The following is a 72,089-nucleotide window of genomic DNA, read 5'->3' on the forward strand; positions in this document are numbered from 1 at the left end:
GGCTGGAAAATGATTGGAAATCGGATTTTAAAATCGATCCTGAAATCTCAAGATCAGCTCAACCCAAATCGTGGGCATTAATGCTCTTGATGCTTCGGTCAAAGCTGACTGACATTTTGAAGGAGACCCAATGACACTTACATTTTGGCATGGATCATCGGTCCATGAATGAGATTCAGTGGCCACAATTTATCATGACAGCCAAAAGCCACTCAGGCTTGTTTTCTATAACATTCTATTACAGGCTGTGCTATGATTGGGATTTTATTATTGGGATTACATCATGGAAGATAGACTTGCACATTCTCAGTGAGCGCCCTCTATTGGTGTGCATACTTGAGGCACTGGCTTCCTTATTACATCATGGAAGTCAGATTTGCATATTCTTCCCATGTTCCTTTGCAGTGGAGCGCTCATGGCTTAATAAGACTCCACACACCTAAATGGTGGTCTCTCCCTATGGAGTGACGATATCCCCTCACCCCTGGGATTTTACAATGCATTTTATTAGGGTTTAAGAAGACCCATAGGGTGTCTAAAATTAAAAGTGAATAAATTAATATATCGTACAAGTTTAAAATCAACCCCCTTTCCCTAGATCATATATAAAAATGAATTAACAGGTCACATCTTTATTCGGTATTCCACTTGGGGACCCAACGAATGGAATACCAAACGCATTAAAAAGCGGAGAGCAATGAAATCACATGGACCCTATAGACTATTATGGGGTCCGTGTGTTTTCCGCGCGGTGTCCTCATGAATCACGCAGAGAGGAAAGTGGTGCTTGAAGTATTTTTCTCTCTGTATGACTTGTGTGGACACTATGCAGAAAACACACAGACCCATTTATAGTCTATAGGGTCCATGTGGTTTCATTGCTCACCACTTTTTAATGCATTCGGTATTCTGGTCAAGCGGATTTTCTGAACGGAATACCGAACACAGATGTGAACTGGGCATTATATCAAGTTAAGTAATAGAGATGAGCAAACACTGAAATGTCCGAGGTTCGAAATATGATTCGAACAGCCGCTCACTGTTCGAACAGATTTCGAACCCCATTATAGTCTATGGGGGGAAATGCTCGTTTCAGGGGTAGGCAAAATTCGATACAATTATACTTACCAAGTCTACGAGTGACGGTCGGACTGCATTCCCCTTGAAGTCTTCTCCCGGTGCAGCGCCCCCTGCGGCGTCTTCTGGCTGGAATTCACTCTGCCTAGGCATCGGGGCCTAGGCAGAGCCGACTGCGCATGCGCGGTCGGCTCTGTCCGGCCCGACGCCTGAGCAGAGCCGACTGCGCATGCGTGGGCATGCCCGCGCATGCGCAGTTGACTCTGCCTAGGCCGGATGCCTAGGCAGAGTGAATTCCACCCGGAAGAAAACGCGGGGACGCAGCGCAGAGAAGACTTCTAAAGGTAAGAGAAGAACCAGCGTTGATTGGCAATGTATAGCATTCTGACAATCAACGCTGGTTCTGCATCAAACCTTAAACTTTGAACAGCTAGTAGTGTTCGATCGAGTACGAGTATTTCGAATACCGTAGTATTCGATCGAACACCTACTCGATCGAACACTACTCGCTCATCTCTATTAAGTAACATGTTTTGGTCTACAATGCCGGGGGGAGGGAGTTGTTCGATCCTGAGGCTACATCATGGACGAGTTAAATACTCAGTATTGTACAGTAGGCTTAGACACATACTGTAAGAAATCAATCAGAATCAATTAGTATTGTTTGGTCAAACACCATCGTAGCCCAATGGCCTTTCTGGCCCCATACCTGAACCTAAAGCCATTGACAAGCCCTTCTTGTATAGAGCTGTAATGTAAAGTGCCAAGAAGCGGCGATTCCAAGCGTTAACATTCCCTCTCCCGCTTTCTATTCCAGAATCTCCTCCCTATTGCTTTATAATTGGATTAGAAAATATAAGTAGAATGGTCGTCTCTCTGGGACAGGGATTACGTTTGCTACTTTTATGTCTGGCTTTCTGTCTTATCAGTCTATAGTGAAGATTTTTTTCTTTGATTAAAATGTCCCTGAAGTGTTTTGTTCCATTGACGGTGCTCGTCCAGTGCGGATTTCTGTGTACGTGGCTAGGCTATTTAACACATTAATGGAGCCTTACTTACCTTCAATGTCCCTGTAACAATAGAGCCCGACGTGCGCTACTATATCGCCGCAGCATCCTGATCAGTTTTCTCCCTACCATCTAAACTGGCCGCAGGGACGGTGACGGAGGAAAAATAACCCCATTATTTCCAGCCGTATCAGCGGCTTCTCAAAGTCAGACAGTCTGTTACAGGATGAATTCAGCACAGCGGCCGTAGTGACACAGGGGTTATTAGCCCGCGGCTGCTGTCTGCTATGTCTGTCTTTTAATAACTCCCCCTCCCAGGGAGCTTGAGCTGAGGATTATTTCAGGAGAAGGTTTATTAATAGATAACTCTAACTTAAGAAGTGAAAGAAGAAAAACCTCCGCAGTCACGGATTATCTGATGGTAACCTGATTAGCCGCCGCCTTTATTATAATAACTCGCTTTCATATTCCGTATAATCACATGCAATTAATTTCTAGCCCAAGAAGCTTACGATCAAGAACGGAAATCTGATAACGACTAATTAACCTACTTAGTCCGGGCCTCATTAATACCACTGTCAATTGTGTGTCTTTAATGCCCAGACCGTTTGGCCGAACTAGGTGTCGGCCAGTGGCGTAACTAGGAATGGCGGGGCCCCATGGCGAACTTTTGACATGGGGCCCCCGCCCGACCAACACCGAAGACCTCGACCGACCCCCTCCTACGCATTCCTGCACACAGTATTATCCCCCATAGTGGGCCTTGCACACAGTATTATCCCCCATATTGGCCCCTGCACACAGTATTATCCTCAATAGTGGCCCCTGCACACAGTATCGTCCCCCATAGTGACCCCTGCACACAGTGTTATGTCCCCCATAGTGGCCCCTGCACACAGTATTATGTCCCATAGCGGCCCCTGCACACAGTATTATCCCCCATAGTGGCCCCTGCACACAGTATTATCCCCCATAGTGGCTCCTGCACACAGTATTATGTCCCATAGCGGCCCCTGCACACAGTATTATCCCCCATAGTGGCCCCTGCACACAGTATTATCCCCCATAGTGGCTCCTGCACACACTATTATCCCCATAGTGGCCCCTGCACACAGTATTATTCCCCATAGTGGCCCCTGCACACAGTATTATGTCCCACTGTGGACACCCATAAACAATTATTATACTCTGGGGTCTGATAAGACCCCAGAGTATAATAATCAGAGACCGGAGACCGGGGGGAATAAACATAAAAAACTATTGTTTCTTACCTGTCCCCCGGCTCCTACACTGTCGGCCTCCGCTGCTGTCCTTCTGTAACGACGGCGGACGTCACATGACCCGTCAGAGACGTCAAACAACAAGGTAGGAGGCCTGGCAAGATCGTGGAGAGGAAAGTAACAGTGTTTTTTATGTTTCTTACCTTTCCCGGTCCGCCAATCATTATACTCGAGGGTCCGAAAAGACCCCCGAGTATAATGATAGCAGCGGTAGCGGCTGTCACCGGGCCCCTAATGTCCCGGACCCTGTGGCAGCTGCCTCTGCTGCTATGGCGGTAGCTACGCCACTGGTGTCGGCCGAACAGTCCGGGCGTTAGACACACAATTCACAATGGTATTAATGAGGCCTACACCTAGGCCGAACAGTCTTACGTGCAAAGCTTTCTATTATTCCATAACTTTTTATAAAAGACGTCTTGGCTGCTCGCTACCTGGAGCTCCGGGTCACAAGGCTTGTGATTCGCCTTAGGTCTTCCCAACTTGACAGTGACTTTCATGATAACCATAATCACCATAGACAGTAATGTGTTTACATGTTCGGGCCATCGCACCTCAGTGTCAGGTTGTGGTCTGTAAGATAAGCGCTGAGCTCTAAACCATGTAGTAATGAAATAAAAATAACATTTTATTTCATGCACTGTGTGAGACAGAGCTAGGGGCTACTTATTCACAGATGGAGGATTGTACAGCCACTGAGCTAAGTAAAGGCTCTGCCAGTCTCCAGGGAATAAAGAGACTTTGCAAATTACAGTAAATCTCTCTGGAAGGAAAAGGGCTGTGTAATGAGAGCGCGGCCTAAAACGGAACTTGTCTGCTGCCGTGAAATAAGGAAAGGCACTATTTCTCCGTTTTGGAAAATTTACAGTCGGTAGCGTATACTATCAAGGTAAATACATAGGTGTAGCCATTTTACTGCCCATGTATATTATCCATCTGCAGTAGTTGTCTGTCGCTGTATGTAGGTTAAGGCGGGTTCACATCTGCACCCGGTCTCCGGTTTAGCCAATCTGGCCAATTTTAGTCTTCTGCCCCGTGAAACTGGACAGGAGACGGAAACCCAGTGGTCAGCTTTCAAAACCAGTCACTTGAATGGGTTTGCAAAGTAACCGCCCGTGTACGTCTTCATGCCTTCTGCCCTGCATGTCCGACTTTGTGTCCGGCTAAAAATGTCCATTTTTGACTACCATTTTGAATCCATTCTGTTCTGCTTTTGATGGCTGAGGCCTCGTTCACATCTGCGTCGGTAATCCATTCTGGGGAGTCCGCATGGGGACTACCGAATGCATTGGCAAGCGGTGTGCAGTGAAAACACACAGACCCCATAGACTATAATGGAGTCCGTGTGCATTCCGAGCGGTGTGTGCACGAGTCATGCGGAGAGGAAAGTAGATTGTGAACTACTTTTCTGTCTGCATGTTCCATGTGGAGACTGTGCAGAGAGCACACGGACCCCATCATAGTCTATGGGGTCCGTGTGTTTTCACTGCACATTGCTTGCCAGTGCATTCGGTAGTCTGTTCAGGAGGGTCCCCATGCGGACTCCCCCAAACACATTACCGACGCAGATATGAACTAGGCCTGAGTGCCGTTTTACATCAGTTTTTAACTTTCAGTGAAAAATTGGCCAAATTTTATTGGGCTTTCTTTTTTGATCTGTTTTTAACGCTCCTAACATAGATGCCCATTTTACATATTTTAAAAACGGATCCATTGATTTCTATTGGGTCTGTTTATTTGTGGAAATAAACAAAAATCGAACATATCAGTTTTTTTAATGCTGTGAAAAATGGTCAATCATAAAACGGACGTGTGAATAGACGTACTGAAGCCAATGTGTTCTCAAGTAGACTGTGTGATAGATGTTGCAAAAACGGCCCTTACCCCAGATTCACTGGCCACGGTTGAAACTTGGTCATGTAAATCGAGCCTAATCGTGTGAATAAGACCTAGTAATAAACTTAGTCGGTTGGAAATGTGTAAGGATATTTTTGCTTTTGAACGGACATCCTGTATTTTTTGAGCAAACTCTTAGTTGTAAGCTATAATGCAGAAGCAAAAACGTCTTTTCTCCCAGCTGGTTATCTGGTTTGGTGTTATGTCTCCTCGTATCTGGATCTCCGGTGACTGACACCTGCACGCGAGGAGGGCACGGAGCAGATGCTATTTTCATTTTTCATTTTTTGTCATACCACAATAATAGAAGTGCCAATACAGTCATCACTTCTATATGTATACATGTGGACAAGCAGGGGATGGAGATATTGACTCAGCAGCCATGTACTGCAACAAGTATTAACCTGCAGCATACTTGTATCTTACACTTATTGTAAAGGAAGAATTCACATGTTGTTACAAAGTGTCAGAATTCCGGACTTATTTCTGAGGACCTGACCAACTTCTTTTGACATTGTATTCAGATCATTCACTGGCATAGCAGCTATGAAGGCTCAGGCCAGTATCAACCCAATTCACTGTATCGATTATGGTTTGGTTCTTTCAACCAGGGACATAACTACCACGGTAGCAGGGCCTGGTACATTAGGGGGCCTGGTGGGCCCCTGATGTGCTTTTGTTTTTTTTTCAAAATGGCCATTACCTGATGGAGTATTCCTAGCAGGTAATGATCCCTATTTACTTACCGATCCTGGCTCCTGCTCATTGTTTCTCTTTCTGCAGATGCGGCTGTGAACAGGAGCGGGGATTGGTAAGGGAGGTTGTGGGCCCATGAGCCCCATAAATACTGTTATCGTTATACTTTGGGGTCTTTTCAGACCCCGGAGTATAATGATCATTGGGAGAGGAAAGACAACATAAAAAACACTGTTAGTTAACTCTACTGCATTAAGGCAGGCTTTGAACCTGTTTGGTGGCGTCACAGACATCACATAGGCTGGCCAGAATCCTTAGGGGGAGTTCACACGGAGTAATGTGCCGCGTGATGTGGCACATATACGCCGTGTGAGATTTTGCGGGCCGTATACGCTCCCATTGATTTCAATGGGAGCGTGGATCGTAAACACCGCGTTATTTTGCGGCCGTGACACGGAAGACAGAACAGTAGACTGCGGCCACAGTGGAGCTCTGAGCACGGCCCTCCGCTGTGGCCCTGGTCTGCCGTACTGTCAATGGATGTCAGTGTTGTGGACCCACCATTTGTCCGAGATACTATACTATACTGGACAAATCCCGGGTCTTGGCTCAACCCTGGGCACCCGCTGGCTCCACAGCAGCTGCTGACTCCTCGCCACTGGTACGCAGACCGGTGGTTGGGGACCCCTGCTCTATGCCATGTATTATATGATCCAGACCTGTTATATACAGTCAAAGGTTTAGGAGTCACATGCTGTGGTTGCCTAGTTGTTGGCAAAAACACATAGGACAAGCATTTGGTACTTTAAAACTGCAATTTACATAGCACAATGCCACTGGCCATAGCATTGTTAACTATAACCGATGTCGATATTGCGGCCACAATTTAGCATCGGCATTGCAATTACAAAAACAAATGATACCTTATCCATTGGACAGGGAATAACTACATTTCCTCCATTTGTCCTCCAACAGTTAATATAATTCTCCCCAATACTGTATAATTGGACATCACATCCAACGACTAGGACTAAGCATATGGTAACTTCAAATGGCTCTTAGAATTTTTGCATCGATTCGATACCCAAAGCATCAATAAAATATTTTATAACTTTGTTAATAGCATCAATGCACAAACATGTATTTATAGTATATATGGCATTTTCTATGGAAAAACTTACACATGTGGAATACTGTACATCTGGCAAACAACTTTCACAAAAGTCAAGAGTAGGCAATACATATAGAGCGAGGCTTAATAGGAATCGGGCTTATCCAACATTAATAGAAATGAAAATAACATTTTCAAAGAATTGTTATTTGTAATTGGATTTCCCGGTTAAATCATCCATTTCTGATCTTACTGAATTCCAGATCCGAGAACAATTGTGGAAAAGAAAATTATTGCTACAATACTTTATTAGACTGTCAGCTGCCACATTAAAGGAAGATTAGAGCAATGTCTTTAATGTGTATTCCAGTGATGTGCACTAGATCGGGGATCGCTCTTTGGACAATACCATCAGTGAATCACTTCCTCGCATGCCTAGCTGCTGGAGGCTTCACTTACAATATCATCCGCCAATAGTACAACAATTGTGCAGCATGGTGGTCCAGGTTGGATAGCTCTGAGATTTTGGGCTCAAAGCCAACTAATAGTCTCGTTTGGACCAAGTGTTTATGTTCCCCCTATGTCAATGTGGTTTCCTTCCACCCTCCCAAAACATAATAACTAGTTTAGTGTCTTCCTATGAAACTAACCCTAGTAAAGGAGGATGTCTAAGGATGTCGAAATGTCCGCATTTTGGCTGCTCTAACAGACAGTTGACACTTAGTTTGCTCAATCCCCCTTAGCGCTGCTTGAGGAGAAGTCTGTTGACTTCTGGCTACCTTCGTGATTTTAGAATTTTGTGACAAATTAGATTTTCTTTTTCTCAGCATGTTTAAAATTGGAAAACTGCGAATTGGGATTTAAGGGGCTGCCTGGAGCAGATCAGATAATATGCAAATACTTGTTCAGAATGGACTCAGTGTTATCTGTGAGATAACAGCCCTGGCTTTATCAGCAAAGTGATAGTCCTGGCAGCAGTTTAATATAGTATATGAACATAAATTCATAACAGTTGTGAAGCCATGTCATTTACAGAGATAAAAAGTAGCCTGTGTGTTAATCGAGGTTACAAACTATCTATGTGCCAAATTTCATTCAAATCGGTTCAGCCATTTTTGCGTGACTGAGTAACAGACACAGAAACATCCATTTATAATATTAGTAGGATATATCTCTCTGCCCCATATAGACACAGTCATCCTAATTACCACAATTTAGGAATCAGTGGTATCACCTATTAAATTACAGTATCTACAATGTATCGTTTGCATTAACTGAAACTTGGTTTGTTTATGTTTGTTCATTAAAAATAATAACTTCATGTTTATAAAAAATGTATAAGCAATAAGGAGCTCGGATGCTGGCGGGGGAACGTCTCACTGTTAAATCCTATCTTCCCGCTTGTCTCTTGGCTGGACTGTTTGAGTCCCGAATCACTTCACAGCACCGTGCATTCATCTGTCGTGGTTTCAGAAAGCTTTACTATGACACTTAATCCTGCTGATGTTTTCCGTTGCTGACTGCACAATTCTGGAAAATGATTTTGAGCATAAAAACAGTCTGGAGTGTGTGTGTGTGTGTGGGGGGGGGGAGGCAGAAGTTGGGTTAAAGACGGATTAAAATGCCTATTTTGCAAAGTTACAAATAATATTTATATATCTCTGTTATTGTTGCATGAAGATGCAACAAATGTATCAAATGATGACTTTAGATTAAAATGTATACAACATGTACACTCACCGGCCACTTTATTAGGTACACCTGTCCAACTGCTCGTTAACACTTAATTTCTAATCAGCCAAGCACATGGCGGCAACTCAGTGCATTTAGGCATGTGGACATGGTCAAGACAATCTCCTGCAGTTCAAACCGAGCATCAGTATGGGGAAGAAAGGTGATTTGAGTGCCTTTGAACGTGGCATGGTTGTTGGTGCCAGAAGGGCTGGTCTGAGTATTTCAGAAACTGCTGATCTACTGGGACTTTCACGCACAACCATCTCTAGGGTTTACAGAGAATGGTCCGAAAAAGAAAAAACATCCAGTGAGCGGCAGTTCTGTGGGCGGAAATGCGTTGTTGATGCCAGAGGTCAGAGGAGAATGGCCAGACTGGTTCGAGCTGATAGAAAGGCAACAGTGACTCAAATAGCCACCCGTTACAACCAAGGTAGCCAGAAGAGCATCTCTGAACGCACAGTACGTCGAACTTTGAGGCAGATGGGCTACAGCAGCAGAAGACCACACCGGGTGCCACTCCTTTCAGCTAAAAACAGGAAACTGAGGCTACAATTTGCACAAGCTCATCGAAATTGGACAATTGAAGATTGGAAAAACGTTGCCTGGTCTGATGAGTCTCGATTTCTGCTGCGACATTCGGATGGTAGGGTCAGAATTTGGCGTCAACAACATGAAAGCATGGATCCATCCTGCCTTGTATCGGTAACGGTTCAGGCTGGTGGTGGTGGTGTCATGGTGTGGGGAATATTTTCTTGGCACTCTTTGGGCCCCTTGGTACCAATTGAGCATCGTTGCAACGCCAAAGCCTACCTGAGTATTGTTGCTGACCATGTCCATCCCTTTATGACCACAATGTACCCAACATCTGATGGCTACTTTCAGCAGGATAATGCAATGCCATGTCATAAAGCTGGAATCATCTCAGACTGGTTTCTTGAACATGACAATGAGTTCACTGTACTCCAATGGCCTCCACAGTCACCAGATCTCAATCCAATAGAGCATCTTTGGGATGTGGTGGAACGGGAGATTCGCATCATGGATGTGCAGCCGACAAATCTGCGGCAACTGTGTGATGCCATCATGTCAATATGGACCAAAATCTCTGAGGAATGCTTCCAGCACCTTGTTGTATCTATGCCACGAAGAATTGAGGCAGTTCTGAAGGCAAAAGGGGGTCCAACCCGTTACTAGCATGGTGTACCTAATAAAGTGGCCGGTGAGTGTATACTCCCCGGGTGGCGCTACTGGGTCTGCCCAGGGTTTGGCAATGGTGGGTAGGGAAACACATAAGCTTTCGAGACCTATCTTTGAGAAATTGTGGTTTATTTCTTATTGAAAATAATAAATGTATAATATATTATATTTATATAGTTCCGCATCATAATTCATGTGGCATGACATGACCAGCTTTAAAATAAATAAATACACTATTTTCTGATATTGTGTCATGTGATGTCAATCCGATCCTATACTATGTAGCTACTCGGTTATTATATTGTAAAATGAGAAATTTTATTAATGATCTAAATATGGTGCAGGTAGAAAAATTTGGATACGGAATGTGGAAGCTATAGAGTTAAATTCAGAAATTCCAGCCTTTACAATTCTCTGCAACTCCTACATTCCTTATTGCCATTTATTCCCCACCGAATCCACTTGCATGTTGCATAATTACCTTAGAAATGGCTTTCGCTTTAAAACAGTAAAGTAGGTTTTATTTTTTTTTTTTTATAGAGATTGCTGTTCTGCTTACCGTGCAATTTTTTCAATCCGGCACACCATGTGGCGAAGTAGTACAGATGCTACCTCCACGGCGCTCCTTAATATACCTCGGTGCAGTCTTCGTTTGGCAGCTGCTGCAAACCGTTATTGGCCGCGATTCCTCTAATCAGGTGATGTCAGAATCCAGCATTTGTTGTGTAATTCAGTCGAGAAATATCACCAGGCAGCACCTAAGGCCTTATTCACATGGGCATCTTCGTGATACTGTAGCGGCCAATTAATCTGCAAAACTCATGGCTCAGCTAAATTGTAAAAACGCTCTGTGGAGGTGTAGTCGCTATTTTTCCATAATTTTCTAGGACAGGGACATTTTCAAAGATGTGTCTGAGACCGTGTTCTTTATTTTGCACACAACTATAGACTGTTCCCTTCTATTATAGGCATAGATTATTAGAGGGTTAATGTTCTGCATATATAGGGTGCAATATATGCTATTAGAGATTAGCGAACATTTTAGTCCAAGGTTCGAAATCCGATTCGAACAGCCTGGACAGGCTGGTCAGGCTGGATTCTCCTTGAAGTCTACTCCCGGCGCAGTGCCCCCGCGGCGTCTTCCGGCTGGAATTCACTCTGCCTAGCCCAGCCCGACGCCTGAGCAGAGCCAACTGCGCATGCGAGGGCATGCCCGCGCATGCGCAGTCGGCTCTGCCTAGGCCGGATGCCTAGGCAGAGTGAATTCCAGCCGGAAGATGTCACGGGGACGCTGCATGGAGAAGACTTCTAAAGGTAAGAGAAGAACTAGCGTTGATTGGCAATGTATAGCATTCTGCCAATCAATGCTGGTTCTGCATCGAACCTTAAACTTCGAACAGCTAGTAGTGTTCGATCGAGTACGAGTATTTCAAATACCGTAGTATTCGATCGAACACTTACTCAATCGAACACTACTCGCTCATCTCTAATCGGGTGCAATACATGCTATATCACCCATATTATAACTTGATATTTTCTATGAAATATAAAAAAAATAAAAATAAAAACTTTAGAAAAAAAATCTAAAATAAAAAAATTCCACAAAAAAACAAGCCTTTTATATCGCAGAAAAAGTTGTAAAGTTATTTCAATTATCTAAATGAAAAAAAATTGTTGCCATCAAATCTGCATGAACTGCACATACTAAAAACCTGGAACTGTGATCAATGAAACAAGGAAAACAGAAGCATTGTTGTGAAAGTAAAAAATATTTAATACTACAATGTACAATGTTCTAATAAATGTTGACAGTCCAGCAAAATATTCTAAATTCAGATTAAATAAAACTTACCTAATAGCTTTCTTCCATAACTAAGACTATTAATAAGCGTTTGCAAATTGACAGAGGACATGTCCAGTTTTTTGCTTGTCCTTTCTGTATGGGTTATATATCCAACTTTACATGTTGGGACTCTCTTGGAGAGATACCACATATCCTTCTCACTAGTAAACTTTGCAGAAAACATATTATTTATAACATATAGAGCCAAAAATGTGACAGCCGTTACCTTTCCTGGACATGGGTAGATATACTGTATTTGTGATCATCAGCTTTTCAAAACAATAAGATTATGTGATACTCTTTCACAAGATGCCTACTCTATATAGGTTTGTGTGCATTGGTTTGTGGCAACTCAGTGGTCAAGTTGGGAATTACAGCCTAAGGTTTGGTTCACATCTGCGCCCAGTCTTCATACGGCATCCTGTATTTTTTGTGTTTTTCGGGTGGAAACCATGTGGACCCCATTATAGTCTATGGGGTCTGTGGGTTTCCTAAGGTAACCACTTTTTTATGCGGATTTGGTTTCCGTTCGGGGGTCCCCAAGTGAACCCCTTGAATCGAAACCCATGTGGAGATGTGAACAAAGCCTACAAAGGGTTTTGCTAGTATGTTACAATATCATATTGAACAGATTTCATGAGAGATTGAAGTCACATCTGTATATAATAAGTATATATCAGTTTATGTACAAAATACACTAATTTTCTTAGCATCACAATGTAAGCCTCAATATGCATCACAATGTAAGGAACAATGTAGTTCCTTAAAGGGGTTGTCCCATCACAAGGATCCTATCTATACTGCTTGTTAATGTAGTTGTAAGACTTTTCCTAAATACACTGCTTCAGCAAAACTGCTTTGTTTGTCCACTATCTTACTTTATTCAATTCATTGTAGACACAGCCCTGACTTATCTGCTCAAAAGTCAAGTGATGTATCTGCTGCTCTCAGGGGGGAGGGAGGAGGGGCTAAGTGCACGGGAGCCAGCCTGTGTATCTAGCTATTCCTGTGTCTACACCATGTGACCTAGCTTTCTGGTCTCAGATAGGGGAGAGGAGCTGCTTTCATTTCTGAACTCATCTTCTGTTCTCCCAGTTATCAGGCTAGCTAATTCAATTGTGTTCATTATGGCAGAGACAGGCAGTCTCTGTATGTAACACAGAATGGAGTTGCTCCTGCCTGTACGTCATAGTCCAATATTGTGCATATAGTGTTATTTGAGGACCTTTGATGACATCACAGGCCCTTCAGCCACCCCATAGGACCACGCTATGCGGCGGGCGGAGCTACACGCTAATTTGGGGGCGGAGCTAAATGGCAGGTTGCATGTGAAACCCCGCCCACCAAATGACGCAAGAAACCAGGAAGAAAGAAGATTTTACAGCAGTGAAGACTGGTGAGTATGCGACGTGGGAATACCCCTTTAAATCTTCAAACTGGGTTATTTTCTCATTTGATGGCATTTCACGAGCTGAGTAAATCTTGACAAGAAAAACTTCTCTATTCATAATATCATATACTCTCTAGGAAATAATTTGGCCATTTCCCTGATACTTCAAGTGACAAACGTATGAAGCTGACAGATCGCTATTCATTCTTACGATACAATGCTTGTAGTAAGATGGCGACCACACTGGAGGCAAATTTTTCTAAAGTAAAAAGGACATCTTACCCTTGGTCCTACCACAAGTCAGCTCCAAGCCTTATTGAGTCGTCTCATTCTCAGCTTCACTCATTCGACGTTACACATATTGAGATGAATTCTACCGGGAGCAAAAAACAATCAAAACATAATATTCCGTCCATAATTCCAAGCCATAGGATGTTGTATCAAGAAGATTAAGAAGCTGAAGCCTCTTTAACAGACTTATATTGGATTTTATTATATAAACTAAAGAAGGACTTGTCAGGGCTCCCTGTATACTAGTATGGGATTATTCTAGTGTTATATAGGGTTATACTTCTTATATAAGAATACTAAACATCATGTAATGTTACTGTGTCCCTTTACGAGTTGGGGCAATAAAAGATCTGCAGGGCTTCAGAGAATTTATATACCTTGCCTCTGCCCCGCGCCGGTTGTAAGCTCAATGTAAACCCAGCTGTGCATCACCATGGTCTGTGTCAGCAATGACGGAATACAAACTGCCATAAATAATGCCGCGTTCTGCCAACAGCACCAGCAGGGCGCGAGCAGAGAGTCTAAATTTTTAATAGCCCTACATGGTTATTATTGCATTGCCCCTGCTAGTAAAGTGATCGATTCTGATAATTACTTTATGGCATAGTATAATGGCAGCAATCATTCCAAGTGATGAAAAAAAAAAAAAAAAAAAAAAAAAGAGTTCACATACTGTGGGGAAGTTAGCTCGGTAGAAGTAGTGGTGCGGACCCAAACAGTCAAGACAGGGACAGCAAATTGGTTTATTCAGATATGAAACAGGAACATAAACCGGAACTTCAGACACAAAATGAGCAAAACAAAATACAGCCTTAACTTCAGGCAAAAACAAAATAAAAATAAAAAAACCCTGCTCGTCTGAGCAACTAACTAAATAGAACTGATTACCTAACTATACTTGTGGCTTACTAACAGTCACACAAACAAACCAGAAGCATTATAGTCTCACTGGACTCAAGGTTACAGGACAGACCCAGACACCTCCTTTCACTCCATGGAATTGCCCTGGAATGTAGGATCTGCAGTAATGAGCCCAGGATCTACACCTGGGCTGAGACCTACTCCAGATCCACCCTGGACCACACATATGTCAGAAACCTGGGGCTGATATATCTGGACTCCAGCACTCTGCCTGTCACCTCTCACAATACTCAGATACTCATTTTTCCAATATTTTGCCTCCTTTGGCACTTTCCTCCCTTTGCAAGAGATCTATTGAACGTTCATGTAGTAAAAAATCTCTTTGCACATCATATTCCATTTTATAATTGATATTTATGGGCACTCAATGATGGCAATGATGATAATGAATGGAAACCAGTACAGTAAACAGGTGGGACACACCTTAAGTCCATTTTGGGGGTATTTTTATGGGGACCTTGAGGATTATGGGCATCTTGCTTCGTCTGCTGGTTCTTCTCTATTCTTTCTAGATTTTTGTTTGCAGCAGCCACATAGACTGCAGAAAACTAGTGCTAGAAATGACTAATACCAATTGACTGGTACAAATGATCCTTGAAATCTACATTAGCTACAAGATGCCGTAAATTTCAGTGCCGCCACACATCCTAGTGGAGGATGTGCCAGGTTTATGAAAATGCATTAAAGACTGCCATTAAACATACCAGTCTTCATAAATCTTCCCTATTGACTTATCGGACAGTGCCCTGAGCATACTCCTTGATCCATGCAGAGAGGATCGGGGAGCTGAACGGTGTCCCTATTGTTAGTGGTGGATCCTGTGTTACCTGCCTTCGGGAACCTGGTGTATTTTTCTAATCCACCACTAGCTATTTCTCTCACTCTCAACTATTTTGGATAAAAAATATGCAAATCTATTCTCCAGGATGTAATTAGGAGAACAGTGCACTCTGTACGCCGCCCTCTAGAGGGCAGCATCCTTAACATCATGCATGTCTCAGTTAATAAGCCTACTATCATGATGCAGATTTAATTGCCAAATTAGTATTTCTATTCCAAAAGGAACAGATTCCCAGCTAAGGACAGTGCTGTTTTGGCGTAATGGGCCTCCTCAGCATAGCGCAGAGATACTGATTTGGCAGAGTGAGAGACTATAGACCAGGGTCAGGGGATAATCATACACATTAGGGAGAGTGTGTGCCTACATATGTGTAAGGAGACTTACAAGTCATTCCTGCTCTGTTGCGCTATGCTGAAGAGGCCCAATAGGTATATGTATCCAAAAAAAAGAACAATACATGACCTGCACGTCCCAATCTTATACATTGATCTAGTGCAAACTCTACAATACTGAACATGAGGTTCTTAGTATACATATTGATCAAGGTGTATAAGCCCACTAGCCACTTCACGGCGACCTCTTTATAGTGGGTCCCTACTCTACTGGGTACAGCAACCTCAACCCGGCGCCCACAGGGGGAGCGACCCAGTTGTGGCGCACCAAGTAATGTAGCTATCTACAGAATACATCTGAAGGTCAATCAAACAATAGATTAATACGGCCATACTGTCATTGGATTCCAATGTAAAATATACCACGTCTATGACTATACAGACTTGTTGGCCACGTATCAACATCAAGTCCAGTAAATACATATATATTATTTCACTCGACAAAAATGACCAAAACAGTTTCCAATGATAACACTTAGAAAAGGTGTGCTTTATATATGATGGAAGTGGGCAGCGAAATGTGACAAGCTTCTAAAAGCAATAAATTGAACAGAAAGTAGGTCCCAAGTGAAGCCAATAAGACTGTCCTATCCAGGTGTTTGTATCTGAGATGAGCCTGTGGCGGTGACTTGCAATTCTTTCCTATCCAGCTCACATCTGTTTATTTTCATTAGTGAAGTCTACTGACAAGTGAATGGTGTCTCAATAGGATTGCTGGTGTCTCTGACTTGTGAGAAGATTCTCTTTTCCTCATAGAGTCCGAGGAAATAAATCAGTACAGATGTGTTAACTCCTTCACTGTCTTAACAAAATGCTGACGACTCCATAGAGAGCAGAAAACAACATATGAAGCATGTTACAGAAATGGTTACTGGGAGATTGAGGGACATTGTATTACGCAGAGGTGTCATATATATATATATATATATATATATATATATATATATATATATATATATATATACACACAGTATAGAGAGAGAGATACTGTAGAGTGCTAAATAAATTTAGAATTTTTATATAATTGGTAATTGTAAACAAAATTTCATGCATCATAGTTACTTTGCACATGAAAAGGCAGCAATACAGCCATGTGTGATGAGGTCGGACTTGACTATTTTTGTGAAAGATGGTCACAAAACGGCATTGCTAATGTGGAGGAATCACAGAAATCCAATAATTGATGGGGCAACGTGGTGGTTCAATGGTTAGCACTGTAGCCTTGCAGCGCTGGAGTCCTGGGTTTGACCCCTACCAGGAACAACAACATCTATGAGGAGTTTGTATGTTCTCTCCGTGATTGCATGGATTTCCTCCCATTCTACAAATGCGTGGGGGATACGAACCAGAGGCATCTGGCCCGACATGTCCTGCACATTTGCACTTGAGAAAGGGCCAGTGGTGGACTGAAACGCGTTGTGATGTTTTATCTTCTTGAATAAATATATTCCACATTGGATATTCCAGTTCCTGCATCATTCTCTAACCAGTGAGCTCAGATCTTCATTCTGTCACGAGCCTCTGGTTCGTATATATACCCACGCATTTCTCCTCCGGTCCTCTGGTGTATTGCTAGATCTGCTGAACTCTCACCTGGACTCTCCAATCCAAAAGCCATCAAAAGAGTTGTGACTGCTCACAACTCTTTCAGGTGAGAGGCCAACTGGTCACTTTACAAACTCATTACTAGTTTTCTCACCATCCGTGACTTACATACTGCACTCGGAGCGCTCGGTGTCCTCTCTCTGTTTTTTCACTATTCCCATTCTACAAAGACATACTGTGTTGCTGGGTACTTAGCTTGACTAAGTGCAACAATCTGAGTGTCCCTGCAACCTTCCCTTGCCAACTTTAACCTAAAAAAATTGGAAACACGTACAAGAAGCACCAAAAAAAAAAAAAAAAACTCTAGGGGCTTCTTGGACGGGTTTCCATTTTTTTTTTACAATATGGATTAAGGGTTAATTTATTTTTACCCCTGGCCCTTGGATTCATTATTTCAAGTCGTTGATAGTACAAGCCCTGGGTACGCTGGGTGAAATGGACGGACCTACACAGATCTTAGGATATGCGAGTTGTGTTTTTTCTTTATCAATGATATTCCCCATGTATGTATAAGTTATTCATTTTATTGCAAAATTTATTGAAAAATTCTGGACAATCCCTTTAAATGTTGAGCACAACCTGCGCATATTCTCAAACAAGCAAATAGGGAAAGCCCTTGGGGATTTTTTTCCCACCATATGGGTAATATATTTTCTAACACCCTGACATTAATGTTTAGAAAAGATATTGGCATATTGTCTGCAACCTTGAAAATGCCCTCATTAGTTTATAAGGAAACATCGTACTGTAGATTGAGAAGGATGAGGGGTGGGAATGCTCACTTAAATGGGCCTCATACCTTGCATTTATCGTGCGGAGAGCTTCCCCGTGACATTTTCTGCCTAGGTAAATGATCAGATCACACATAAGGATGTAGTATTTCATGCTAGATAGGCCACAAAGAGCACAGTTATTATACTGTCTGCAATAAGATGGTGCTCTCTAGTTGCTCAATTAGCATAACAACATAGTGACCCTGGTATGGTACGATATGCAGAAGTCTCAAGAGTAGCTCAAGGAATTCCATGAATCATAGGAATATAGTAGTCATACAAAATACATTGAGGCTCTTGGTTAAATACAGGGGAAAAAGTAAGCAGGTTAGGACATGATACATTATTAATTGGCCTGAATAGAGTGACAGGAGCTCCCATTGGACAGGCTGACGAATTACCTGCACCACCAAGGTCCCCATCAGCCCTGCTGTGACTGACAGGAAGGCAATACTGGAGAGCTAAGGGGCAAGTATGTGACATTTACAAGTTTATGTCCTTGCATTTCACATGTTTATGTACAAATGACTTCTCAGCCTTCTGTTTGTTAAATACATTAAGTGTATATACACACTACTGTGCTTGTAGTCCGTTCATCTGATCTGTCGTAGGATCAGAACGGTCTCAGCCTCAGGTTCCAGACCAAAAAACCTAGTATGAACTTACCCTTAGGGTGCATAGTGCACTTGTACTATGGTAAGTTCACTAAAATACAGGTCATAGATGGAATTATATTTTATAGTTGACCCAGAACAAAATCATAGACAAGGCATAACATTTAGGTATTTTACACCAAAGTCTGTAGATTTGTTTCCTAAATTGTTTAGTTCTATACAATTAGATATTAGGATAAATTAAAAAAAAAAAAAACAAAACAAAAAAAAAAACACACGTTAGTCTAAGCCTTTTTATAGCGGTCACACCTCCAGGGCATCCTTTCTATAAACTAATATATAGAACTAAACTGCAGATTTCACGGCAGACTTGTGAAGTGGAAATATTACATTCTCGTCCTGTGAGCTTATAATTTTTTTAAATACGCAACAATATCATAGTTGCCTTAGGCTAGGTTCACATCTGCTCCGGTGTCTGTCGTTCAGGTCAGCCAGGGGACTCGAGTAACGGACAGATGGACCGCTGTTTTAGTGATTATGCACAGATGCTGGCAGAGCCCTTGACTGTAAAGAGGTCCACCCGATGTCTCTTGGGTGTCCACTGTTTCAAAGTTGAACTTGGCAGAAAAGTCGTCCATGTTGAATGATGCTATAAGTCCCGGCTAGGGTTGAGCCGATCTTGAGATTTCAGGATCGTTTTTAAAATCCGATTTTCGATCATTTTCCAGCCGATCCCGATCGCCATCGTGAAATTTGCTCGATCGCCAATCGGGATCCGATCTTTGCTGATCCTGATCACTCAACCCTAACGTTAGCTTTACCCACAATAACTGGCCAGTAGCCAAGCATTGTGTGAAATAACCTCCGACCTCAATCCCGCTGAAAAAGATTGGAATCGGAATTCTGATCACGATCGTGAAATTTACTCAATCGCCGATCGGAATCGGATCTTTTCCGATCCCGATCGCTCAACCCTAGTCCTGGCCTTCCTGAATCACCATTGTCCACTGCTGAAAATGTGATTCTAGTACAGGACAGTAGTCCCGTGGTGAGGCAGGGACTTCTAGCACCATAGATGACAACGATGAAGGCTATGAAGGCTAATACACAGTATTTGGGCTCGGAGACACCACCAACATCCTATCAATGAGTCATAGTCACCTAAGTCATAGACATAAGTCAGTGTCATAGTCACCTAAAACTGGTCTTTGTTACAGATCTAGACTTTTAGGTTTTATTGACTTCTATGAAGTGAATACTAATCTATTACTTCTTCCTTGATCTATATCTTCTTCCTGATAGTGGTCAGCAAATAATTCTAAGTCATTGAACTTGAGTCAATCCCCCAACCAGATGACATTTTTAACTCATCTCTACCTTTGAATTTGCACTATATTATTTCAGTCGACACAACTGTATTATTATATGATACCAAGGCACTAGAGATGAGCGAGTAGTGTTCGATCGAGTAGGTGTTCGATCGAATACTACGGTATTCGAAATACTCATACTCGATCGAACACTACTATCTGTTCGAAGTTTAATGTTCGATGCAGAACCAGCGTTGATTGGCAGAATGCTATACATTGCCAATAAACGCTGGTTCTTCTCTTACCTTCAGAAGTCTTCTCCGCGCTGTGTCCCCGAGTCTTCTTCCGAGTGGAATTCACTCTGCCTAGGCATCCGGCGTAGGCAGAGCCGACTGCGCATGCGCAGGCATGCACGCGCATGCGCAGTCGGCTCTGCTCAGGCGTTGGGCCTGGGCAGAGCCGCACGTGCATGCACAGTCGGCTCTGCCTAGGCCGGATGCCTAGGCAGAGTGAATTCCACCCAGAAGAGGACGCAGGGACCCTGCGCCGGGAGAAGACTTCAAGCAGAATCCAGCCCGACCGTCACTCGTGGACTTGGTAAGTATGATTTTATCGAATGTTGCCTACCCCTGAAACGAGCATTTCCCCCCATAGACTATAATGGGGTTCGAAATCCGTTCGAACAGTCGAACAGTGTGCGGCTTTCGAACCTCGGACACTTTAGTGTTCGCTCCTCTCTACAAGGCACCCTTAGAAGATCCCTGGCAAGTAAATTGGGAGAATAAGTAACTAAACAATTCAGCATTTGAGTGAAGCAAGAAATGGAGCCCGATCCAAGTAGGCAAAGACCTAATAGCACATTTGGTTTTGCAGGTCTGATAGTGATTGACACATCAGTCTCGCTGACAACAGTTTCTCACAGCCCCTGTTTATCTCCTGAATATGTCATTTGCAGAGAGGCTGTCATGTGCTGGTGTAATAAGATAGCCAATATAACATTAGGACACAAGATGGTGACGCTACCCTAAAATAATTTCCTTCCCAGCTCCTGGGCAGTTTATAAACTATATCCGCTAATGATGAACTCAGAGATAAATCCTATCTGTCTGACAAAAATCACATTAAACATCAAGTCAGATTCAATTTGCTGTGATGATTATAAATGAATGTCCTGGCACATTGTGCAATCATATTTCTGTTTTATTATTTTGTTTGTTTTTTTTCTTACCAACTCAATTTAACCCAATACCAGGATGAGATATTTTGTAACTAAGAAGATAAATATATATATATATATATATATATATATATATATATATATATATATACACACACATGTTTGTTTTGATTGGATGTTTGTTTGATTGGATGTTTGTTCCTCAATCACGCAAAAGACGGCTGAATGGATTTGAATGAAATTTGGCACATAGATAGTTTGTAACCTTGATTAAAACATAGGCTACTTTTTATCTCTGTAAATGACATGGCTTCACGACTTGTATGAATTTCTGTTCATATACTATATTAAACTGTTGCCAAGACTATCACTTTGCTGATAAAGCCAGGGCTACTTTGTATCCCAGTAAATGACATGGCTTCACGACTGTTATGAATTTATGCTCACATACTATAACACACTGTTTTTGCAGCAGCTTATCTCAGGTTCTGATAAAGCCAGGTCTGTTATCTCTCTGAGTAAACACTCAGCTAACCCTATGGTCCATTGTGTACCTGCATTTGCATATTATCTGATCTGCTCCAGGCAAAATGCTGACACACTAGGTGGGAACACATCTTTAATCCAAATTGGCAGTTCGCTACTTTTAAACATGCCGGGAAAAAGAAAATCTAATTTGTTGCAAAATTCTAAAATAATGAGAGCTATGAAAGAAGCCTGAAGTCACAGAGTTCTCCTCAAGCGGAGCTGATCATCGGTGCCAACAACACGCTCATTATATAGTGTCCCAGCGAGCTGCTGCGATGTGGGAACAATCACAGGCACAGCGCAAGGAAAGAGTTCAGCGGCAGGCCAGCTTAACAGCAGCCAAAATGCTGGAGCAGGCGGATCATCAACGCCAACAACACGCTCATTATATGGCGTCCCAGCAAGCTGCTGGAACAATCATGGGCACAGTGCAAGAAACGAGTTTAGCGGCAGGCCAGCTTGACAGCTGCCAAAACACTGGAGCAGGCAAACCATTGACAGCAGCAATTTGCTGAATATAGGCAGATCTTTGACGCCAACAACACGCAGATGAAGTCACGGGCAGAGGCTAGTTATATATATATATATATATATATATATATATATATATATATATATATATATATATATTATGAAAATGTTTTATTTTCATTAAGGTTTTTGACTGGCTCTACATTCACTTCTATACAGCTGCAAGCACCACTGAAGATAACAGCAGCCCCATAAAAGTGAATGGAGCATGCAATCTTACTGGTGCTCCATTTGCAAGCAGACATTAGGGGTATTTTTGGTCCCCCATCTTCCTGATCACTGGGGGAACCAGCAATAAGACACTTATCCCCTGTCCATAAGTTTTCATAATAGGACAACCTTTTTAAGTTCGCAGATGCCTTACATACACACACTGACAACATGAAACAACAGGTATGAAGAATTTGTGTGGCATACAAAGTGTAGATTAAGACACTGTGTGAAGAGCTTTGCAGCCTGGTCCATAAGCCAAGAATGTATTAGACGAACCATATCACTTTTTATCATTGATATTAGTATAGTAGGAACAATTTAGAAAGAAAAGATTTTTTAAAAATCTGTCGATTCACAACTTGCAATGTTTTTCCATATACAGTGCCAAAGTCAAAACTGTGCCCATTAGAGACAGACAAACCTCATGGGATTAATTTCAACAATTATTTGTGGGTCCATCCATCTGAATTGTTTCTGGCCAAATCAGAAGTTCTATTATTATACCCTGGGGTCTATTCTGAGGGCCTTTGGAGTCCAGGGGCCACTTCTTAGGACCTTTTTCAACTCTGTGGTAGCATCAGCCATCTTTTTCGGAGTGGTCTGCTGGGGGGAGTAGCATACCAGCCAGGGATAGGAATAGGACAGGGTGATTAGAAGGGCCAGCTCTGTCCTGGGGAGTCCCCTGGACCCAGTACAGGTGGTGGGTGATAGTAGGATACTGTCCATGGTGACCTCCATGCTGGAGAACAACTCCCACCCCATGTATGAGACCGTAATAGCTCCAGGCAGTACTGTCAGTGACCGACTGCTTCACCCCAAGTGTGAGAAGGAGCTATCAGAGATCCTTCCTCCCAACCGTGGTCAGGCTGTATAATCTACATCAGGCTAAGCGGAGATCACTCCGCACAGAGAACTAAATGATCCTGAAGTCTTCTTTTCTTTTTAATTGCTATGACTCCTAGTATCTTTTCTATCTGCTATGAGCTTGTATGTGTTCTTTCTTCTAATATATTACTGTATTATCCATGCTGTTGTATCACACTGAATTTCCCCATGGTGGGACTATTAAAGGATTATTTTATCTTGATCTTCAACCCCCAGAGTATAATAAGTAGAAGACTGGGGAGGTGAGGGGGAAGGGGGGTATTTTGTTCTGAAGACATCCCAGAGTATAATAGTAGTAGTGATTTGTAGTTGACAAACTCAAATAGTTTTGGGTTGAACCAAAATTTATGTGAATGAGACTTGATCCAAACTGGTTCGCTTATCTATAGTGTCCGCAGAACTGTCCCCATTAGGCATTGCCCCGAGAAATCTTGCCCTCTTGTTAAATACATTAGCTATATATTGAACTTCGGCTATATACCACATACTGCCCCAGGTAAAGCTGTGCCTACATATGTGATGCCCCAGTCAAACTTGTGCTTCCATATTTTTACTCCAACAAGGACGGTATCGAAAAGCATAGATCGTATATATAAAACTATATATAGTAGATGAAAGCCTGGTGCAAGAGCCGGAACTGTATGGACTGTGTTCACGGTAAGGCATATCCTTACTTTAGGCAAGACCTTGCTATAGTAAGAACATTTTAGGAGGAAATATTTATTGAAGTTGAACATATCTGTGTGTCGCTAATAACTTCACATTTAGGGATTTAGACTGTACTATTTGTGATCAGCGTAAAGTTCGAACAGTGAAAAACTAAGGAAAGATTTATCCATTCAAGTCAAGAAAAAAAAAAAAAAAAAAAACCCTAAAATAATTTCCCCCAAATGTTCCCACAAACACCTGTAAGAAATCTGTTATTTTACTATAGCATAATAAATGACTTGTATCCCTTTATCCAAGTTTATGGCGTTACACTGTGTGCGGTCTTCTGGTATTCCTCTTCTCTAGATGTACGCAGTGAAGCAGACCCAACACCTCACTGTTCCTTATTGAGAGACTACAGGATTATCGGATTTACTTTGGCCGGCACTTTCTATTGGAATACTAATTTTCTTTATCCTTTACGGAAGGTTGGAGTAGAGAGACGACAAATGCCTTCCTGAACTCACCTGTTCTGATGCATGAGGATCTTTATTTTATGACAAAACAAGCAATTCATCCTCAGGCCAAGGTAAGAAATCTATTTTATTATCCTTAGGATTTGATGTATTTGCAATGCAGGCAAGGCAAGCTTGTGGTCAAATGGAGACAAACCATAATGGAACCTCAACTCATCCCATCAGCATTCAAAAGGGTCCTTTGGGGGTCAGTGGTATCTATTGAATTAAGGATCTGGCATGGTGTTGTGGCTTCCATTATACTTATATGAACAAAGTCTTACTTATGGTCTCATCTGGTCCCATACTATACATTGTGTTAAAGCCCAAAGATTTCCCCTTACCTAAGGCTTCTGGCAGATGACAATGGCAGAGACCAGTGTGAAAAACATGGATAGCACACTGACCCATTCCTTTCTATGGGCCCATACACATGACCGTGAATTACACAGTCACGTGTGCGGTCCGACAGTCTGGTCTGCAAAATATAGAACAGGTCCTATTCCTGTTCTATTTTGTTGCCCTGCTTCCGTGGGTCCTATGCACTTCACGAAAGCCAGTGCACGGGCGGCAGCCACGTGTTCCCCATGCGCCATCCGTGGCTTAAAATGCAGGGCCGGCCAGAAGCATCGGGTCATGTGCAACTGATCTAAGGCAAAGTTCTGTATTTAAGCACTCTGGCAGAACAAGTAAGTTTTTGTCAGCCACTGACCACCCAGTAACATGCCACGACAGATTCACCTAGCTATTCTATGAGTTGCAGCCAATCCGTGTATATCACAGTTAGCCATAATATTACAACAGGAGAAATGAATAACATTACCTGAATAACCTGGCAGGATAGTGATGGGATATGTTATACAGTCAGTTCTCGAAGTAGATGAGTTGGAATCAGAAAGAATGCATAAGGGTAGGACTAGAGTTGAGTGACTATGACAATGGCCAAACTGGCTAGACAACTGGGCAATGGTATCTAAAAACCGTGACAGCATTGAAAGAAAATGAATGTATAGATCGGCACTGCTCCCAGGATAAGATAAGATAAGATAATCCTTTAATAGTCCCACAGTGGGGAAAGATAAAGATTTCTTATAAAGTAAATGTTAAAAACATAGAAGAATAGACAAGCAGAATAAAAAAGCCAACCAATGCAATCCCACAGAAAAGCCACTAACGCAAATCCCTGAAAAATGAATGCCAACCAAGAGATAGATGTCAGAAGATATAGTACATAGCAGCTTGCTGAGCAGGAGGTTGTGGTAGCCACATAGTAGTCAGTCATTATGCTACTCCCTGTCCACCATGATCATATAGCAGAATGGAAGAGGATGACATGTCTGATAAATCCCATTTATATTTCTTTTATTTCTCATGTGGATGGCTAAATGCATGTACATTACTTACCAGGATGCAATCTGAAAAAAATGCAAACCCGTGTAGGTAGTGTGAGGGCTTAAACATTGTTCTGCTGGGAAAACAAGTGATTAGGGTTGAGTCGATCTTGAGATCTCAGGATTGATTTTAAAATCCAATTTCCAGCCGATCTCGTGAAATTTGCTCAATCGCCGATCGAAATCCGATCTTTTCCGATCCCTAGTCAATGCTTCTCTAGGGGAAAAGTCAGTTTTAGGGTTAAGCCAATCTTATTTCAAAATCCAATTTCCGATCATTTTGCAGCCAATCCCGATTCTGAAATTTGCTCGATCGCCGATCGGAATACAATCTTTTCCGATCCCGATCACTCAACCCTACAAGTGATCCATGCAGTTCCTACCTTGCAAAATGTCTTCACCTTCAGAGGACCCATGGGGTTATTACCCCAACAGATCAGAGCTGGTTTGAAGGTACACAGCAGGATACCCCAAAGCTTGAATAAGGTCCTAAGTAGGGTTGAGCGATCGGGATCGGAAAAGATCGGATTCTGATCGGCGATCGAGTAATTTTCACGATCGCGATCGGAATTCCAACCCGATCTTTTCCAGCGGGATCGAGATCGGAGGTTATCTCAAGATCGGCTCAACCCCAAAAGTGACTTTTCCCATAGAAAAGCATTGACTAGGGTTGAGGATCGGGATCGGAAAAGATCGGATTCTGATCGTCGATCGAGCAAATTTCACGATCGAGATCGGGATCGAGATCAGCTGGAAAATGATCGGAAATCGGATTTTAAAATCGATCTTGAAATCTGAGTGCTGACCTGATATTATTGTACTGAGGTAATGTTCTAAGAATGAAAGCTACTCATTATAGGAGTGTATGCTCTACAGAAGAAGCTGGAGGACACATCCTCACGGTTGCTGTCAGAATTCTAGACCTCCTCGTTAACATTCCATGTGAAATCCTGACAATGATTTATGATCACCTCCCTAACTCGCAGCATTATGTACTGGATTAATCATGCATTACAGTGGCAGTAATTCGTGAAGGTATTGGTTATGTCATCGAGCTCAGAGGCAGCATCTTACTCTAACTTCATTATCTATCTCACTTAGGAAAACATCTCCATGTGAGACCAGACTGGAGCCGAGCGTGTCAGCCCGGTAGGGAGCGAGATCCTGTGTAACATCTCTATGATCCGCGCTCCAACTAAACCTCATCTGCTCTAGCTGTAACAAGCCGCAGTGTCATATTGATATATGTCATGTAAACATGTTCTCTCACCTTCTTTTTATTAAGGATCCCCGCAGGATATGGATGCAATTACCAAAAAAGTCCACAAAAATCCAATTGCGTGATGGAGCGTAATAAATCAATAATTCCCTTTCTCTGGCTTAGGATCACAATTCCCAGCTACTCCAACATGATTAGAGAATATCCTTACTATAAGATACTAAATCTATTAGTCATCTTGGTAGTCCAAGGCAATGGAGAGAGGAAGGGACAGTATGGATGAGCCCATAAGCTCTTTCTGACCTCCTGTCACCAGCCTCGGCAGGAGTCATTCACTCAATGACTTGTAGGACATAAACTCCAACTGCGTTCTAATCTCAGGCCTGAGGGAAGTGTGAAATTACTGCTTTGGTAAGAATAATCTTTTTACAAGGATACATTTCCATGAGACAGATACAAATGATCCCTTGGCCCACAGCCTTTCATGTCAGCCAGCTTTATGCCTTAGTGAGTAATGATCTTGGAATCTGTTTCTGGAGGCATTGCCATTCACCCCATCAATCTGGAAGGGTGCGGACACACAGCAGCAAAGTCAGAGCACCTTGACCTGATCCTAATCCCAACTCCAAAACTCCGCCCTGCTGACCTACAGGAGTACAAAGACGCGTGGCTTGAGTGGCACCAAAACACTTCACTGTCACAGCTCCATTGGGATGTCTAATCTAGAACAATGGTCGGGATGAACCTGAAGAGCTACAAGGGAGGACCTTTCTGCTTGATGTGCTCTACGGGAGGACAGCAGAATATTTCATAAACAGAACATTTGCTAAAAGCTTTATTCTTTCCATTGCCAGAGGGCCCCACAATGCATTGCTGGCAATTTGCAGATACATTTCTTTGGAAGTGAAATGTATCCTTTTCTGCTTAGTATTTCAGCCCTTCGGCAATCGGTGACTTTGAGTCATGCACTTTCCCAGAAATATTTTAAAATCACCTTTTCCGCTAGAATTGTGTACTGTGGCACTTACCAATTTATCAGACTAGTTCCATATACTAGAGTATTCATCTATTTTTCATCAGGGTTCTTCTAAATCAAATCAAATCAAACAAGCTTTATTGGCACGTCCAAATACATATTTGGCATTGCCAAAGCTAGTAAAGTGGGGGAGGGGGGAGTTGGATTTGGGTGGGTGAGTGGTGGGTATGGGGGGTGGTTTGGGGTATAACAGACTGTGGAGTCTCGTCTTCCTCTTAGTTAGTGACCGCTATATGGGGAGGTGGTATATACAGTCACAAGTCATGGAGCCAGGATCCTTAGAGGAACACCATTTCACTAAGTTACTATTTAAAGGGACTTATCTCTGACCAACCTTAAAATCGTATCGATTCAAATTTACAGGAGAATAGGCAAGACAATTCTAAACTTTATTATCCCATAGACAAAGTTAGTTTTATGGCTGCACACCTGTCAAGGATTTACGTCTGCGTTGGAGGCTTTGTACAAAATCGCAGACGAAAATGTTCTGCTACCATGACCTTTTCTTCCAACAGTGTGACCACAAAGACGAAAGATACCCAAAGGATCCCACTATAGATAGTGGGATCCATTGGTATCAGTTTTGGGATCCATTGGTTCCATTGGGATCCAGTTTTCGGGATCCATTGGGATCAATTTTATTGTTTAGTCCATTTTCTTGTCCCTACAATGTAACAGAAAAATAGATTAAAGCAACCGAAATGTAAAAATACCCTCAATGTCATGGTATAGTATATGTTGGAGGGTGCTTTCCTGGAGAGATCCCCTTTAAGGTTACACTTACATGTATCCTTTAATATGCTACTATATCTCCTTTGTGATATACTTGCAATGGTGAAGCAACTATTAAAGAAAAGTTAACTCCTGATGCATTTCCAGCTCTTCACTCCTCTTACACAAGACCACCACATAATGGCCGATCAAACAGTCGACTGCGCATGTGGTCCACCACAAAACGGCGGATGGAACATGCACAGTCAACTCTGTCCAGCCCAAAGTTGATGAGACATGTCAGGAACAGAAGATGGAGGCGGCCCTGGAATTGATGACAATGCTAGCATAATGAAGAAAAGAAGAAAAATTCAAAAACGGCGGCGCAGATCCGCAACATAAATGATAGAATGAATAACCTTTTTGTAATGATGGAATCCCTTTAACCCCATCATATCACATCAATAAGCTAGTTTGAGGTGGGACAAATTCGGACATGCAGGACTTTGTGTCCGGTTTAAAAAAAAAGACGGTTTTGCCGTGGAAAGACACAAGACGATCACTGGCAGATAATTTGAAAACCCATTCAAGTGAATGGGCTTGAAAACTGACTGCCGAGTTTCTGTTCCCTGTCCAGTTTCTTGGGCAGAAGACAGAAACCTGCAAAGCGGAGACTGGGTGCACATGTGAACCCGCCGTACGAGGAGTCGAAGATTTTTCTTTAATAATAATAATAATAATAATAATAATAATAATACATTTTATTTATATAGCGCCAACATATTCCGCAGCGCTGTACAATTTATAGGGTTCAGATACAGACATACATAACAAAGAACGTCATTTCACACAATGGGACTGAGGGCCCTGCTCAAAAGAGCTTACAATCTATGAGGTAGAGGGGGTGACACAAGAGGTAGCAGGGACGGCATTGCTTATACAGTGTTCAGACAATTTTGTGCATTAGGAATTGTGATAGGCCTGTCTGAAAAGATGCGTCTTTAGATTGCGTTTGAAACTGTAGAAGTTGGGAGTTAATCTTATTGTCCGGGGTAGAGCATTCCAGAGAAGTGGTGCAGCTCGGGAGAAGTCTTGTATACGAGCGTGGGAGGTTCTGATAATAAGGTTCTTTCCAATATGCATAAAAACTATTGCATTAAATATTCCCCAAAGAACTATACCAATAAGGTGGAATGTATATATGGGTAACAATTTTTAATTGATACACAGAAATATTAGCTAGAAGGGACAGGAGAGAATTTTTTTCTTGGTTCTAAAGTTTTTGATTGTTTCCAATAAGTCAAGGTAGAGGTTATAAACAAAGTACGTATGAGACAGGAGAGAATTTGATCCCCTCGAGACAAACTTGGATGCAGTCGTCTAGAGTAGTTTAGATTTACTTTCCTTCGGAACATCTGAGCCTAAGATTGGTTTATCTTGATGGATTTGTCTATTTTGTGTCTATTTTTTATGTCTGAAGCAACATCTACTTTGGTGCCAGCTAAACTTCCATTCGTGTTATAGAACGAACAGGTCGAATCTGGCGATCGGCGCCTGGAGTATATGGGGAGAATAGGAATTACGATATGTATGGAGAAGAAATTCTTGTAACATATGTCTCCTTTAGGTTATTTTTAACCAAGATATAGACTCTTTTCAAATGCAGCATCCATGAATGTCTATAATCATTATGTGTACCTCATCATGTACAATGTTTTACATCTCAGGTGGGAAATAGATCTGAGGGCTTTTCCATTAATATTCCGATTGGTTTTTCAAATGTCAGAGCGAGTTAATACAATTTGATCTCTGTTTTCTTAGCCGTATAAAAAGGACCTCAATCACTTTCAGGCAGCAAAAGTCAATGGGAATAAATTCAACACCCAGAACGGTAATAAATGGAAAGCAATTTCATGACTCCCGAACATGCCTTAAGCAGAAAACGTCTGCCTGAGATCCCTGTCCTACTACTTCATTTTCAGAAGGGCATCGGGAAATGAAAACTACTCAAAAATGACATTGTGAACCTTTCAGGACATTAGTCTTGCTTTTGCTATGTTGTCCACAACTCGCCCAAATACAGAAACAGTAACTTACATGGCGACATCTTATCGGATAGAATATGGAGGGTTTATGTCATAAGAATTGTGAACACGTTAGGGGCAATTTCTCACGCCTTGGAAGACAGTTTTCTGGTGGGCAGGGCATGAAAAGTTGTCATTTTTGTCATATATAGATTTTTTTGTGACTTTTTACATTTTGCCCCTTTTCGAAAAAGTAGGAGAATGGGAAAGGGAATCTAGGTGGGCTGGGGCAGGGATACCTTGGCCTATCAAATTTACACCAAAAATCTACACCAGTCCTTGACTTTCATTTGCAGAAGCTAGGACCTCCCTGTTTTGCGCCAAAGTTATTAGGAGGCCGTTGAGTTTTTATCATTATGACGGGTCCAATGCACAAATAGATTAAGACTGGCTTACATAAATTAACCTAGATCTTGGTTCAAGTTCCTTGTTAATTCCAGACAAGCATCTTCACATTGTCTTCTGCTAATAATACAAGGCCTATGTCTTCTTAGATTTATATAGATTGCTCTTGTAGTTCAATGCAGGAGCGGCCTCCCAAAAATGGCCGCCGGCCGGCGTTTGCACTTGCAACTGTGCAGGCGTCAGAAGTGATGCAGGAGGAAGACGACAGAGAAGGGGAGGATCCAGCCAAAGATAGAGGCATCGCAGGATCGAGTTCTCGAGCTGCAGTGCGGACGCCCCCATCGCATTTTCAGCGCTGGGGCCCGCCCCCATCGCTGTGTGAGAACTAATTTGCATACCAGTAAAAACCAGTATTTCTAAGGAATAGCGTGGCGGAGATCACATCTAAAGGTAAGAGACGAATAGTCTTTCTAAAGACTATTCCGACGTCTTATCCACACAAAAAAAGAGGTTTTAATGGTAGAATCCCTTTAATCTCTAAGGGCCTGTACACATGACTGTGAACTGTGAAAGTGCCTTTGCTCAATAAAATGTTTATAACTTTCACCCTTTGTCATCCTCCTTGACCTGAGAGCGCAACCCTAACTGTTCTGTGGCTATACTCTGCTAAACACAGTATTTGGTGAGACTGTATTGCACTATTTTTGTTTATCCCTGTGATTGATATTAAGCCATATGTACAGTTAGGACTTTATTGTTTATTTAGTGCTCGGACGAGCAGGGTTTTGTTTCACATTCTATTGCCGGAACGTAAGGCTGTATTTTATTTTGCTTATTCTGTACCTGAAGTGAAGCTTTATTTGTTTTTGCTGTATTTTCAAAGAAACCTGTTTTTATCAGACATTGTGTCCCTGTCTCTGACCGGTTGGGCCCATATCATTGCTTCTACCGAGCTGCCTTCACCACAACACACTATGTAGGTAGAAAGATTATATATAAAACGATATTATGAAGAAATAGCATAACATAGCATTTGCAAATCTCATAAACCTACTGTACTTGTTAATATTCAAGGAATTAAGCAATAATTCCTAATATACTTGGGTTTATTCTCTAAAAAAAATATGGTTACAAAGATTTGCAGAAAGGAAATCATCACACCAATTAGAAATTAGACTTATTCTATAAAATGGCATCCAGACGCTTAAAATTAGAGCTAAATATCTACTAACCATAGCCTCTACATCTGGCCTAAAGTTTCATCCAACTTCAAAGCATTTTTCCTTCTATTAAAAATGGTCTTTCAGAAGTAATGAACGCGTCAGACGTCTCTGGCCTTTACTCCCGGGGACACGTCCATACACATGGACCAGCGAAACGCTATTTGTATAAGTAGAATGTGTTTGTAAGTTGGATAAATAGATACGTATATGGCAGTCATACCAATTCTCAAGGGAAAAAAAGCAAAGAAAAACGTTACAAGTTGCATAACAGGAAGCAAAAATGTTGCAAATTTACAAATCATTGCAATACAAAAAGATTAACCCCCCCGGAGTGGCCGCGGTTCAAATAAAGTTCAGAGTAAGCAAGTGATTTAGGTGTGCGCTGACCATGTGCTTCCAATTTTCTGTTATTTCCTCTTTTTTGTTATACAGTTGTTCATACACAAAATCATCAGAGAGTCCAGCAAATCCTCTCTCGATCAGGGCAGTCGACAGAACGCAACGATAATACGGACCTCAGCCTCCTGGAGAATGTTACCGGATTACTTTATGACATCATTTTATTAATCCATCTGGATTTCAGACATTTACAAAATATACAGTACTGCTAACCCCATAAATAAGGCATAGAGCGCCATACAAAGCGTAATCATAATGCGAATTAAAACAGGACATAAAATATATGAAGCGGCTGAGCGGCCCTTAGGACCCCGATCTAGACATCTGCAGAACATTATTTTGCTCTGGGTTTGAGCATGTCTATATTATCGTGGAGTAGTAAACTATTACTATCTGAAGATACCTTTTATTGAGGTCACACTGTCTTGTACTGGGAAAAAACATACACATTGCAATTTCCCATATTCTATCTACGGAAATGTAACAAAAAATACTCATTTGTACAAAACTTTGTACTAAGGCGAGCGTCATTCATAGGAGGCCCTGCACCAGAATCTGCACGGAAAACTTTTTTCTCTGCTGATTTCAGTATAAAAACGCGACAGACACTGCGACCCAATGGACATCCGATGGAACCCATTATATGGCATCTTAGCATTAACCACTGCCTTAGAGGATGGGTTCTCTGTTGGGGAACCTGACCCAATGCAAGTGTAACCTAATAAACTGTAAAAGTGTCACTAGCATAAATGCTGAATAAGCCATCCATAGGTACATAGAAACCCTTGACTAGTGAACACTGAGGCATTGGCAGACTGTGAAAACACCTTGAGACTCTCAGGGCATTGCTAGTTGAGCAATTCCCCAGTGGCTTATGCTGAAACCAGGGAGGAAGGGAAAGACAGAGACAGTAAGTACTAAACTCGACCCAGCCCCCGTCCCTACCTACTTGCCACAACTGTCCTAATGACAGGGACAACTGGGCGACAGTCCCTTCTCTATATAAGTGTACACAGAACAGGACAAAGTAATACAACTCTGCAGGAAAACTCTGTAGACTTTTTGTGCAAAGCGCTTTAAAAATGTGTAATATATATATATATATATATATATATATATATATATATATATATATATATATATATACACAGCGGCCACTTTATTAGGTACACCATGCTAGTAACGGGTTGGACCCCCTTTTGCCTTCAGAACTGCCTCAATTCTTCGTGGCATAGATTCAACAAGGTGCTGGAAGCATTCCTCAGAGATTTTGGTCCATATTGACATGATGGCATCACACAGTTGCCGCAGATTTGTCGGCTGCACATCCATGATGCGAATCTCCCGTTCCACCACATCCCAAAGATGCTCCTCTATTGGATTGAGATCTGGTGACTGTGGAGGCCATTGGAGTACAGTGAACTCATTGTCATGTTCAAGAAACCAGTCTGAGATGATTCCAGCTTTATGACATGGTGCATTATCCTGCTGAAAGTAGCCATCAGATGTTGGGTACATTGTGGTCATAAAGGGATGGACATGGTCAGCAACAATACTCAGGTAGGCTTTGGCGTTGCAACGATGCTCAATTGGTACCAAGGGGCCCAAAGAGTGCCAAGAAAATATTCCCCACACCATGACACCACCACCACCAGCCTGAACCGTTACCGATACAAGGCAGGATGGATCCATGCTTTCATGTTGTTGACGCCAAATTCTGACCCTACCATCCGAATGTCGCAGCAGAAATCGAGACTCATCAGACCAGGCAACGTTTTTCCAATCTTCAATTGTCCAATTTCGATGAGCTTGTGCAAATTGTAGCCTCAGTTTCCTGTTCTTAGCTGAAAGGAGTGGCACCCGGTGTGGTCTTCTGCTGCTGTAGCCCATCTGCCTCAAAGTTCGACGTACTGTGCGGCGTTCAGAGATGCTCTTCTAGCTACCTTGGTTGTAACGGGTGGCTATTTGAGTCACTGTTGCCTTTCTATCAGCTCGAACCAGTCTGGCCATTCTCCTCTGACCTCTGGCATCAACAACGCATTTCCGCCCACAGAACTGCCGCTCACTGGATGTTTTTTCTTTTTCGGACCATTCTCTGTAAACCCTAGAGATGGTTGTGCGTGAAAATCCCAGTAGATCAGCAGTTTCTGAAATACTCAGACCAGCCCTTCTGGCACCAACAACCATGCCACGTTCAAAGGCACTCAAATCACCTTTCTTCCCCATACTGATGCTCGGTTTGAACTGCAGGAGATTGTCTTGACCATGTCTACATGCCTAAATGCACTGAGTTGCCGCCATATGATTGGCTGCTTAGAAATTAAGTGTTAACGAGCAGTTGGACAGGTGTACCTAATAAAGTGGCCGGTGAGTGTATATATTAGAGTTGATAATTTCCTTCTTATTTTACAGGTGGCATAAGATTACCCAAAGGATGGGAGCAGACACACAGGTTGCTATACGCTGTTTCTGTAATCCCATCCTTTATGACAGCCACAATGACCCCCAAAAACTAAGAGACCAGTCAATTGCACTAGGTCGGCATCTTCTTCTCATAGACGAGGACACCAGGAGCATCCCATAAATGACCCCGGGCATATGTCCCCAATGCCATTGCCTAGCATTGCCACTGGTGAACACCATGATTTCCTTTTCTCATTATAGGGAGAGTTTTTATTTGTTCCATGAAGTTTTGTTATATTAACATCTCACAGTCAAAACATAGAAAACAACATTATTCCATGCAAATCATTTTAAAGCTTAATTTTAGACACGGGGGCAGTTTAGAGCTCCACACTTTGGTAAAAAGGACAAAAGGGACACCAGAAAGCCAGAAAGAGTTCTGAGGTGGGGAAAAAAATCAGTGAATGGAATGTGATAAAGAATGGATGGGAGAAAATGAGCTGGAACGGAAGACGTCTCAGAAGTGAACTAAAAAATATGTATAAATATATACAACCTGCATACAAGGAGACATGGACTATTAATTCTGAGGACTGTGTCGTGGAACAGGGGACAGCAATGCAATTAAGGCAATTCCATTAGCAAAATAGGAAAAAGCAAACACAAAAAAGTTTGTGCTCTGATGACACCAAGGGCATTACTGCTGGATAGATAGATAGATAGATAGATAGATAGATAGATAGATAGATAGATAGATAGATAGATAGATAGATAGATAGATAGATAGACAGATATGGCCATGAGGCTAGTAAGAATTATACTATGTGGGGGCCATTTTAATTTGGTTGGGTGAGGTATGTTTAAGTGGTGGTGATTGGGGGGGGGGGGCACTTATGCAACCTTTGCACTGGGCCCACCAATGTATTAAATAGCCCTGTGTGCAGTCATTGTTATTCTTATATGAAATCTTTAAAATTTGTATAGAAAAGCCAATGAGAGAAATAAAAAAAAAAGGGCCTAGACATTTATCTCATGACAAGTATCTTGAGAATTATATAATTAAACACGGTTGTATTCACATCTGCGCCAAGGCTTAGTTAGCACGTCTGTCAAAAATTACACTGCGCTGTTTCATCTGGAAAAGTGACAGACACCATAATGAATGCCGAGAGACCCCATTAATAGTGAATGTGGTCCATCCTGGATCCGTCTGTGTCTGTTATATGAATCTAGGTCTCGGAAAGGTTGAAGATGACGGACATATGTCTTTTCCGAACTAATTAACTATATCACTGCTACAGGTACAGTATACTAGTCCTATATAGTAGGATAGCACTTCAGATCACTGAGTCACTGGCTTGTCCTTTTTCCAATATAGAATTTTCCCTTCAGTCCCGCAAGAAACGCTGCATTTTACATTACCTGCAAAGTGGATGGGATTCAGGCTAAGCCCATCCACACATTGCACCAAAAGTTTTGGCAAATCACAGCATGTCAATTATATTTACAGAATCGCTGGCGTTTTCGGTACAGCGGTAGACAGTCTGCACAGGAAAATTCTGCGTTTCCACTGTGCTCTTTTCCGGTGTATTTTTGCTGTGGCTCGCTACCTGGGGCCTTAGCCTTAAAGGCATTCCATTTTCTAACTAAGCACATGTAGGAATAACCTTAAGAAAGACTATTCTTCTCTTACCTTTATTATTCTGATCCGCCCCGCCATTCCTGAGAAATGTCTTCTTTCTTCCTTATGTAAATGAGTTTTCAGACAGCACAGGGGGCGTCACGTGTTTTTACAAAAACTCTCCAGCAACGCCTCTGTCTTCTCCGAACCGCTTTTTCTCCCGCGTCACCAGCGCCGACAGCACTTGTCCTTCAGCCATTTTCCTGTGGCCGAACGGGACATGCTCAGTTGGCGCTTTTGGATGAAGACGCAATGGTGACGCGGGAGGAGGAGGTGGAGAAGGAGATGGAGGCGTCGCTGGAGAGTTTTCGGACAGCACAGGGGACACCCCCAGTGCTGTATGAAAACTCATTTACATATGGAAGAAAGAAGATATTTCTCAGGAACGGCAGTGCGGATCAGAATAATAAAGGTAAAAGAAGAATAGACTTTCTTAAGGCTATTCCGACGTGTACTTAGTTAGAAAAGTGATAGAATCTAGAGATGAGCGAACAGTGAAATATTCGATATTCGATATTTGTTTCGAGTAGCCCCTCAATATTCGACTACTCGAATCGAATATCGAATCCTATTATAGTCTATGGGGGGAAATGCTCGTTTCAGGGGTAGGCAACATTCGATCAAATTTAACTTACCAAGTCCACGAGTGAGGGTTGGGATGGATTCTCCGAGAAGTCTCCTCTGTGCAGTTTCCCCGCGGCGTCTCCCGGCTCTGAATTCACTCTGCCAGGCATCAGACCTGGGCAGAGCCAACTGCGCATGCCCGCACTACAAGAAAATGGCCGCTTACAGTCAAAGCGGCCATTTTCTTGTAGCACGGGCATGCGCAGTCGGCTCTGCCCAGGCCCAGTGCCTAGCAGAGTGAATTCAGAGCAGGAAGACGCTGCGGGGAAAGCTGCATGGAGAAGACTTCTAAAGGTAGGAGAAGAACCAGCATGGATTGGCTGACTGTATAGCATTCGGCCAATCAACACTGGTTCTGCATCAAATCTTTCCATTCGAATAACGAGTGGTACTCGATCGAGCACGAGTATTTCGAATAACTTAGTACTCGATTGAATACTACTCGCAAATCTCTAATAGAATCCCTTTAACTTGCTTTGTAAAGCGTTGGTCAGACTCCATAATGCTCATGATAAACTTCAGGAAGAAATACATTGCAGTTCTCTATCCACATGAAGTCTTACTAATGCTGTGCAATCCCAGCCTCGATTTCTTTCTGAATAATTCTCTCCACATTTGCACGTTTTACCCTTACCCGACGCCGGCCGAGAGAGAATTGGCATAAGTAACAGAATAAGAGTAGACAGCTGCGGGTCAGCCAGTTTTCTCTCTCGTAGCTTTAAATCATCAGAAATGTCCATTTTCATCTATCCTGTGTGTGAATGTGTTATAAGGAGAGGTGCACATGGTACAGCGCAGTACCAAAGGCCCAGAGGAAAGAGCTGTCTGAATGGAATGATGGCCCTACTGACTTAAGATCTTTCCTGCAAAGTAAGTCCAGGTGGGACGCAAGCTACACAAGAGATGGGCAGAGCAGCTTGTTCTGGTTTATATTGGATACAAGAACAGCCGAGTGATGGATTTGTTCTCTCTCCACCTATGAGGGAATTTAATATGAACATACAGCAACTCTAAAGTTTCACTTCTCCTTCTATTACTCTTATAGGCACATAACACATCCCTGTCACCAAGTACATCGTCCAGATACGCGCAAGGATACCCTACAAATGTGCAGTGATGGCGAATCTATAAACTTCGTGCACGGAAAACCCACATGCTAAGAGAATAAAAGAGAGGAAGTGGTGTGATACAACTCAAAGATATAGGTTTATATCTTACAAGACATCCCTCAGTTCTCCAACACGCTTGGCAGTCATACAGAGAGATGATTTATGCGGCTTACTTATAATGCATTATGTAAAGACTGCAGAACAATAAAAAGCAAGCTCATGGTATAGCCATTACGTTGTGCTGGCTAGTTTACTGTTCGTAGGACACAAAGAGTTAAGGGAAGAAGAAAGACTTGAGTTAAGATAGTAGTTAAGTTTAGGCTTTACTGAATATAGATTTGGAAATGGTTCATGTGAACAGTCGGGGGAATTTTTAGCTCAGGTTTTTTTTCATTTCCATGTTTTTTTAGGACACGCCAACAAGGCTGAACAGATTACAGACAACAAACTAACCAAAATAAGGCACCAGATTGAAATACGATCAGATTGTAACGGCAGACTAGAAAAAACATTGTTATGGGGGACCAGTCACCCATTTTAATAGTAAGGACTTGGAGACTGGGATGCCAAACGATAAGCAAAGGTAGATGAAGATATTTTTCAATATACTGTCTACCAATAAGTATCTGGAAAAACATCCAATAGTTGGTAGACCCCAGCAGACACTTCCTTATGGATGGGATTGATCCACACAATACTCCCGGTGAGACTCCTGGTGTATGGGAGCCATCGGTTGGGTGAGGTTTCTCTGGCCAGCACTCGTCATTGGTCTCTATCTCCCAGTTTTGGGGGTCTGCCGACTCGGGGGACATTCCAACAATCACCGTTCACCTTCCACTTCATAATCACATAGGTCAATGTCGATTTTGGGTAATTCAGTTCACTTGCTATTTCCCTTAAGGATCGGCCATTTCTGTGATACCCCACAATTACCCCTTTCTCGAAATCTGACAACTCTGCACTTCGTGGCATCTTGCATGCGACTAATGCCAATTATGTTTCCTATTTAACGGTGGAAAGTGTGATGTACAGCACAACCGCAGATATCTTCATTTGCATGATTGTCCAAATACTTATTGGTCAACTGTGTTTATGGTTTATGACCGATTCAGCTACTAGTAGAATTTTACAAGCTAGTATTCTGTATCAATAAACAGAAATGTTATCTGGAAAAAACTAGAGAATTCATAATGTTCTAATAGTTCATAGGCTGGCCTCTAGTAGAATGGCAAATTTAGGCAATTCCATTAGCTATGGCATAAAGTAGCTCTTTCCATAAAAAGTAGAAAAGGGTCTTGTGTAAGGTTGGAAGTAGTTTCTTAGCAAACTGATGAAAAAAGGTCTAACCAGATATAGTGTCTAAGCTATCTAAGTATCTAATAGCACCTTTAACACTGCAATTGTGCCCAATTATGACATTTTGAAGGAGAACATTCTACTGGCTTCAGATTGTATGGCTTTGAGCAGAGGTTCAGTTGAATGAGTTGCAGTACGGATGATGCCCAGATATTGAATGCCTTTCTTTTGCCAATCAAAAGGATATTAAACATTGACAAAATGTAAAGTTGTTGTAAGGGAATTGCTATTTGTGCAATTCCTTAGTGCTGCTGCTGAAACCAGGGAGGAAGGAGATGAGCGAGGCAGTGGGTCCTAAACTTGACCCAGCCCCTGTCCCTACCTACTTGCCAGAACTTTCCTAGGTGACAGATGGCAACTGGGTGAGGGAGCCTGACTGCTGAGCAAGACGGCCGCTTGAGAGAAGAGCTCCCGTCACTTCGCCTGGTTGCCGAACAAATATTGCGCTCACTGGAGCCAAAATGGTCAAGACACTGAAGGACGGGGTTGTAGAGAGACCAGAGACCCCAAAGGCTAAAAAGAATGTCGGAGATCTTGAAAAATATGTATGGAAAAAGACATTGCCGTCTCCTGCGCGCCTCCACAATATGGCACAGCCGACTACTGCATCAACGGAAATGGAGGGCCTGGATGACTCAGACCTGGAGGGCTCGACTGGAGACATAGAGGTAACAGATTCCTTAGATTCTACACCTATCTCCTGAGCTTACCTGAAAAAAAGTCCTCTCTCAAGCTCTGGCACAAGCTATCTCTCCAGTGATGAAGGAACTAGGAGATATAAAGGGTGAAGTAAGCCACATGGGGACACGCTTAGATGCAGTTGAAAGTACCCAATCCGCCATCTTATCTTTTTGTAATGCCACAGAGACATGCTGCAGACAACAATTAAATGCCCTTAATATGGCCTTAGATGGCAACTGGGCGACAGTCCCTTCTCTGAATAAGTGTTACCCAGAAAAGGACAGGACAAAACATGGAAGAGTCAGCAAGCTGAGGTCAAAGCAAGAGAGACAAACAGTACCAAATCATAATCCAAAAGAAAAGTCACAAAGGAAGCCAAAAACCAGTAATATGATGACAAGAGAACAGATTAGCACAGATTAGCAAGGACAAAGTCCCAATAGTAAGTAAACAAGGGTGGAATGATGGCCTGTTAATAGGAAGTCCAGAACTCGATTGGTAGATCAACTGTCAATCACAATGGTGAGGCTAAGATTAACTATTAGAGGAGCAGAGGGATGGGTGTGGTGGAAAATCAATCACACAGATGAGAGAATAGAGCAGTGTTCAGAAAGAGCAACAAGAAGCTAAAGGAAGGAATCATAACTTGTGAGCGGCAGAGACATTGCAGATGCATCAGGAAGAAAAAAAAATGAGAATCTTAGATTTTTAAGTATGTAATTTATATCATGAAACACTGCCAAAGCACTGGATGATTTCCATCACTGTTTCTAAGGGAAGTCTCTGGTTAAGAAAGGGAAAGAAAAACATCATCTGCATAAAGCAATATGGTATGCAATCTATGGACAATGTCATTTTCTTTAACATCCCAGTGTTCCCTGAGCAAGCATACCAATGGTTCCATGGATAAAATAAAGATAAGTGGAAATAACAGAGATCCTTGAGGCGTCGCAGACAGGAGGGCTATGCCGTGGAGGTCCTACTGCCTCAATACTCTCTTCATTCCCTATTTCATGCCTTTAAGAGAAAATAATTGGTCATAAAACAGTGTCCAAGGGGCCACACGGTGGCTCAGTGGTTAGCACTGCAGCGCTGGAGTCCTGGTGTTCAAATCCCACCAAGGGCAAAAAACCATCTGCAAGGAGTTTGTATGTTCTCCCCGTGTTTGCATGGATTTCCATCCCATATTCCAAAGACATACTGATAGGGAAAAATGTACATTGTGAGCTCTATGTGGGGCTCACAATCTACATTTAAAAAAAAAAAAAAAAAAAAAACAGTGTCCAGACCAAAAATATCTAAAAAGGTGTTACTACAAATTATAGATCAAATTGCAAAGTTTTAACTAAACTGCACATAGGACACTCTCTCTCTCTCTCTCTCTCGTCTTCTTTTCTTCACACTTACAACCATGAAGTCCGCTGAGAGGACCCTGTTATGTAGAAGAATAGTGCTATAACATTTCATATAGATTTTCCTATAAATGAATTATACACCACAATTAAATGGGTGTTCCAACTCCTATTTTTAATACCTGTAGAGGCTTAAAATAACAAACTGTATACTCACCTCTCCATGGATCCAAAACAGAGAGATTCTGTTCCAAGTCCTTGGTCTTTGGCTGACACACTCACATGTAGGCTGAATGAGATTTCTGGGTTTCTCTGTGAACTCCTGGCACCTTCTGTATATGTTTACATGGGCATCTTCCTGTTTTGTGTTTTACCAGGACTACCATGATGCATTGGGCTTCACTCCACCTCCCTTTCTCTCTCACTTCCTCCCCCTCCCTTTCTCACTTACCCCCCTTGCTGTTTTCCTAGCTAGCCTGTCCACTACTAGCCCTTCCTAACAAACTCAACCCTCCACCTCATCATACTTTCCTGTCTTTCTTTCCAGACCTTCTGGCCATAGGATGTCACTTCTTCTGGACAGTCAGCACCTCCTATTCTTGACGTTCGCAGCCACCCACGCATAGGCAATAGAGTCAAAGTGCATGCCCAGGAGAAGTGACGTACCTTACCTAAAAGATCCGGACCAGAAGACAGGCAAGTATGATGGGGTGGTGGGTTAGTATAGCTGATGTTCTGTTTCCCCCCTTCCTGGAAATGGAATGTCACCGGGAAATCGACATACAGTCCTATGAAAAAGTTTGGGCACCCCTATTAATCTTAATCATTTTTAGTTCTAAATATTTTGGTGTTTATAACAGCCATTTCAGTTTGATATATCTAATAACTGATGGACACAGTAATATTTCAGGATTGAAATGAGGTTTATTGTACTAACAGAAAATGTGCAATATGCATTAAACCAAAATTTGACCGGTGCAAAAGTATGGGCACCTCAACAGAAAAGTGACATTAATATTTAGTAGATCCTCCTTTTGCAAAGATAACAGCCTCTAGTCGCTTCCTGTAGCTTTTAATCAGTTCCTGGATCCTGGATAAAGGTATTTTGGACAAACAATTCAAGTTCAGTTAAGTTAGATGGTCGCCGAGCATGGACAGCCCGCTTCAAATCATCCCACAGATGTTCAATGATATTCAGGTCTGGGGACTGGGATGGCCATTCCAGAACATTGTAATTGTTCCTCTGCATGAATGCCTGAGGATTTGGAGCGGTGTTTTGGATCATTGTCTTGCTGAAATATCCATCCCCGGCGTAACTTCAACTTCGTCACTGATTCTTGAACATTATTCTCAAGAATCTGCTGATACTGAGTGGAATCCATGCGACTCTCAACTTTAACAAGATTCCCGATGCCGGCATTGGCCACACAGCCCCAAAGCATGATGGAACCTCCACCAAATTTTACAGTGGGTAGCATGTGTTTTTCTTGGAATGCTGTTTCTTTTTGGACGCCATGCATAACGCCTTTTTTTATAACCAAACAACTCAATTTTTGTTTCCAAAATGAAGCTGCCTTGTCCAAATGTGCTTTTTCATACCTCAGGCAACTCTATTTGTGACGTACGTGCAGAAACGGCTTCTTTCTCATCACTCTTCCATACAGCTTCTATTTGTGCAAAGTGCGCTGTATAGTTGACCGATGCACAGTGACACCATCTGTAGCAAGATGATGCTGCAGCTCTTTGGAGGTGGTCTGTGGATTGTCCTTGACTGTTCTCACCATTCTTCTTCTCTGCCTTTCTGATATTTTTCTTGGCCTGCCACTTCTGGGCTTAACAAGAACTGTCCCTGTGGTCTTCCATTTCCTTACTATGTTCCTCACAGTGGAAACTGACAGGTTAAATCTCTGAGACAACTTTTTGTATCCTTCCCCTGAACAACTATGTTGAACAATCTTTGTTTTCAGATCATTTGAGAGTTGTTTTGAGTAGCCCATGATGCCACTCTTCAGAGGAGATTCAAATAGGAGATCAACTTGCAATTGGCCACCTTAAATACCTTTTCTTATGATTGGATACATCTGGCTATGAAGTTCAAAGCTCACTGAGGTTACAAAACCAATTTTGTGCTTCAGTAAGTCAGTAAAAAGTAGTTAGGGGAATTCAAATCAATAAAATGATAAGGGTGCCCATACTTTTGCACCGGTCAAATTTTGGTTTAATGCATATTGCACATTTTCTGTTAGTACAATAAACCTCATTTCAATCCTGAAATATTACTGTGTCCATCAGTTATTAGATATATCAAACTGAAATGGCTGTTGCAAACACCAAAATATTTAGAACAAAAAATGATTAAGATTAATAGGGGTGCCCAAACTTTTTCATAGGACTGTATTTGCCCAGGACGAACTAGGTAAACATAGATTTTTTGTAACCTAAGTAATTTAGAAGGTTGGCGGGGATGGGGAGGGGTGGGGGGTTATGCTTAGGACAAACCTTTTAAGCAGTGGCGGCAAAAATAGGAGCTGGGACACCCCCTATTAACAAATCTATGCTTCTATACATATTCAATATGGTAAGATCAATGGTAAAAAGAGCAAATGTGCACTGAGAGCAGATCGGCTATTTTTCGTACACAATTTTTATAGTCTAGTATACTATGTTTGACAGTGGGTAAAGCAATGTCCCATTTGAACAATCTTTTCTCATTCCATTTTAGGGTCTACCCATCCATGGTCCTGAGCAGAGAGTCAATTTAAACAATGATTCATGCTTTGACAGACTTGACTACTTGAATGGGCGTGAAGTAACACTAAAGGGGAAGTGAGCAGCGAAAGGAGGTTTAGCGGCGGACTGCTGCGGGTTAGGTTGCTGGATAAATTAATTTAGCTAGAGTATATTGAAAATGACATCCAGAACACGCTCCTAGACAAAAAAAAAAAACACATGGCATTCTACATTTACTGTAATTCTGTAATATAATATACTGCACTAATTAATATAACAGAACTATAAACTCCTATTCACTGAAAGGAGAGCTCTATAATGTGACTTTCATTAGTTATATCCATTAGAAACTGGTGCATTTAGCAGGAGCAATACAACAGCTAGTCGGTGGATTGGTTCAGTATGGTAGCTGAGCAATGTGGCATGGAAGTCGGGCATCAAACGATTGGGTAATATTCCAATCCATAAGATAGTGAGTGGTCTCCCTGAAAAGAGCAAACTCACATGAGTCTGCCCTATTAAAGGGGTATTCCCATGACGCTTGTTCACTTACCTGCAGGCTGTTGTGCTCTCTTCACTTCCTGCTTTTCTCAGCACATTGGTGGGCAGGGTTTCACTTGCACGGGATTGGATCTAAATGAATTACCACAGTGTGAAGCTGATGTAGCAGAGCGGGATTTGAGTAGTTTGCATTACATACAGAGGTAACAGACTACCTATCTCTGCCCTTATCAGCCAAATTCAATTAAACCGACTGATAAGAGCTCAGAAATCCAGGAGCTCTCACCTCCCCTATCTGAGAAGCTCCGCTACTTATCAGACACAAACAGCTCAGAGCTGATCCCAGCCCCTCCCTCCCCCCTGAGAGCAGGCAGCTACATCACTTGACAAATGAGCAGATAATCCCAAGGGCCATAGAAATGGAGTGCGAACAATGAAGTAAATAAATTAAGATAGCGGCCAAACAAAGCAGTTTTGATAAAGCAATGCATTTAGGAAAAGTCTTAAATCCACATAAACTAGCAGTATAGATAGGATTCTTGTGATGGGACAACCCCTTTAAGCCTGTCCCATGTGTTATGCCAGAGACTTCAGGAGACTGTAAGGCCTTCATGGACTTCATGAAGAACTCTATTGGGAGTCTTTTTTTGGAGGATGTTTTTGATTCAGCATCAAAATGAGCACCAAAAAACTCAGTGTGCACTTAAAAAATGGTTCACTTTCCTTGGGTCTCCACTTAGTACATCGTCAAGTTCAAGTCAAGCCCATTTCATCCAAACTGAGTTGCTCATGTCTACAGGCTATAAACAAGATGGAAATAACAACTGGATGACCATCTAACGTGTATGGGGATCTTCTTACTCTCCCTCAATGGCACATATCGGAAGAAAAAGTGATCAAGTATCTTGGATTTCAACACATCCATTTTTTTTTGCCCCCTTGGGAGGTACAGCCCTGACAAATCGGCTTTGCAGTGCCATTTGCACTTCTCCTTGCTAAAACAAACCTGCACACTTGGCTGGGTCAGGAAGGACCGATGTCATTTTTGCAAGCGTTTGCCTGTCTGGTATTGTAAGTGTTCCTGAGAGACTTGTAGACTATGGATCGTTGTCTATACTCCAATAATTGAAATGAAAGACCTTCACATTCACCCTTGTAATGATGACACATGTATTTCTCACACATATCTGTGCAGGACATAGGTACAAACACTTTTAACATGGGAAACATTTGAGCATGTTATGAAAAGCCAAGTAAACCCACAATAGGAAATGAAAGAAGTCCTGCTAGAAGCATCACTCCAGATTGTATCAGACACCTGGCTGTCCTAGTGATTGATAGTCCCTCGACTCCTACTGTAACCGTACTCTGGATCTATATTACTCTATACTACAAAGACCAGATAAATAAGTTGCAGTCTCTGTGAATGAGATCATGTGACCACCAAATCCTACATGTACAATGCCAGAAATCACACTTCTTTATAACTTAGATCTGCACTCAAGCGCAGCTCTGAAAACCATGTACATATGCAAGCGAGCTAGGGATTTATGTGCCAAAGCAGACCCTTTTAGTGCCATGTAGGCTTTGTGATTACACATGCCATACCGCAGAAACATTAGAAAGCTTTTACGTTGAGTTTGAAGTAAACAGAAAATGACAATAAAAACTATTGAGACATAAGTCAAACATAAATGCCGTCATAAACTGCAGATCTCATAAGTATTGCAATAGTAGGGTCTATATCACCTAAGCAAATAATAATAGTTATATAGAGTATTGTACTATATTGTGTCTGTATTAATGTGTACAACAGTATTGTACTATATTGTGTCTGTGCACGAGAGTATTGTATTATATTGTGTCTGTGCACGAGAGTATTGTACTATATTGTGTCTGTGTACAAGAGTATTGTACTATATTGTGTCTGTGTACAAGAGTATTGTACTATATTGTGTCTGTGTTAATGTGTACAACAGTATTGTACTATATTGTGTCTGTGCACAAGAGTATTGTATTATATTTTGTCTGTGCACGAGAGTATTATACTATATTGTGTCGGTGTTAATGTGCACGATACTATTGTACTATATTGTGTTTGTGTTAATGTGCATGAGAGTATTGTACTATATTGTGTCTGTGTTAACGTGCACGACTGTATTTTACTATATTGTGTCTGTGTTAATATGCACAAGAGTATTGTACTATATCGTGTCTGTGTTAGCATGCACGACTGTATTGTACTACATTGTGTCTGTGTTAACGTGCACAAGATTATTGTACTATATTGTGTCTGTGCATGAGAGTATTGTACTATATTGTGTCTGTTAATATGCACGAGAGTATTGTACTATATTGTGTCTGTGTTAATATGCAAGAGAGTATTGTACTATATTATGTCTGTGCACGAGAGTATTGTACTATATTGTGTCCGTGTTAATGTGCATAAGAGTATTGTACTATTTTATGTCTGTGTTAATGTGCATAAGGGTATTGTACTATATTGTGTCCGTGTTAATGTGCATAAGGGTATTGTACTATATTATGTCTGTGCACGAGAGTATTGTACTATATTGTGTCTGTGTTAATGTGCATAAGCGTATTGTACTATATTGTGTCTGTGTTAATGTGCATAAGGGTATTGTACTATATTGTGTCTGTGTTAATGTGCACAAGAGTATTGTACTATATTATGTCTGTGTTAACGTGCATATGTTCATAAAGACGGTATTGTACAGTACGGTATTCTACTCTCCAGCAACAAGATGTGTAAGACGGAGGATTTTTGGCCCGGCATGTGGGAATCTGCTCTCTGGAGAAAACTTTCTATTCCAAGCAACACAAAGAGTAATAAACAGCTGAATGTGCAGTAAAACATCTTCTTGGACAAACCTCACTCAATATCAGAGTCTAGAAAGACAGAGGATCTTCTATCTGGCATACGGCACCTGGAACTCCAGCCGCAAACCCTCTAAAAATGTATGCAAGATAACCACAGGAACGCAAAGTACTTCGGAAAACATTAAGAACTCTGTGTAGTTTTAATCTATCCTTATAAATCACCCGACAGGCATGCACCCATACGACGGGAATGAAATTATTATTTTAGTGGACTTCGGTGCACGGGAATCTATAGATGGAGATTTCTTTGAAAAGTGATGGTAGATAACACATGTAAACAGCATTAGGCTGTCAGTACAAGCACAGCACCTGTGAGTGATGATGGCGCGCAATCCTTTGGCCTAGAAGAAACAAGTGTCTTATTGAAAGCTATATGGTTGCATGACAGACTCTAGGCCTTCAATCTTGAAGTCATCAGCGCAAGATAGAAACTCCTAGTACCGCCTTGTTGTACTTCTCCAAATGCCTTAGAACTTGAACCAGAGCAGTTGTATGAAGAATGAGAAAGAAGAAGGGGATAGCCTTCCAAAAAAATATGTCTAAAGAATTATGGATCATCAGAAAACAAGGGAAGAGAGCCAAAAACATGTGTAATACAACACGGGTGCGTTTTATGAGAAAGGCATGTTTGCTATAAAGATACTTTATGTCAATGTATGGAATCTCAATGCCATATTAGAAGAGGCATATATCGCTTTATAGAGCCAAGAACATCTGCAGCCCTACATCAGGCTTTGTTCATCACAACGAAAGTCGATGAATATTTGTATATGGAATCTGGTTGACATCAAGTGGACTGATAAACAGCCAAAACTCAAATTATCATAGTAGGCCCAGGAACCCGTCATCTATATATCGGGGCCTATCCCATTCCAAGACACATCTTTCATCTGTAGAGCTCTGTACTTATGTTCGTCTCCAAATACAAACAGTAACTTGGGCCACAATACTGGTTCAACGATTGGCAAGGGTTTTGATCTTAAAGGGGTTTTCCAGTACTTTTGGTTTAACCTATCCTTAGGTCAGGCACAAATGTATAGAACTGGTTAGTACTAGTAGACTGTAGCTCCCATGTAAGCCTGGGAGGAGGTCTGGTAATCAAACCCCTGCCGATCTTTCATTGATGACCTCTCTCTTTTGGTTTCGATCATTCGTACCAGATGGAATAATCGTTTGATGTATCAGATTTTCTCCCATAGTTCTGTTGTGAATTTAAATTTGTTTAAAAGGAAGTTTTAACTTCAAATATTTTCTAGTACATCACTAAGACACGTCAGGATATGAATTTTTTGGTGGGTGGGGGGTGGTTATTATGGTCTCAGCTACAACTTGCAGACCCATTACTGAAAGAACTTCCTCCACTGACTCCTTCTACCAGTCCACTGTAGCACAGCGCTCTGTTAATAAGACTACGCTTCAGGACTCCCTCAATCTATTCCCGTCCATGGTTAGAACTTCCCAGGCCACTACTTCTAAGGCCCCTTGCAGATGACTGTGGCCATGATCAGTGAGCTATCCGTATACTTCATGTATAGCACACTGACCATTCGTTTCTATGGGCCTGTACACATGATTGTGAATTACATGGCCATAAAATATAGAAGAGGTCCTATTTTCGGGCCTTGCTTCCATTCATTTAATGAAAGGGGCCGCGCAAGCACAGTCAGTGCACTGACACCCACAAGTGACATCCACTTATCACCCGTGCACCGTCTGTGCCTCTAATTCAGGTTCCAGCGACGCCTCTATCTTCTGCTGGATCCTCCCCTTCTTTCTTCGGCGTCACCTCCAAAGCCTGCGCAGTTGACTCTGCCAGAGAGACACTAGTAGAGCCGACTGCGCATGCCAGCCGATGGCCATAGTTCCAACGCCGCAATTGCGCGCATGCGCAGTCGGCTCTACTAGTGTCTCACTGACTCTGTTTCCCCATGCCTCCTTGCAGGTTTTGCTTAGAGATATCTAGCGAACACCTCTAGCCTACTGGATTTCCCAAGAATACACTAAGCAACCAGTAACTCTCTACTCCCTTTGGCCTCCAGATTAGAGATGAGCGAGTAGTATTCAATCGAGTATGTATTTGATCGAATATTACGGTATTCAAAATACTCGTACTCGATCGAATACCACGCGGTAAACGCAGTAAAAATTTGATTCCCCTCCCATTTTCCCTGGCGCTTTTTCTTTTACACCAATAACTATGCAGGGGAGGTGGGACAGGAACTAGGACAACGTAGGCATTGGGGGAAAAAAATGTATACAGTCATTGGCTGGCTAAATCAGTAGCAGCAGTGTTGGCATCATTTCCTGAGGTGTCATTGTGGACTTGGTGACTCCAATTGGTCAAATTTTGATTTCCCTGAAACGAGCATTTTTTTCCCCTATATGGGATTCGATATTCGATTGAATAGTCAAATATTGAGGACTACTCCAATCGAATTTCGAATTTTTGAATATTTCACTACTCGCTCATCTCCACTCCAGATCACCACCAAACCTCCGATGGCCAAACCTTCGATGTGCAATCCCAAATCTGCATGACTCCAGACGTGACCCTTCCACACACATGGTTTAGCTTTCTACAGGCGTCCATGACTTGGCAGAGCATGCTCCTTCTTCAGGCCTATGGTGGATCGTTCACCTTCGCAGTCATCATATAATGTTCCCATCTTGAGGAATATCCCCCGGTATGATTATGAATCTATGTAACATTCCCACCAGAAAGCAGACGTGAATATTGATATTTTCCTCATGGGGTGAGTGATGGGTGGGTTAGGATGATAAATGTTAGCATGAGTAAATCTTTGTCATTTCGGCTTGCAAATTGCCCATTCTACCTTTTTAATTCACTTTACTTATATTTTACCTTGCCATAAAACGAATTATCAATTAATAACGCTACATATCATTGGAGAAGGGCACGTACCTTTAACTCTTTCTAACCCGCTGCCACATTAACATGGTTTTATTAGCATACACATCAAAGCCGTCAGCTCTGGAGACGTTAATGGGATGCTTCTAATTTTATCATCACCCCTGTCTTATTTGCATGATTAGCATCTCTGACATGTCTTCACACCTCACAAAGAATGATAAAAGCTGGCAGTTTCCTCCAGGAAATATAGAGACTTTACTGACCCCATCAGCAAGAATGAAATATAGGGGATTCTACTGCCTTGGGCAGAAAGAATGTATTTGTTATAGGGATTTATTTTATTCTGCTTTCAAATGCAAACTCCAATGCAAATCTGGTCACCTACTAGCATTGCTTTCCTTGTACATGGAAATTTATAGCCCTTGTAGAATAGCGGATACAGCTCATAATAGGGTTTCTCCTATGTAGCAAAAATGGCATCAATATTAGGGGTATTGGTTGCTTGAAATGGACTAAGGCATACAGGCATCACTGTAGACTCGTCATTGTTTTACCTGTATGCACATATCGTATATATAGTAGCAGTGCTGCAGAGTATCGCAGCTTTGTCCAATTCGTCTATATGTTACATATGATCTGACTTGATCGTGAAATGCCTGGACCCATTTTGCCTTGCCAGTAGAGACTATAATGGGAAAAAATTTTCCCCCAATTTGTTCTAAAATTAAGTTGAATGCAGTTTTCGGATAGCAGATCAAGAAGTGATGGTTATCATAAGGAATTCTGGGTATCAGCGCTCTGCAAATCATATGTACTACATGCAGTGGCGTAACTAGGAATGGCGAGGCCCCGTGGCGAACTTTTGACATGGGACCCCCCCAACTGACACCGAAGACCTCGACTGACCCCCTCCTCCGCACTCTATTATGTCCCTTAGTAAGCCCTGCACACAGTATTGTGTCCATTAGTGACCCCTGCACACAGTATTGTCCCCCATAGTTGTCCCTGCACACAGTATTATGTCCCTTAGTGGCCCTGCACACAGTATTATGTCCTGCATCGGCAAGTAAATAGGGCCCATAATGGCCAATTTAATTTTTTTTTTTTTTTTTTAAACGCAGCGGTAGCGGCGGTTACCGGGCCCCTAATGGCCCTGGCGCAGCTGTCTCCGCTGCCTCTATGGTAGTTACGCCCCTGACTACATGGTACCTTTGTAGTTTTGGGATTCATGTTGTGCTGGCTGCTTCCATTCATTCCTATGGAACCGCAGCAAGCCTTCACACTGAGTATACACTCCGCTCAGAATGAGCGGAGCGTATACTCAGTGTGAAGGCTAACATTGTTAGCTTTTCCCACAATGCTTGGCCAGTAGCAAAGCATTGTGGGAAATAATCACCGATCTCGATCCCACCTAAATAGATCGTGTTCGGAATTCCGAGAAAATTTCACGATCGCCGATAAGAATCCGATCTTTTCCAAACACAATCGCGCAACGCTAATTTTGACTGAATTAAGGGTGACAAACACCCGAAAATAACATATGAATGAGGCTTTTGAACCCATTGATTTTAATGTGTTCCACGCAGAAGACGGAACCCATTGAACTCAATGGGAGTCTTTTTATCGCGAGTTATCGTGGCAGAATCAGCGCCACTTTACTTTGTGTGAATGCCCCCTAATAGGGCCAAAGAGGAGTATTTCTCTTTGATATGATATACAAAGTTCCGTATAATCACCTGTATTATTAATTTATGCAAAGTTTCTTGTAACAACTGTGCCTATATAAAGCTGAAAAGCAGTGGAAAGGACGGACCAAAGCCATAAAAAGTGGACTCACAAACAGGTATTATTATACAGTCCTATGAAAAAGTTTGGGCACCCCTATTAATCTTAATCATTTTTAGTTCTAAATATTTTGGTGTTTGCAACAGCCATTTCAGTTTGATATATCTAATAACTGATGGACACAGTAATATTTCAGGATTGAAATGAGGTTTATTATACTAACAGAAAATGTGCAATATGCATTAAACCAAAATTTGACTGGTGCAAAAGTATGGGCACCTCAACAGAAAAGTGACATTAATATTTAGTACATCCTCCTTTTGCAAAGATAACAGCCTCTAGTTGCTTCCTGTAGCTTTTAATCAGTTCCTGGATCCTGGATGAAGGTATTTTGGACCATTTCTTTCTACAAAACAATTCAAGTTCAGTTAAGTTTGATGGTCGCCGAACATGGACAGCCCGCTCTCAAATGATCTGAAAACAAAGATTGTTCAACATAGTTGTTCAGGGGAAGGATACAAAACGTTGTCTCAGAGATTTAACCTGTCAGTTTCCACTGTGAGGAACATAGTAAGGAAATGGAAGACCACAGGGACAGTTCTTGTTAAGCCCAGAAGTGGCAGGCCAAGAAAAATATCAGAAAGGCAGAGAAGAAGAATGGTGAGAAGAGTCAAGGACAATCCACAGACGACCTCCAAAGAGCTGCAGCATCATCTTGCTGCAGATGGTGTCACTGTGCATCGGTCAACTATACAGCGCACTTTGCACAAATAGAAGCTGTATGGGAGAGTGATGAGAAAGAAGCCGTTTCTGCATGTACGCCACAAATAGAGTTGCCTGAGGTATGAAAAAGCACATTTGGACAAGGCAGCTTCATTTTGGAAACAAAAATTGAGTTGTTTGGTTATAAAAAAAAAGGCGTTATGCATGGCGTCCAAAAAGAAACAGCATTCCAAGAAAAACACATGCTACCCACTGTAAAATTTGGTGGAGGTTCCATCATGCTTTGGGGCTGTGTGGCCAATGCCGGCACCGGGAATCTTGTTAAAGTTGAGAGTCGCATGGATTCCACTCAGTATCAGCAGATTCTTGAGAATAATGTTCAAGAATCAGTGACGAAGTTGAAGTTACGCCGGGGATGGATATTTCAGCAAGACAATGATCCAAAACACCGCTCCAAATCCTCAGGCATTCATGCAGAGGAACAATTACAATGTTCTGGAATGGCCATCCCAGTCCCCAGACCTGAATATCATTGAACATCTGTGGGATGATTTGAAGCGGGCTGTCCATGCTCGGCGACCATCTAACTTAACTGAACTTGAATTGTTTGTCCAAAATACCTTTATCCAGGATCCAGGAACTGATTAAAAGCTACAGGAAGCGACTAGAGGCTGTTATCTTTGCAAAAGGAGGATCTACTAAATATTAATGTCACTTTTCTGTTGAGGTGCCCATACTTTTGCACTGGTCAAATTTTGGTTTAATGCATATTGCACATTTTCTGTTAGTACAATAAACCTCATTTCAATCCTGAAATATTACTGTGTCCATCAGTTATTAGATATATCAAACTGAAATGGCTGTTATAAACACCAAAATATTTAGAACTAAAAATGATTAAGATTAATAGGGGTGCCCAAACTTTTTCATAGGACTGTATATACTACCACCCAGTTTGCATTCTGAAATACTGAAGAAAGACAAGGCGGTATTTTATAGTGCATGCAAGTAAGGGAAACCATATGAAAACACCATATCTCCTAATTTAATCATCTTCATAAGTAACATTTCCGAGAAAATGTTCACAAAGACAGACAGTGTATGGGACCGAACGTCCATAATTGTATGCCGTCATAGCTAATCTCGTAGAACATTGTTTCCATTTCTTATGAAGTTGTGTCGCGTGGAAGTGACACCATATTGCTCTCATTAATCCGGACCCCGTGTCTTTGTTATAGGGTGTTGTCATGCACGATGGCCGCTTTACGTGTTCTCTTACGCATTTCAGTGCTAATTGAGTTGAAATCTTTCCTCTTACAAACAGATTGGAGAGCGGGTTGTTCTGTGGCTCATTACGTTGCATTTTTAGTCATTGAACTAGGACTCGCTGGTTAACTTCCAGCATCAATATAGTCTCATAACATTGAATTAAATCTATGTAATTGAAGACAGAGCAACCTCACTGAAACCTATTTATTTTGGTCCAGAAACACAAAGTCCTGTTTCTTTGTACCTATGGCCTTTACTAGATCTGAAGGGCCAAGTGTGAGCTAATTGCCTTCAGAGAGTCATCGGCCAATGCTTAATTTCTTAAGATGCCAGCTTACTTAATATGGAAGGTAGGCAAATTGACACATTTTGGGGTGTTTGAGCGGCGTATATACGAGTGCCTGGCATCATACGGGGTTTACTCAGCTATAACAACAACATTTTAATGTAAAAAAACAGTTAGTCTTAGCTCAGTAGTAATTTAATACTATTTGATACTATTGGCTTTAGCGCACTTCTTCGCTTCCTGTATCCGACAATCTTACAATTTTCTAATAGAAATGCATTTGGTAATTCCGCTCACATAAATTTATTTTATTATGTTAGACCCCTATCTGCACAGTAGAATGGTATGGCCCATAAATCAGTCCTATGGAAGGCATCTATGGACTAACCGAATATGAAAAACATGGCGTCAGTCATGTGATACATCATTTGACCCCTTCTTTGCGGCATTCAATAAACAACTGGAATAGGACTTCCACTGAAGTAAATGGATGTGGGAAATCTTTCTACTGATTTCTGTGGGGGATTTTGCATGGCGGGTCCCATCGTAAAACCGCGGCAGGAACGCATTGCGGTTCTTCCTGCAGTGCTTTGAACAGAAAGTTCACTGAGTTTTCCTCCGCGGACTTTCTGTTACAATTATATCTACGGGAAAGTCGCCGACATTTCCGTAGATATAATTGACATGCTGCGATTTCTAAAACCGTGCTGCGGTTTTTACCGCAAAGTGGGCATGGGATTCACATGAATCCCATCCATTTTGCAGATACCGCGATTTTTCCCATGGCGTTTCTAACGCAGTTAAATCACGGTGTTTCCCGCCCATGGGGCCCCGGCCTTAGTTGGTTTAGTAGGCTGTGGATCAGGTTGACCAAACCCAAAACTGTTTTTGGAGAGTGGCTCCTCTAATAGAAGAAGGTCCCAGCAAAGGTCCCATCTCTATGTGGTCCTCGTATTCTATAGGAAGCCATTTTCCTATAGACTTACGGAGAAAAACGCAGGTCAAATATTTGATCAAAGACAATGGCAACAAGAAATACTTAGAAATGTTAGAAGGTCAAGATGTTTTTACAGCCCCATAAATGGAAAAAAAATGTGTGCAAAAAAACCAAAACAGATCAATGTTACATTAATATCTTTGGCAATTATTATAAGTAAATAAATATTTGATATTCTCTTATAAGATTCGTACAGTTAGTATTCTCTATACCTAGCGTGTTCCAGCCATGCTACTAAGAGATGAGCTGGAGGCGTCAGTTCACATCTTTGTGTCAACTCGTTGCGACCTTGGATAACACATTGTCTTTGATGCACAAAATAATATATTGTAAGCGCCATCATGCAAGAAGACAGCATGTGGACAGTGCGACATCAAATAACTTTGTATAAAGAAAGAGAAAAATAGTGGAAGAAGAAATGTTTTACCTCAGGAGCCTGTCACTGTTATATTATCAGAAGAAAGAGGGGAAATCTGCCAATGTATAACGTCATATTAGAGATGGGAGATGGGATTCGGCAGGTTACGGAGTCACTGCAAGTAAAATACCGTATATACTCGAGTATAAGCCGACCAGAATATAAGCCGAGGCCCCTAATTTTACCATAAAAAACTGGGAAAACTTATTGACTCGAGTATAAGCCGAAGGGGGGAAATGCAGCAGCTACTGGAAAATGTAAAAAATTAAAATGGTCGGAGTTTTTGGGTGCAGTAGTTGCTGGGTGCTGGGAAAGGGGAGGGGGTGTTTTGGTTGTCTGTCTGCCCCTTCCCTGAGCTTGAGGACTGGGTTTTTTTTCCCCCCACTTGGAATTCAGTCTGGCTGAATATAGGGGATCTGCAGTGCTCCCATTAACCCCTTCCCGACAGAAGAGGAGCACTGCAGATCCCCTATATTCAGTAGACCAGGCACTGTCAGACACAGGGATACCTAATGTGTATGTGTGTCACAGTCATTTTCTACTTTTATATGTATTCTAGGGAAAGGAGGGATTTATAGAATCTTATGGGAGATTCTATATATTACTATTGCAGCTTGTCATAGACCCCCCCCCCCCCAAAAAAAAAAAGAAAAAAAAAAATATATATTTTTTTTTGCTTGACTCGAGTATAAGCCGAGGGGGCTTTTTCAGCACAAAAACTAGGCTTATACTCGAGTATATACGGAACTTTGTATTTTGGAGAATCAATGTGAATTTTTTTTAAATTTGCTCATCTCTATAGAAGATCATGGAGGCTTGTGGATAAAAAATACAGCTCATCTGATGTGGCTGCTCCATTATTGTTATTATTCTTAGTTGCTGTTTTAACCCCTTTCCACCGCGGGCATATTTCATTTTTCGTTTTTGACTCCCCACCTTCCAAAGAACATAACTTTTTTATTTTTCCGATCTCAGAGCCATAGGAGGTCTTAATGTTTGTGGGAAAAACTTTTCATCATGATACCGCCATTAATTATTCTGTATAATGTGCTAGAATTGGATTTGCAGAAAAAGTGCATTCGTGCGACTTTCTTTTTTACAACGTTCATGTCATCTGTATTCTATGTTTCGGTACGATTCCAAGAACACCACATTTATATGGTTTTATTTACATTTTAACCCCTTAACAAAAATCCAAAACTGTGCCAATTTATTTATTTTTTAATAAAAGTTGCCATATTCTGACACCCGTAAGTTTTTTTTTTATACTTCCTTGTAGGGTGTCTTATTTGCGGAGCTGGGTATACTTTTTAGTTATTCCACTTTATGAATGACTATTGCTTTGCTCACTTTTTATTCAAATTTTTTATCAGCAAGACAGTGAAAAAACGGCGGTTTGGCACTTAATTTTTTTTTCCGCTATGGCGTTCACCGTACAGGTAAAATATTTTTATAGATCGGGCATTTTCAGACACAGGGATAAGTAATGTGTTTGTGTTTCACAGTATTTAAGTAATTTTATATGTGTTCTAGGGAAAGGGGGGTGATTTGAACTTTTAATACATTTATTTTTTTATATTTTTTAAAAAAAATTTTTTTTGCATTTATTAGACCCCCTAGGGGCCTTGAACCCCAGGGGCTCTGATCACTAATGCAATGCATTGCAATGCATTGAAAAAATCCAGCATTTCTATTGCAGGCTACATAGAGCCTTCACAAGGCTCCTGGCTGTCATAAAAACGGGACAGAGACCCCGGAGCTTGCTCCGGATTCTGCGAGCCCCGGTTAATGCCCACAATTGGTATGGGCACCAATCACGGGCATTAGCGCCAGGTGTCTGCCATATATAAAACAGCAGACACCCAGCGGCTATGGTGGCTGTCCGGCTCCCCAGCAGCCACCACTTTAAACACCCGCCTTCCGCCATACTAGTACTAGTACGGCGGATGTCGGGAAGGGTTTACTAGTGAAATGATAATCCCTTCTCACTGTCTGAAGGATTCCCAATAAATAGCTGATCATAGGGCGCCAAGAAGTTGTGACCTCCACCGATCAGCTGTAGTTTCTGGCACTGTAGGAAAGATGTTTTGTGCCCATAGAGGACCACGGCGGGAGAAATCATGTATTGTATCGTTGCAATCTAAGTCCATGGGCGGGAGGGGTCCTAAAAAGTATGAGACGCTCATTGAATAACAAGGTATTTGAAAATGGATTTTCTAAACCGAGAAACCTTTTAAGCCCTTTAGAAGCTTCTAAAGTTTTTTTCCCTTTGAAAGCCAAGACCCCAGAGCTACATTATAAAGATAGAGTAACGATTCGGGTTAGGCCTCTTGTGGCCATCATGACGTGTCCATGTAAGCTGGATGCCGTAGATCTAGGGAAGGCAAATTTATTCTTGCAAATTGATATTAATACATATAAATACCAAAGCACGCATGACATGCTACAAACAATAATTTCTACATTTACATGAAAGAGAATGAAAATAATTTGTTCTCAATGTGAGAAGCGAGGAGAGTGAACACCCTTAAGCACTGGATACACGGCATCGGCTTTCAGGAGAAAAACCATATAAACACTCATTCTGGCGCTTGTCCCGGGTTCCACTGAGAGAAAGCGAAGAATTCTATATTAAACAATTACAAATGAATGAAATGGCTCTGAATGTTTTCTTTATGTAGAGGGCTTTGTTTTCCTACTCGAGACGTGTTTTTGATTACGCCGGTTTCCGTGCTCGGGGATCCTGTTTTCAAAACCGTTTATTTTTACGAGTGGTTTTCTTTTTTGTTGTTCCCTTTCTGGAAGATTTGGGGAGACTTGTCATATGCTGTGTATTAGGGAAAGGCCAATCAGGCCAATCAACTACATTCTGATTGTTTCCCTGTTGATACAGCGCGAGCCCCAGATACTCCCATTTACACCAAGTATTTCGCCTTTGCCTTTATTTGGTTGATTGTATGGCCAGCCATCTCATGTCTCAATTGCCTCAATTGTATCTGAAGAGATTGTTCGTAGTCCTCATTACGATGGTAAAGTACATGACTCTACCGATGATCAACATACAGTTAGAGATGAGCGAGTAGGTATTCGATCGAATACTACGGTATTTGAAATACTCGTACTCGATCGAGTACCATTCGCTATTCGAATGGAAAAATTCGATGCAGAACCAGCGTTGATTGGCCGAATGCTATACAGTCAGCCAATCAACGCTGGTTCTTCTCCGACCTTTAGAAGTCTTCTCCGTGCAGCGTCCCCGCGGCGTCTTCCAGCTCTGAATTCACTCTGCCAGGCATCGGGCATGGGCAGAGCCGACTGCGCATGCCCGCTCTACAAGAAAATGGCCGCTTTGACTGTAAGCAGCCATTTTCTTGTAGTGCGGACATGCGCAGTCGGCTCTGCCCAGGCCCGATGCCTGGCACAGTGAATTCAGAGCCGGAAGACGCCGCGGGGACGCTGCACGGAGAAGACTTCTAAAGGTAAGAGAAGAACCAGTATTGATTAGCCGACTGTGTAGCATTCGGCCAATCAATGCTGGTTCTGCATCGAATTCCTTATAGTACAGCTAGACAGTCAGGAACCCAGGGATGGATTTTACCGATTTCTGCCCACTGTCAGAAGGGTGTTTCTGACAGTCTACCTGGGCTATGAGGAACGTGTCCATACCCTGTACTGTCAGAGGGACATTCCTTACAGCCCAGCGATAACGCCAAGCTGTGAGGAAAACCCCCCGACACTACTCTTTCATAGCCCTGCACTGTCAGAGGGGGTGTTCCTTACCATCCAGTGATGATGCCAAGCTGTGAGGAAGGCCCCCCTACTCATCCATAGATTAGTGCTGGGGGGTAAGGAATGCCCCCTCTCACAGCACATCGCTATGGACGAGTACTGTTGGGGGAGGCCTTCCTCACAGTCCGCTAAACTGTCAGGAACGCCCTTCTGACAGTGGGCAGACATCGGTAACGGCGCTAATATCTCCAGCCCTGAGGCACATAAAGGGAAAACCGACAGTGCACTGTCGGGCGTTCTAGCGGTATATAAAACGGCATGTGCCCGAGGACATCAAAGGTCTTCTTTTACATTACCGGTCCTGGTGGGGTTTCTAAGCTTTGCACTTTCCAATATATACGTTTGCTTGTGGTTCACCAAAGGTTAATATACTCTATAAATAATGAGCTTGTTGATACAGATCGTATTTAACTTAGCTTTCGGCCTTCTGTTCGAGTTGACGGGTCACATTTCTCTGACTAAAGAGAAATCTGGTGCTTTGACTTTGGAAGAAATCCTGTAGCCCCGAATGCTTATATGAGGCTCGACAGTATTATACGGTGAGAATGACATGACGGTAGCATTATCTGTTAGGATAGTATATAGAAGAGAGGAGGAATTTTTATAGAGATTTTCCCAACCCAGCAAGTCATGGCATTTCACTAGGCTTAAGTCATCACTCGCTGATACCGGGGGGATTCACCGCCAGAACTTCCATAATTCCTTGAATGAAGGAGCCACAAAGCTAGTTAACCCCTTCCTGTCACAGCCATTTTTGTTCTTTACTCTAAGTCTTATTTTTGTGTGACAATTTTTTTTTAATTATTATCTCACCATTTAATATTCTGTACTGGGAAGCTGGAAAAAAAAATTCAGGAAGAGTGGAGTTAGGGGAAAAATACAATTGTTCCTATCATTGAGAATTATTTTTTTGTCCCTAACACGACGGAATAGCCTTAAGAAAGGCTATTCGTCTCCTACCTTTAGATGTCTTCTCCACGCCACCGTTCCGTAGACGCCTGTCTATGCAAATGAGTTCTCTCGCAGCACTGGGGGCGGGCACCAGCACTCAAACAGAACTTAGGGCATCCCCAATGCTGCGAGAGAACTCTCCATCTTCATCAGGAATGTCATCTTCCCGTGTCTTCTTCCAGAACAGGCTTTGAAACTTGTAGGCCTCAGGCCTTGGGCAGAGCCTACTGCGCATGCCCGCGGCCAAAAGAAAAATGGCCACTTACACAGTAAGCGGCCATTTTCTTGCGGCCTGTGGCGCAGAGAACACAACGAAAGATAGGAGAAGAATGGCCTTTCTTAAGGCTATCCCGACGTGTTAACGATTAACAAAAAGTGATTGAATGATAGGATCCCTTTAATAACTTTTACTGAAGGATGTATTACCTGGTGTCACCATATTCAGAGTATATTCCAATAACTTTATTACTGTTTTGTTGACAGATCTATAACTTGGCTCTTTACTTGTGGGTCAAGTTGTAGTTTTTATTTGTACAAAAGTTTTTGATTACTTTTTATTGCTATTATTTGAGGGAGGAAATGCGATTAATTTAATATACAAAATACATGAACTGGTACATTTGTGGTGATTTACACACACATGGAGATGCTTAATAGGTTTTCTTTACTTTATTTTGTTTATATTATGTATTTTTGAAATTAAACTACATTTAAATTTAAAAGAAAATTCTGCTTTCTTTTTTAATTTTTAAACTTTTTTCGAATAATTTTTCCTGTCACACAAAGGGACTAGGGATAGTCCTCCCCACATTGTATAACATGCTTTTTGTACTACACGGTTATTGGTCTCTATATTTTAGTTGATATAGTATATTTGACCCTTGTTAGCCCCATTCATATCTGCATCAGTAATCCATTTGGGGGAGTCTGCATGGAGACCCCCCCCCCCCCCCCGAACGGACTACCGAATGCATTTGCAAGCGCTGTGCAGTGAAAGCACATGGATCCCCATAGACTATAATGCCACGAGATCTCCGCAAGGAACATGTGGACAGGAAAGTACTTCTTAATCTACTTTCCAGTCCACATGACTTGTGTGGAGATCTCGCGGCAAGCAAACGGACCCTATTATAGTCTATGGGGTCCGTGTGCTTTCACTGCACACCGCTTGCAAATGCGTTTGGTAGTCCGCTCTGGGGGGTCTCCATGCGTACTCCCCACATGGATTACCAAATGCAGATGTGAACCAAAGGTGACCTCCTTTATTTGCCCACACACAGTAGTTTCCTCCTTTATTGGTTCTCACACATTATATTGCCCTATACAGATCTCACACTAAACTTTATTGGACCCATACAGGACCTGCCTTCTTTATAACCCTGTATACAATACACAATCCCCTTTACTAAGTAAAGGGTTTTCTGTCCCTATTATCACCCCATTATCACAGTATCTGTGATATCAGTATCAGTATTTACCGGCCCCCACAAATTATACTCACTCCCATACTAGTCCCCACAGATCAAATCAAATCAAATAGGCTTTATTGGCACGTCCGAATGGATATTTGGCATTGCCAAAGCTAGTAAAGTGGGGAGGGGGGAGTTGGCGTCGAGGGGGAAAGTATGGGGGGGGGCTGATTTGGGGTATAACAGTCCATGGAGTCTCATCTTCCTCTTAGTTGGTGACTGCTATATGGGGAGGTGGGGCTGGTGGTTTGGGGTATAACAGTCCATGGAGTCTCATCTTCCTTTTAGTTGGTGACCGCTATATGGGGAGGTGGGGTGGGGTGTGGCGGTTGTTTTGGGGTACAGTGCCACATTAGGCTGCTATCCACCGTATTACACCATCAGATAAACCATATTCACTCAACTATCCCCAATCCTGTCCACTATGGCGACCTCCGGACATCGCTCAACATTGGGACTCAACGTGTGGCTGAAATGGAAAAGACCATGGAAAAAAAAACAAAAAGCAGGCAGCAGGGCCCCCTATCATCACTGTCCTCATAGCAGCACTATTCCTGCTATGGCAGTAGTAATGTTTCTGCATTAGATCTATAAAAGGCGTCAGAGGTCCTCGGAGTCTTCAGAGTGCCATACACATGTCAACTATTTGCATTTTCATTTCGGAACAAACCAGTTTGACCAGATCAAACTTTTATTCTGAACTATAAATGGTTCACTGATCTCTAGAGATGAGCGAGTAGTATTCGACTGAATACTACGGTATTCGAAATACTCGTACTCGATCGAGTACCACTCGCTATTCGAATGGAAAAGTTCAATGCAGAACCAGCGTTGATTGGCTGAATGCTATACAGTCGGCCAATCAACGCTGGTTCTTCTCCTACCTTTAGAAGTCTTCTCCGTGCAGCTTCCCCGTGGCGTCTTACGGCTCTGAATTCACTCTGCCAGGCATCGGGCCTGGGAAGAGCAGACTGCGCATGCCCGCGCTACAAGAAAATGTCCGCTTTGACTGTAAGCGGCCATTTTCTTGTAGTGCGGGCATGTGCAGTCGGCTCTGCTCAGGCCGATGCCTGGCAGAATGAATTCAGAGCCGGAAGATGCCGCGGGGAAGCTGCACGGAGAAGACTTCTCAGAGGATCCAGCCCGACCCTCACTCGTGGACTTGGTAAGTATAATTTGATCGAACGTTGCCTACCCCTGAAACGAGCATTTCCCCCCCATAGACTATAATAGGGTTCGATATTCGATTCGAGTAGTCAAATATTGAGGGGCTACTTGAAACGAATATCGAACATTTTACTGTTCGCTCATCTCTACTGATCTCTACTCTGTATTTTAAGTCTGCGAGAGACCCCCATGCCTCGGCCACATCTTACTGTAGGCACGTGTATTGTAGCAGCAGAATATAATTGACCATTGAAGTCAGACATGATGGAAACGACATGAGGTATACATAATAATGAGGATGAAATCACATCAATAGGACTCTTCGCACAAGCAGCTGATCAAACTTGTAAGGAATCTAACTGGCTCGAAAGTATTTTTTATACACAGGACATGATCCCATTATAGGGGAATTACTCTTTAATTGATGCATAATTATTTCCTTTACAGATAATTAACCTATTGACTGTGTACACTGCAGCATCTGCATTCAATCACATGTAACTCCCTCTGAGGGTCACCACCGAGGACATTAATTTTATGGAACAAACCTCACATTTAACATCCGTCTCGGGAATGGATGCGCAAACCACAAGGGGGATGGAATGGAGATGAAATGAGGCTTAGTGATGACTGCATGAAAAAGGACAGCGTATGCGCCGACAAACCGTGATACGCTATATTAATTGGAGCTAGCGGGGATGGAAGACATGTTAAAAATGAGATATTTCGAAAGACATCATTGGTAAGGGTTCATAACCTAGCACCTCTCCGACAGAAGGAGAAGCTGTAATACTCAGGAATACACAAGATCATTTGGACTTTCCCCAAGAATTTCTGGAATTAGGAATAAGTTCAAGACCGGAGAAGTCACCAATAAAGGTTGGCACTATCTATGGGTTTACATCTGTATTATTATGTCCATTGTTCTGCTCCATCATAGAAACAGAACAACAGACGGGCCACACGGTGGCTCACTGGTTAGCACTGCAGCCTTGCAACACTGGAGTCCTGGAGTTCAAATCCCACCAAAGGCAAAAATCCATCTGCAAGGAGATTGTATGTTCTCCCCGTGTTTGCATGGATTTCCATCTCATATTCCAAAGTCATACTGATAGGGAATACAATAGTGCCCTTAAACATGTGTAAATTTGTAGCTTATTAACCCATTCCACCTCATCTGTCAGCCTCCCATCTCTAAATGGAAAGAGAAAAAAAAAATTGTGTTTTTGACCAAATATGCATAGATATGATTGAAGCCTTAGTTTATGGGATTCTATCACTGGAATACCATTTTTTTCCCCTTACACATAGGAATAGCCTTAAGAAAGGCTATTCTTTTCCTACATTTAGAAGTCTTCTCCTAGCCGCCATTCCATAGATATCCCACTTTTCTTCAGCATGCACATGTGTTGCTTGAAAACTCTCCACTGATGGCCTCCGTCTTCTTCTGGCACACCTCTCCGCAATCTCTTCTTCCAAACTTGAAATTTACGCATGCGCAGTTGGCTCTTCCATCGGGCAGTGCTGACTGCACATATCTGCGACCATTTTCTTGTGGCCGACTACTCATGTAATGGCAGCCTGGACAGTGCTGCGTCCGATGCCTGCGAAAGGCAGAAGATACCAAGAAGAGAAAGAGGGGAGTGAACACAATGGTGCTCCATGATCGTAAGGAGAATAACAGAAGAAACACATTTGATCAGAAACGGTGGGGAGTAGATAAGATTGGAAGGTAGGAGTAGAATAACCTTTTTAAAGGCTATTCCAATGAGCCATTAGGTAAAATGGTATTTTTCTAATGATAGACCAACGTTTTATTAAAAAAAATAAAAAAATTTAAGTCTAAGGACCCACGGCATGGGACGCATCGCGTTTCTTCACGCAGCGCTTTAGACAGAAAGTTCTCGGAGTTTTACTCTGCGGACTTTGTTACCATTATATCTACAGGGAAGCCGCCAGCGTTTGCGTAGATATAATTGACATGCTGCAATTTCCAAAACCGCGCCGGTGGTTTCTGCACTGCGATTGTTACTGCAAATTTTTCTGGCATGGGGAAATTGCAGCGTTTCCGGACCGTGGGGCTGCGGCCTAAAACAGGCTTGGTTTAGACCAAGTCTACTTTACTTGTGCAGAAGAATATCATAAAGGTGACAACTTTAGAGATGTCCGAGCGCCCATCTTGCAAGTTCTATCACAATATTAGACACAAAAAATGCAAAGGTTTGACATAGACAAAAACTCCCCTGATCCCCTGGCACCATGTGAAACTTCTTTCAGATACCCCAGAGGTGAGCGTGATCAGCAGGCTATGTACAGGGGATGGGAAGAAGTGAAGAGGTCCTGACAAGGACATGGCGATTGTTGGGCAGTCGACTTATTTAACTAATAAAATGCAGCAATGAAGAGGAATGAAACAATGTGCATGGAGTTTTCTAAGTTTCAGAGCTCATTGTAATAAAGACTATGGGGGTTTTCTAATCAGCTGTGTTTTAATATGTTTATAATTGCTGTTATGACATTTAGGCTTAGTGATTTAATATTTGCTTGACAAATTATTGTAATTATAGAGATTGAGTTGGAGCATGTCACTATTGTGTGGGAAGGTGCAATAGATCTTAACATTGCATTAAGGGGGCAGAGGTGCAGAAGCCATGAAAAATGCCAAAGTGGCCCCTGTTTTCACTGTCGGACATGCAGGACTTTGTGTCCGGTTTAAAAAAAAAACGGTTTCGCTGCGGAGAGCATAAAACGCTTACCGGCGCTCACGGTCGGACTCCGCATGACAGGTTTCTGACGGAAACTGAAAGCGGAGACCTGAACGCTGGTGTAAACCCAGCGTAACATGAATAGCACCCGTTCCGTTGCACTGAATTTACTGCGGTCGTGTGACGTCATCTGAAAATAGCATATAATAATAGAACTCCATAATACATAGATCTTGTGGACTCCATTTTACATTCAATTTTCTTTGCAAAATCTTATGTGAAATTTTGCACTAATTATGCACTAAACTTCAGGTGTTCTTTAACTATTATCACTATTAGAATTCATAACCATGACGCTGCTCCATACAGTAACAGAACCTCTCTGTATTAATAGACCTGTTCTTTTGGAACCCTTGGGATAATGGAAACAGTATATGTGAGATTATCGATAATGTGGACTTGTGTATTAAAAGGATACAAAATGTAAACATTATAACGATGTCACTTTCCAAAGTAATGACCATTCATTCTTTACACTATGTTGTCCCATATAGTGGTCACATACACAGTCCAGTCATAGTAATGTGACCACTGCAACGTTAACTAACCAATCGCAGAAGGCACGTGTCATCAGCCATCTGGGTGCACTCATCATTGTGGAAGGCACGATGGATCAGCACAAGTATGCATCTATCCTTGCGGACCATGTTCACCCCTACATGTCAATTGTTTTTCCTCAGGATGATGGCATCTACTAGCAGGACAATGCGACGTGTCATAAAGCTCACAGTGTACGTGCGTGGTTGGAGGAGCACCAGGATGAGTTTACCGTACTCCCTTGTCCAGCAAATTCCCCGGACTTGAACCCAGTCAAGAATCTGTGGGACCACCTTGATCGGGTTGTTCACACCATGGCTCAACTGCGTAACCTAGCACAGCTGGCCACGGCACTGGAGTCGGCATGGCTCAACATCCCAATGACCATCATCAGAACATCCCCTCGTCTCGCAGCGGTCCGCTCTGCCAAAGGTGGTTATTCTGGATTTTGGCAGGTGGTCACATTAATGTGGTAGGAGGACAGGTCTGCACTCCTAATAGAGAGGACTCGTCCAGACCCCTCCTATCCCCCCCATCTACCCTCCTACTGCTATATACTACTGTGTATGCAGCCAACCATTAATCATTACCGAGAAGGGTGGAGATAATGGATAGACGCTCCCCTACTGAATACACCACAAGTAGCTAAAGTCTTATAAGGACACATTGTCACTAAGGAATGTGATAAAGAAACATCCTAATCTCCAGACTCTATTATTTTATTATACCATATTACTTCCATATAACGCTTCATTGCTTCTCACTAAGAAATGACTGGCAAAATATGCCGGATAGATCCGTAAGCACTTAATATAGAACTGTAAGAAGATAATTTATTAGTATCAATTTCTGATTTCTACATCTTCAGAATCTTATGGCTCCACTAGAAGTTATTTGTACATCAATTATAAAACACGACATCAATGGGAAGAGGTCACATTGTATCTGTTCTCCCACCGCCGACACAAACAATGCTTAGAGACGCTGAGAATTGCTGTTCTGAGGACGCCCTATTTGGTTGCCATGATTTTCACACATCTTACATTGTTAGACTGCTTGTTAATTCCTCTGTGTTGTTCCCCAGAGGCTCTTAACTTCCTTCTTTGAAATGACTTTGTGGCGTGATGATGAGAGCAATCAAGAGCAATCAGACTTAATGAAGATATTAACCAGACCAGAGCGAGCAAGCCTCCCTCGGGAACCACCGCGGAAACCTTAAGGAGCATCAGGAAAGAGAATCAAGAATTAGCTGTGATAATATTACAATAATTATCTGCCTACAAATAGAAAACCTCCATAGCCTTTAGCGTTTCATGTACTTTGCTTCAGTGGTTAGATACTAGACCTGGAGGTTTCAGAATCAACATGGACAGTAATTAGGACTGTAAATATCGTTTAGATATCCAAAACTAGTTTATTGGCTAGTTAAAAAGGAAAAAAAAAAAATCACCTTCAAAGTACATTTTCCAGTTCCATCCCCCACTGAGTAATAATATGCTTTGGAACCCCTGACGTTAGATATTCAGGACTAGAACACTTTCATGGATGCTGTTAATAGCGGGTCACCCCTCCACGACCCCTGATAACTGCAGCAAGGCATGGACTCCACAAGGTGTTCTCAAAGGATACTGATCCATGCAGTCTGCACTGCAGCCCACAATTGGTCTTGTGTAGCTGGAGCTGGGTCCAAGGAGCGGACACTGGTATCCACAGCATCCCATAAATGCTCTATGGGGTTGAGGTCAAGCCATCGGGCAGGTCAATTGAGGGCCATGAGGTCACTGGTGTGTTCATTAAGACAGTCCTGTACCACCAATGAGCGTTGACATGTTGCATTATCCTGTTGGTACACAGCATCCTCATCAGCGAACTCCAACACCAGAAAGGGGTGCAGATGGTTTGCCATAAGTTGCACGTATCAACCACCGGTCATTGATCCTTGCACCCAGACAATGGGGCCCAATTGTGACTATGTGAAAACAGCCTAGACCATGACAGAGCCATCTGCCACCTGGACATGTCCCTGTTGGCATGCAGGATTCATGGCTTCATGGGGCATACGCCACACTCTCACATGACCATCTGTTCTGTACAAGTGAAACCATGATTCATCAGACCATTCCACATGCCATCACTGTTCCATGGTCCAGTGATGGTCCATGCCAGTCTTCGAGCTGTTTTGTCACATCAGCAAAGGGACAGGCATCAACTGTTAAAGCCTATGCGGTATAGTTCTTGGCATACAGTCCTGGTGGAAATAGGGTCCTGGTGCCTCACATTCAAATCGGCGTTGATTTGACCCACAGTAGACCGTCGAGTGGACCGTACTCTGCGGAGGTGACGTGACGTCCGTTCATCAATCACTCGTGGTTGACAGGTGCGCCAGTTTGCAACTGCAACTACCAACGTTGTCTCTGGGATATTGCAGGTCCACTCCAGACACTATTGACCATAAAAACCCAAATCCTAGGTAATCCCCAAAATGCTATGCCCCATGCATCTTACACCGATTATTATTCCACGTTCAAAGTCACTTAACTTGCGATGTGCCATCATGTTCACGAGACACCTGTCTGCATCAGACTGCTCAGATATTGTGGCGACACTAGTGCCATAGGCCACATCACGTTACACTGTTTGAGCGTCAATCGGCACTGGGACACCCCTCCCCATGAATTTTGGCCACTGAGTGTATAAAAACAGTCTTGTAGATCTCTAGGAGACAAACTTTCCAGATATAAGGTGTTGCGATTAGGCTCCTGGTTAGGTCTTACCAACCCTTTCACAAATAGACTTCTTCTGACCCGAGCCCGGTCAGATTTTCTCAGACATCTTCAGCTTCCTGACCCCAAATCTACAAACATGAATCCTTTATCCACCAACCCATTTGTATGGCCTCCCAGCAAGCTTTCCTCCCTACATTGTCGCAGAAGTAATGATGGACTTCTTTGTGGACTCTCCTTTTGAATTACACCATAAGTGAGATCAGCACAAATACGAATCTCCTCTCAGTAAATGATCTACAGATGTGGTTTTGAAGCTGGAGTTTAGACTTCTCTCTTTTCAATACTATAGGGCCTGTGCCACTATATTTACAGCTAGATGTGATCTAAAAAGACAGTTCTCAGATTCTGAGAAGAGATTTAGGTTTAGAGAAAACTCCTCAAACTTATTTGTATAGGTATTTAACCTTGAGAGAATCCATGAAGGCTTTATATCTTCAGAAGGAGGCAAAATTTATTACGTCTCATTCCCATAGATTCTCTTCCGGTTTTAGATTACAAAAAGGTGGCTCCAAGTTTCTGTCCAGATTACATTTAAATACCAGAATGGCTCCACGTCCTTAACCTGGAAACCTCCAAGGTGTGTTGGTGATGCAAAAGACATGTAGGCTCACTGATGCATATTTGGTGCCCCATGGTAACCCCCTAGTGGACTGCTAGTGGACTGACTAGAGGGTTAGAATGGGGCCCTACCACCAGTGAGCCATCAAAAAGTAGCTCCTTCCCCCTTCATCATGACAACAACCATGGTCATCTGATCTAGGCTTACTGCCACATACATCTCTTCCTAATACAGTTTAATAACACATCTGTTGACAGCAGCCAAATCCCTAATACCCCTATACCAGTGATTCCCAAAGTGGTCCAGGTGAACCCTCAGGGGTCTCAGCCACAATGCAAATTTCCATCGTTATTCTAATCTTCACATTTTTTGACGAGTTTTGGGAATATAGTAGAAATGTAGCAGCAGGGGGTCCACCAAAACCAGTAAAATTTTGAAAGTGGTCTACAAGAAAAAAAAGTTTAGGAACCTCTGCCCTATACCGTCTGTAAGAGACTCCCCTTCCTTCCACACAACAATGGCTGTTCAAAGTCAATCAGATTGTCAGATTTAAGGACCTTATGAGCTGCACTAGGAGGACAATTGATAGGTATCTGAAACCTGGAATCCTTGGCTTACATTGTTTTGCCCTTCTGTTTAAGACTAGAGATGAGCTAACAGTGAAATATTCGAAAATTCGAAATTCGATTCGAGTAGAGCCTCAATATTCGACTACTCGTTTGACTATCGAATCTCATTATAGTCTATGGGAAAAAATGCTCGTTTCAGGGGAAACCACTATTCGACTAAAGGAGAGTCACCAAGTCCACGAGTAGCAGGAGGAGAGTGTTTAGGAGGAGCGAAGTGCAGTTACAGCGCATGGACCTTATAGTCTATGGGAAAAACATGCTCGTTTCAGGGAAACCAAAATTCGATGAATTGTAGTCACCAAATCCACAATGACACTTCAGGAAATGATACCAACACTTCTGGAATCCAACTGGGACAGCAGGCGAGGCATACCTGGGGGCATCTAACACGCCCAAGTATAGATTTTGTGTAGATTGACCTGCTCATGTCATTGTCTTTACTCCATGCAAGACTGGACCCACTAGAGCGGAGTCTCCATGCTGGTCAAGAAAGGAGCTCCAAAGGAGGCCAATGGCCCAGTGGTTATGGTAGCTGCGCCGATTACTACCACTTATCATAATAGAGGAGTAGGAGGCTTCACTTTCATATCATTGGGAAGTAAAACCACACAGTGTAGCAGGACGGCTGTAAATACAACAGGGTGGCGATCAATGTGAAGGTGTTTGGCGCCCTCAATCCTTGAGTATACAATGTAATTTCATATAGACATTTGACATGATATTCTAATTTCAAAAAGTTTAATCATGGGATTAAAAAACAAATAAATATGGTTTATAATTAATTTAAATAAAATACAAAAAAATACAATTAATTATTTTAAGAAGTATATTTTTTATTGAGTAAAAATTATTTCATGGAAAATAGCATT

The sequence above is a fragment of the Leptodactylus fuscus genome, chromosome 11 (assembly GCF_031893055.1).
Source record: "Leptodactylus fuscus isolate aLepFus1 chromosome 11, aLepFus1.hap2, whole genome shotgun sequence".
NCBI classification, from domain to species: domain Eukaryota; kingdom Metazoa; phylum Chordata; class Amphibia; order Anura; family Leptodactylidae; genus Leptodactylus; species Leptodactylus fuscus.